At 33.7% G+C, this 72,089-nt stretch overlaps 4 protein-coding genes across 4 annotated transcripts; 3 read left to right on the top strand and 1 right to left on the bottom strand.

Annotated features, from left to right (window-relative positions):
• Nucleotides 1–1,612: 1,612 nt before the first annotated feature.
• On the top strand, nucleotides 1,613–2,227 carry LOC122604191 (putative F-box protein At1g47790). Its single transcript, XM_043777089.1, has one exon. The coding sequence runs from the start codon at nucleotides 1,613–1,615 to the stop codon at nucleotides 2,225–2,227; it is 615 nt and encodes a 204-aa protein (XP_043633024.1).
• A 3,580-nt stretch (nucleotides 2,228–5,807) lies between these two features.
• Nucleotides 5,808–8,647, bottom strand: LOC122603576 (ammonium transporter 1 member 2-like). Its single transcript, XM_043776314.1, has 2 exons — nucleotides 8,124–8,647; nucleotides 5,808–7,188 (listed from the first exon to the last, which is right to left on the bottom strand). The coding sequence occupies exons 1-2, from the start codon at nucleotides 8,629–8,631 to the stop codon at nucleotides 6,176–6,178; spliced, it is 1,521 nt and encodes a 506-aa protein (XP_043632249.1). The 5' UTR covers nucleotides 8,632–8,647; the 3' UTR covers nucleotides 5,808–6,175.
• A 16,413-nt stretch (nucleotides 8,648–25,060) lies between these two features.
• LOC122603716 (bifunctional TH2 protein, mitochondrial-like) lies at nucleotides 25,061–32,882 on the top strand. Its single transcript, XM_043776501.1, has 7 exons — nucleotides 25,061–25,590; nucleotides 25,708–25,816; nucleotides 28,865–29,155; nucleotides 29,959–30,379; nucleotides 31,324–31,590; nucleotides 31,981–32,575; nucleotides 32,660–32,882. The coding sequence occupies exons 1-6, from the start codon at nucleotides 25,262–25,264 to the stop codon at nucleotides 32,394–32,396; spliced, it is 1,833 nt and encodes a 610-aa protein (XP_043632436.1). The 5' UTR covers nucleotides 25,061–25,261; the 3' UTR covers nucleotides 32,397–32,575; nucleotides 32,660–32,882.
• Nucleotides 32,883–37,953: 5,071 nt separating this feature from the next.
• On the top strand, nucleotides 37,954–62,276 carry LOC122603300 (protein CHROMATIN REMODELING 20). Its single transcript, XM_043775969.1, has 26 exons — nucleotides 37,954–38,101; nucleotides 39,902–40,055; nucleotides 40,199–40,261; nucleotides 40,744–40,839; nucleotides 40,920–41,012; nucleotides 41,416–41,606; nucleotides 42,011–42,242; nucleotides 42,637–42,747; nucleotides 44,156–44,239; nucleotides 44,886–45,293; nucleotides 45,395–45,693; nucleotides 46,215–46,302; nucleotides 46,410–46,631; nucleotides 47,241–47,360; nucleotides 47,524–47,690; nucleotides 48,738–48,879; nucleotides 49,561–49,710; nucleotides 49,819–49,874; nucleotides 50,252–50,552; nucleotides 51,386–51,512; nucleotides 51,599–51,660; nucleotides 59,125–59,348; nucleotides 59,445–59,648; nucleotides 59,747–59,825; nucleotides 60,330–60,586; nucleotides 61,547–62,276. Exons 2-26 carry the CDS (start codon nucleotides 39,933–39,935, stop codon nucleotides 61,953–61,955), a joined length of 4,308 nt encoding a protein of 1,435 aa, XP_043631904.1. The 5' UTR covers nucleotides 37,954–38,101; nucleotides 39,902–39,932; the 3' UTR covers nucleotides 61,956–62,276.
• The last annotated feature ends 9,813 nt before the right edge of the window (nucleotides 62,277–72,089 follow it).

The following is a 72,089-nucleotide window of genomic DNA, read 5'->3' as shown; positions in this document are numbered from 1 at the left end:
TTATGGTATTACATTATATCATAGAAATATACATATCCCAAATTAAGTAGACTTACAAATTAACTAACTTGATTTATAATAGTACAGCAAACTATGGGTTTTTAGAAGCACATTGGTTTGATGATTGAAATGATCTTAAAGACTAATTAACTAAGATTTAGAAATGGTACTTTAAAATTTATAAGTGGCTAGTGTAGTGATTAAAACGATTTGAACTTGGATGACATATGAGTTACGAAGAACAAACTATTAAGCGCAAGTCAGGCAATTGATGGAAGTAACTACTAATCTATCTATCGGAAGCAGCTAGCTAACTAGTGCATAAACTGAAGTTATTAACCTATACTATATCACTAAGGTTCCTTAGTCCTTTCATGCTATGGTGAAGTTTGACTATCGAAATCCACTATGTCAGCAACTAGTTGCAACATGAATCTATAGTCGTGACTCGTGACAGGTTGGATATGTGGGAGTTGTAGAGAATCAGGTTTGTGCTCGGATAAAGTCTATGATTGGTTTGAAGAGCGTCTCGAGGATCAAAAAATCACATTTACCTATATCTTTATTACAAGTGGGCAAGTTGCCACATGATTTGCTATGACCTTTTACTATTGTTTGACCATTACTAGCTTCTGGTTACTACGATTTAAGAAACTTCTCGTTGGTTAACCCAATCCGGTCATCGATGTTCAGTAAGTATGATGGTCCTACATGTAATTAGTATAGTTGTGGATGTTATTAGTGTATATTTGTGGATGTCATTAGTGTTAGTATTTCAATGCTTGCCATTGTCCCTAAGCACATGTTAGGAAGAATTTTTTTTGGTTCAACAGGTATAACCATTGCGTATTTACTCCATAAAAACAATCAAAATGAAATTTTGTGTAACATATATCAAAACATTCAACAAAATAAAAAACTTATCTCTGATCTTTCTTACATTATATTCACAAATGATATGTGAAGTGTGAACTTTAAAACCAAACTAAAAAAAAACTTAACTCCAACATAGGCAAGATCTGAGAAGCTTGGTTGTATAAATTTATTAATCTATACTATCTAATTAAACAAACCACTTTATTTTTTCTTTAAATTTTCTGCCTTTAAAAACAGAAAATATCATTCTCCTTTATTTACTTATTTAAACCTCTTCATCTAATATGCTGATATTACCATTAATAAAATAATTTAAGATATATATCACTCAACACTTAAAATAACTACATTATCACCTTCAATATCAATTACTTTTACATTTATCACCATTGACGCCCCCATCACCGTCCCCACCACCGTCACCACCACCATCTTCGCTATCACTACCCCACCGCCGTCGCATTGCGCAAGCATAAGTCTAATTAATTAAATACTATCAAGTAATTAAGTAAATCATTTTTAAAAAAAAAACAAATCCTACTTGTATCAAGGACTAAATTTAAACCAATTAAAATTACACGGACTAAGACCCCAATAATGAAAAGTTGGAAACATATAAAAAGAAGTGATGAGATTCATCCTCTCCCTAAAAAGAATGACAAGAACAGAGACCACCAAAAAAAAAAAAGATTATTATTCAAAACCCTAGAGTGAGTGACAGTGTGACACAATCAAAATGTCGGACAATAACATCCCTCTTGAAATACAAATGGAAATCATTCAAAGAATCCCTGATATCAAATCAGTGATTCGGTGCCGATCGGTGTCAAAGGCATGGAAGTCTATGATCGATAGCAAAGAGTTTGTTACCGCTCATACCCTCCGCCATCCGGCGAAACCTCATCTTCTTATAAGGAAACGAGATTGCAATGACGGACAGGTAAAATATGTGTCCATTGTCGATGATGACACTTTCCCGAATCAAAAGGTTAGTGTGTTTGTTCCGGATTCGGTTAACAAATTTAGTCCTGATTCAAAAATAGTCGGTAGTTCTCATGGCCTGTTTTGCGTGTACGATGATAAAATGAGTAATGTTGTTATCTGGAACCCGTCGTTGAGAAAAACTGTTGACATTGCAGTACCAAATGTGTCACGCGAAAAGTCCTATAGGACTATTGTTGGTTTTGGTGTTTGTCCTGGCAATCTTGACCCGAAGCTTGTCAAGATTAGATATGTTTCTGATTGGAGTAAATTAAAAGATGTAAATACTAGCACCCAAGTTGAGGTATTTACGTTAAGTAGTTCGGGAGGGATTTGGAGAAGTCCGTTAAAGTTGCAATGTCCCTCATAAATCGATTGGATTTGGATCTTGTCAGACAGTTGTAGACGGGTTTATTTATTGGGTTGGCTTCGATAGGATTAATATGAATGATAGTTCAAGGAATCCCAATCTGATCATCTCATTTAATTTGGCAACTGAAGAATTCACCAAAGTAAACCTTCCTAAGCATTTAGCACACTACCCTTATGTCGAGATGTCGGTATTTAATTTAAGGGAGTATCTTGCTGTTGTCATGTTTGATATGTACAATCAGAGAGAAATTTGTCATTTATGGATGATGATTGGGCGTGATTGTACTAAATCCTTTAATAGGCTATACTCCGTTAATACGCCTGATTCATCAATAAGTACAACACTGGGATTCCGAAAGAATGGTGCACCCATAATCGAATTGGCGAATGGCCGTGACAATTTTTTTAAATATCAAAATAAACTTTTTATTTATGATCCAGTGTCAGGAAACATCACTCATATCGGAATTAAGGGATTACAAGGTAAATTTTTTGTGCATTTCTACAAGGAAACACTACTTTTGCTTGGCCAATAATAGAGGACAAAGATGATAACCACATTGCAAAGTCTGCATTTGAATAAAGCACTTCTGAAAGATAAAATCAAAGTTCTAGTGATTCCTGTTTTAGACATATTACATATGGATTCCTGTTTTTGTTAATTGTGCGTTCTATGTTTAACATTAGTTATGTTGGATCTTACTTCATTCTGAAAGTTTTGCACTATTACTTTCTGTTCGTCTGATCTGTGTGCTTAACTCTTTTCCAGTTTTCATCCACTACAGACATATATTATATATGTTTTGTTATTTTGGTTTTTTTTAGTAATGTAATACCTGATGATGTTATATCGCATTTTAATATTAGGAGTGTACCACCTGAGTAAGGCACTTTAGTTTTTCTTAGTTTTTCCAGTATTAGTATGAAATCAGGAACATCTATCAACCATCCTGTACGAACTTTCGTTCTTACAGATACATCTTTTAAACCAAGCTCCATATGCTATTATATACTCTGTACGGTATTTCAACTGCTAGTGTGATTCTCAGTCACTCATCCCGTTTAACTAGTATATTACAGTAGCTCCAGATTGTGTGTGTATGGTTTAGCCATCATCTTGTGGTTATCATTTAGTAAAGATTAGGTGCTGTTAGTGGCTACAAATCTGAGTCAATTGTGCAATCTGGCTGACAATTTAATTTCATTCTATAGTTGTTCTGTGATGGTTTGGGTAAAAACTGCTTCATAACTAATTGCTAAACTTTTTGTTAAACTAGAAATACTCTCCCATTCTTGATTTTTGTTTTTGGTCTCTAAAGTCCCATCTGTGATCATATAAATTGCCAACAGACATATTTAACGAAATTACGAGGGCACTTCTATCAAGAGGCAGCAACCAATCCAGGTGAATAATCCACAAGCTGATTGGTTGGCTCACAAAAACATGGGTGATGAGTTTTTCTCATATAATCTAGAGTTAATTACTGAAATGGTACCTCACGTTTGCGCCATATTACTGGTTTCATACCTTTCTTTTCGAAATTACGTTGATCATACCCAACGTATGCAAATCTCCACTCGGACCATACTTCACGTCAGCTGGCCGTTAAAACCTCCCCCACGTGACTTGCACGTGAGGGGTAAATATGTAATATCGCGTTTCCTAATTACTGAAATGGTACCTAACGTTTGCACGATATTGCTGGTTTCATACCTATATGTTTCTTAATTACTTAAATGATACCTAATGTTTAGTTATTAATTTATTTTTATTTTTTTTAATTTGTTTTATTTTTCTTTTATAAAAATTCTCCAAAACTTGTTACAATTTAATGAAAATAGTCAGAATACACTTATAATCCACTAAAAAATAATACCAAACAGCTATTTCATAACAAAATATAAGTTTTAAAGTTCACGAATAACCAAAAATAGCAATAAAGTATCATAAAACAGTTTTTAAAAAATTTGCGAGGAAATTTTTTTTTTTGAAAAAATTCCGGAAATACCGCAATGGTAATACCAGAAATACAAGTCGGTATTTACTGCGACACGAATCTTAAAGTGATGTTTTAAATACCCGTAAATGCCGACTGATATTTCTGGTATTCCTGGATATTTCTGGTATTACCGTTGCGGTATTTCCGAAATTTTTAAAAAAGAAAAAAAAAAAATTTTAATTATATTTATGATACTTTATTACTATTTTTGGTTATTCGTGAACTTTAAAACTTATATTTTATTATGAAATAACTATTTGGTATTATTTTTTAGTGGATTATAGGTGCATTTTGACTATTTTCATTAAATTATAACAAGTTTTGGAGAATTTTTATAAAAGAAAAATAAAAAAAATTTAAAAAAATATAAAAAAAATTAATAACTAAACATTATGTACCATTTAAGTAATTTAGAAACATATAGGTATGAAACCAGCAATATCATGCAAACGTTAAATACCATTTTAGTAATTAGGAAATGCGATATTACATATTTACCCCTCACGTGCAAGTCACGTGGGGGAGGTTTTAACGGCCAGCTGACGGCGTTAGCCTCCAGTATGGTCCGAGTGGAGATTTGCATACGTTGGGTATGATCAGCGTAATTTCGAAAGGAAAGGTATGAAACCAGTAATATGGCGCAAACGTGAGGTACCATTTCAATAATTAACTCTATAATCTATCTGTTACTACCTTTATAACTAATAACCTAATGGTATGTATGGACGATGTCATATTTGTGGCTAAAGTAGCATTTGTGTGATGACTAAACCCGAAATCCCCTTTCATTTCAGGTACAATCCAAAATCTCATTAGTTCCGCCTCCCGACTAATCCTGACTGCCCTCTTAGATGTTATAGAATTGCCCCTCTTAAACTTATTCTGAACACTTTGCGACTCGGCTCTATAGATTACCAACTCGATCAATCCTTACCGCCCATAGTATAGTTAACCATCTGATGTGTATAGACAAAAAAAGAAGCTTCACAGCAGCAGCTTTTCCATATGACCACTGAAATGAGAGATAAAAGATAGAGGGTTACATGTGTGATTCTGGATATATTGACTGCATCTTTTGGAAATACTAAGTAGGAATTGAGAAGACGACTTTTTGGTTAAATATCTTGTGCTCTCCCGTAGTCCATAATTATATCATAATTTTGAATTCTCATTGAATCAAAATGAGGGTGCTTCTAGGTCTAATGTGGCAGCATTTTCATCGTATCCATGGTTTTTCGTTCAAGGTTCTTGTATCCTACACAAACAATTTTTGTGCATTGTGACAGCTCCTAGCCATACTAGTTAAGAGCTTTTTCGTATGTTTTGAGTCGTCTTACAAAGTTCAGCTAGAATTGGTATCGCTTTTTTTTTGGTGGATGTCATTAGTATCAGTATTTCATTGCTTGCCCTTCACCCTAAGCACATGTTAGAAGACAAATTTTGGGTTCAACAGGTATAGCCATTGCATATTTGTTAGTTTCATTTTTTGTTTAAAGTTTTCCTTGTGAGGTGTTCCCTTTACTCCAAATTGATTATAAAAATGACATTTTGTATGATACCAGATTAAAACATGTAACATAAACAATTTATCTTTGATCTTTCTTACATTATATTCACAAATCATTTGTGAAGTATGAACTTTACAACCAAACTAAGACAAAAGAACATAACTCCAACATAAGGAACCTTATCTTGATACAATCATACGCAACATAATCGTTCGTATTTAAAAAGACATACATCACATTTGTCGCGGGCTCATCTCGGATCTCAGAAGCAACAGCGTTGTTGTTTCCATAACCAACTCACTTGACAACCCGTTTATGAAAACAACTAGTTAAGCTCCATAGCTGGAATTCCAATATTCTACTAAAATGCATAATAATTACCGACTGATTTTAAAGCCAACTATAACTTAAACCCAAAAAGAAGACTGTGTAACAAAGCTACACTGCGTTGTGATTTGGTGATGGACTTGCACTTGTTGGTTCGATCTTTCTCATCATAAACCCGGGTGGTGGGTGAGAGCTAGCATCTTCGTCATGATAGATATACGCAAATCCACCATGTCGGGTCAGATCCATTCCTTGCATTTCATCTTCTTTTGAAACCCTCAACAAGTTGAGTTTTTTCAAGGCATAGAAAAGTGGTGCCATGGTTACACTTACCCATCCAAAAATCACAAGTATTTGGATGATTTGGGCTGCTAATAGCTTTCCACCGCCGCCCATAAAGAGCCCGTAAGGCCTTCCAGTTGCATACACTTCATGGACATATTTTTTCTTAGCAAACAAACCTGTAAATAAAAGACCCCATGACCCACATCCACCATGTAATTGGGCGGCCTCTAATGGGTCGTCATACTTGAACTTTTCTGCCAACAAGTTACATCCCATAAGAACCCAAGCTGCAACAAACCCACAAACAATTGCAGCCCATGGCTCAACAACTGCACAACCAGAAGTAATGGCTGCAAAACCTCCTAACAAGCCATTACAAACATCTGTCACATTCCAATGACCAGCTAGTAGGCGCTTGCCAAACAAAGTGGTTAGCGCAGCGGTGCATCCTGCCAATGTCGTAGTGACAGCTGTCCTTCCAACAGCACTCCATTGACCATAAAAAGCATTTGAAGTACCATATGATTTCGAGATTGTCAAAAAGGAACCCGGGTTGAAACCATACCACCCAAACCATAAAAGAAATGTGCCCAAAACAACAAGCGACCCACTGTGGCCACGTAAGGCCACAGAACGACCAGAACGGTCAAATCTACCGATTCTTGGACCTTCAATTAAAGCACCCCATAGACCAGCAACCCCACCCACCATATGGACCACACCAGAGCCAGCAAAGTCAATGGCCCCTGACCCGAACAGAAGACTGCCACTTGTCCTTGTAGCACTAGCCCAACCATCACTAGACCACACCCAATGTGACACTATTGGATATACAAAACCTGTAACCATTTAAATAAACATGTTACTTGCTAGTCTAGTTTATACCAAATAACTTTTTACCTTTTGAAAATTTAATCTTAGTGACCGTTTGTCCGTTTCCAAATCTTTTCCAGGCTATCTATTAAAGTAACCACTAGGCCACCTCGGGGATGTTTAGTTAACGTGTCTGTGTATATGATTATTCAAGTCGTGTTTTGATTTTTAAAAATCGTGAAGTCAACCGAAATACATGTCCGGACTAATTTTTGTACGACTATTAGCCGAACTACAAAAAGGTATCGTACATAATAATTTATACAACTTGTACTTATTATTTTCAATTAAATATTTATTTTTGTAGTATATAAAATGTCGAACATAACTAATACGGAGTATTAAATTTCTACTTGTCCTTTGATAACCAATATAACCATTAACAAATATCAACTTGTCCTTTGATAACCTATAGAGGGATTAGTTATTTAGTGGGCCCACAACTATTTTCAAATCTGAACTTAATATTTTGCCAAAAAAAAAAAATTTCTTCAAAGATATGTTGTATAACTTATTATTTAAAGTTTTTTTTTTTAAGGCGACTATTATTTGAAGTGATGTAATTTCTTTTAGTCTGAGATTAAACTATACATTAAGTGATTAATTGCAATTATTAGAACTTTAGAAGATTCATTTGAACTTTTCCTTGATAACAAATTAGTATTTACGTAACTTAATCAAATTGACCCTTTTTAAGTGATCATGATATATACAGTCAGATGTTACAACTTATAGATGTTAGAAAAGGATATGTTCCTACATTAAAGTTGAAAACTAAGACATATTACCATTTGTGACCAAAACTGGTGTACAAAGTCATGATATATTAATTTGTAATATAAATTTGACAAATTCAAAGAAAAGGGGGGAAAAAATTAATTAAGTAGTAAAAAGGATCAACCTGTCAAGAAGGAAGAGTAAATGAGGTAAGCCACAAACTGAGTTCTTTCAGCAATGGAACCACTAGTAATACCAGCAGCAGCTATAGCAAAGGCCCATTGGTATAAAAAGAAACTATAGTCATATACCGCCGAAGGGATCGATTTCAGGGCAAAGTAATGTTTGCCAATGAAGGCGTTAGACGGTCCACCAAAGGCGAACGCAAACCCAAAAACGTAGTAAGAAATGCCTCCAGCTGCAGCATCCAAGACATTAGTGAGCATTATGTTCATAGTGTTTTTGGCCCGAACAGAGCCTGCACAGAGCATGGCAAACCCAAGTTGCATGGCAAATACTAAGTATGCTGAAAATAAAAGGTAAGTGTTGTCAATGGCATATGTCGTGGTTGTGAATTTATCGGACGTGGCTGTGAAGCGGTTGCATATGTAGTCGGCGGCTGCGGTGGCGTTAGCGGATAGGCCAAGGAGAGGGGTAAGCTCCGCGGAAGAGCAGGTTGGAAAGGATGCCATTTTTGTGAGGAGTTGTGAGATGGTGTTTTTGATGGAAAGAAAATGGGGAGTGAATTGGTGTTTTTATAGAGTAAAGGAAGTAAAGTCTTTGATCATTAGTCAACGGTTCCTTACCTGTTTGGGAAATAATTAAAATGTCTAATTTAATGAGTGATGGTGTTTGATTTTCTCCTAAACTTGAATTCAACTTTGCTAAAATGGTTCGTTCACGAAACGATTAGTTAACTGTTTGTGATGAACGCAATAGTGATGGGTTGTAAATGAATCAAACAAACATAAACGGCACCATGAACTTCATAATTATTTGTTACAAACATATAATTATGTTCATGTTCATTCTTTTGTTTTCATAAACGAACAAAAACAAAATGTAATCAACTTTATGTAGCTATTTTATGATTGTAAATTAATTAAATACTACAAATTATATATATCTATGTAGCATTAGCATGTGAAGTTAGGCCTATGCCAATATTCCAATAAGGAGTTTCGTCCCACTCTTTTTTTTTATAGGTGAATTTTGCTGAAAACTTCATGTCGTGATTCGACAACAAAAGGTCTAGCATACGTTATCTTAATCGGGTTCACGCTAGAGAGCTCACTCGAATTAGAAATGTCTATTTCTACCCGATGAGGGAAAACCCCCTACTAATCCGCCCCGAATGCACGACGATTAATAGGGGTAAATCCTGCCCCCTTAGAACTGAACTTGGGTATATCCAAGGCAGACCCTCATAAAAAGACTTCTTATGTCCTCCCAGGGTGTGACCACAAGACCTCCTATGTCATCCCTAACAATAATACCATTATTCTCACCAAATTCTTAACATCATCATACACACACATGTGTGTAGGTAAAATAAATCAAGTATTAAAGTAAAACAAATAAAAAAGAGGTTTCTCTTCACTGAAAATCACCGTGCATCATGAAAATCATCGTGCATCAATTGATTCGTGAATCTTCGTGCATCAATTTAACAATGATCTATGGGTAAAGATCTTCTCTTATTTATTTTACTTTAATATTTGTTTTAAAATAACTTTCCTCTGTGTCTATATATATATATATATATATGGGTTTTTTGTTAAAATTAAACAAGTATTAAAGTAAAACAAATAAAAACAATAGGTTTCTCTTCAGTGAAAATCATCATGCATCATGAAATTCATCCCGCATCAATTGTTTCGTGAATCTTTATGCATCATATAACCATCATTTAAGGGTCAAGATCTTGTCTAATTTGTTTTGCTTGGTACCTGTTTTACAATACCCAACCCCTATATATATATATATATGTATAAGGTGGCTTTCCACTGAGAACAAGTTTAAAATAAGAACAGTAAGAACAATTTTTAACCTTTGGTTGAAAATAATTAAAGGTTATGATGATCAATGGCATATTTGAAATTATTCATTTAGTTAGTGGCAAAGATGGGTTTTTACACGATTATACCCTCACTAACGGCTCAAATCTAACGGATGTTAATGTCAGTGACTCCTAGCAATGAAAATAAAAAAATTCAGGGACCATTTGCATCGAAAAAAAACACAAGGGGCAAAAGGCAGATATTGCAAATCACGAGGACCATTTGTGACAATTTCTTAATACTATAATTACCCTTTTATCCTTTAATATGCATATTAAATGACATATTTGTCATTAATTGATTTAATTATTACAAATACATCTTTAATCATCTTAGCCTTTAATTTATATCATCCAAAAAACAGAAACTGTCTTACTTTTATCATTTTAAATATGTTCTCACCTAAAAGCTATCATATATATATATATATATATATATATAATATATATATATATATATATATATATAACATACACAAACAAAACAAGTGACCTCAAAAAATCAATCATTCTCACATCTTCTAGAGATGTCATCCCATAATGTAGTCAGAACACGATGGTAACAGTATGGTTCTGAAAACGTGAGTTGAGAACGGGCAAGAACGTGTGCGAGAATTCCCGGATGGTGATGATAAGATAGGCGAGAACACAAGTATTTGAGTCAAGAACGGTTTTATTGACATCGGTCTTATTCGAGAGATTTTTTCTTACAATGTTCCTTGTAATTCTTTTTTACTAAATTACAACGTAATATGTATAATGTACTTATAATTTATACCTTTTAATAATTAATAACTAAAATAAAATATAAATTAGTTATAACTTAAGTTTGTTTGTAAAAGTATCATTTTAGTTCTAACATATACATATTAATATTATATTTTGGATTAGGATCCTCTTAAGTTATTTTTAATTTTATTAGTAAAGTGAGAGACATCTTGGCCTCGAATTAAATCCATAGTTAAAATTATTCTCTTTGAATCCTGACCAATAGGTTTAATCATAATGTTAAAATCTCTAACTACATGAAAGGGCTTACGTTACTGATAAGAGTAAGACAAAAACGACTTCTTTTTCGGTCACCGGTCAAGTTAATTTAATGTTAAAAGATCTTGATCCTTATATTTTATAATACCAAACCTTTATCATGAGACCAATCGGTTATTAGCCCATCTTCTTGTAAGTTTTGGATTTGGGAAAACGCATGTTCGAAAAGGCGAGATTTTTTTTTAATACGTTGGGATTTTAGGAGGTTTTTTTTCTACCAAGTATTAGGTGAGGGTGTTCTATAACATACACTCGATTAAAACATTATATCCATACTTGTTTATTTTTTGGGGGGATCATATCCCGGATAAAGAAAGAGCAAAAGTAACAAAAAATAATGATGATTCACATCAAGATTTCTTGGGTACCCTATCTCAAACTATAAAAAGAAAATAGATTAAAAAGAAACTAAAAAAAATGAAAATGTTGTATCACACTATTTGTATATATCTTTCGTTGTAATATTTGATATGTAATTGGTAAAGAAAAAGTCGTCATAAGATGCAACGATCCAAACAGTGTCTAAAAAAAGATAAATGAAAAAGAAGTTGCGGGTAATATATTAGTGCACATACATAATGTTTACACATAAAAAATTTCGGTTCCCTATGACAAAACAACAAATAAATAAAAAGAGGTTGCACAACTACAATAATATAAAAATGGATCATATGTCATGTTGATTCCACTTGGTAGATTAGACTTTATGTTTTAGAATATACTCATTGAAAATTCAAACACGACTAAGGAGATTCTAGACATCAAAGTTTATAATTTTAAGGATCCCTTTTTGCCAAAGTGGTTACAATATAACTTTATTTTATTTACTAGCGAGATATATCTCCAATTTATGTATATTAAATTAAACGAGGGAAAGTGTCTGCACCGGCGATGAGATGATGGGGTGATAGGTCATAAAAGTTGATAAGTCATAGAGTGTGATAGCTAAATGCTTTAGTCGTACGGGCTTCACCTCAGATTTAAAAATTAATCAAAAGTATATCAAATGACATCTCTAATAAAAGAGTATGAAATTTTAAGAATACTCATACAATTTTTATAATTTACGGTTTTTGAGATAAACGATTTTGTATAAATTAGAGGAATAAAATGATTTATGGATGAGAGAAAAAAAAATGAGTAGTTGAGATTTGAGAAGAAGGAAGAAAATGAGTGGTTGCGATTTAAAGGTATTATTTGTATATTAGGTAGAGATGTTTAAATTATTGGAAAAAAAAAGTGAGTAATTTAGGTAGTTCAAATCATCTTTTGAGATTTTTAAAAAGAGAAAATGTTTTATAAGATAGTATCGATATAGATATAGATAAATAAAATTTAAAGTACAGTAAGTATAAATTAAGCACATGTAGATTAACCAACCGACGTTACAAATAATCAAAGGTGAAAAAGTCGATGGTTGATTAATAAATCAATACGTCTTTTGTTAAAACGTAACCTGTATGTAAAAGTTATAAGTGTATAAACATTAAGCACTAGCAACTTTCATTTATTTATTTAATATTTTATAAAGTATTTTGACAAAAAATTTATAATTTTAAAGGTTTAAAATACTCATCTCTCTATTTCAATTTAGATTTTCAAATTTGACTTGTTTAGTTTTTTTTTTTAACTTTAATCGTAAATTTTTTTTTAATATTATAATACCTAATAAAGTTATATCAATAAAAAAAATACATCTAAAAATCAATCTATTCATATATTTTACATCAATGATTGTATAACACAAAAAAAAACAATTTATGGTCGAAGTTACAAAAAAAAAAGACTTCAAAAGTCAAAATAAGACATTTAAATAAGGACGGAGAGAGTATATCATACACCTTCACATTAGCTGCACTTTATTATTATTTTTTTTCCGGAACAAGAAACTCTATTTTTTCTATTTTCATTTAATTATTATTAATTTTGTAATCATAAACTAATTAAATGTAGTCTTTGCTTTACCATGTTTTTATATTCATTAATAATTTATAAATAAAATATATTTCGTAAAAATGAAATAAACTTTAATCTAATTAGAACTGTTTTATTTATGATGGTAAATAATAACTTAGATTTTCTTAGACAGCATAAGTATTTCTAGTTCTTATAAGGAATTTTAAACAAAAGAAACATTACTTATCAAATATTATTATTTGTTAAAAATATAGTTTGGTTGGGTTGTAAATGGGAATACAAAATTTGGGTTTATATAAGAGAGAGAAATTAGCTTTATAATGAATAGTATGGTTGGGTTGGGTTTTGAATGGAGATTATCTAATACACTATATTTATCCTACCTACCCTAGATCCCATAAAATACTTATAATACGTTTTCAATGACATTACCACCACCACTCCATTACCACTACCATGAGTTGCCACTCACATTCCTACATTACCACCAGTCGTTACTCAATTCCCATATCTCGCCACTACCATCGTGCCGCCACATTACATTGGTACTTGTTAGTATATATGTGTGATTTTAAATAGACGAGAGAAAGTATCCGTGCGTTGCGGCGGTGAGATGATGAAGGTGATAAGTCATATGAGGTGATATGTCATAAAGTGTGATAGTCAAATTCCTTAGCCGTACGGGCTCCGCCCTCAGATTTAAAAATTTGCCGAAAGTATATCGAATGACATCTCTAATGAAAAAGCATGAAATTTTAAGAGCACCCATATAATTTTTATAATTTATCGATCTACGGTTTTTGAGATAAAAGATTTTAAATGAATTAGAAGAATAAAATGATTTATGGAAATAATAAAAAATATGATTGGTTCAGATTTAAAGTGAGAAATTGTATGTATATTAACTTTGGGTTCAATACTAAATGGATGGAAAGTCAAAGGTTTGAAACTTATTAAAGGTGACTGGGAAATTTATATCTTATTATTTGCGATTACAATGATTCAGCAGACATGAGTTTTATGTAGCGTACATTATGTATTTCAAACCGGTACATTAAAGGTTCACCCAAATATTTTTTTTATTATGATGATTTGCTTGTATCTACTTACTACCACTAGTGTTTACTGAGAATCTTTTCTCCTGAAGATGTATATGTCATCTTTTTGTTTTGATTTGCAAGTATCTACTTACTACCACTAGTGACCTAAGCCTTTTTTGTGGATTCGAAATATTTGACAAATTTTTAACTTAATTTCATACAATTTTATTATTAGTTTTTTAACAAGTAACTTTTGAAAGAAACAAATTCTATCTCTATCAATCGGTGAAATATTTTCAATAACAGATTGTCGGTTGTCTAAATAGAAATCGAATTTTATACCATGAGACTCCCCCTAAAAATTGGAATTGACAAAATATAAATTTACATTTGACAATCCACTTTATAGGTAAAAGAGTGTCTCTCCATTTAAATAATAGATCATTGGCTCTAGATAATCAAGAGGGTTTTTCTCTTAGAGGGTATAGGAATAGAAGAATGAATTTTAACTCTAGACCACAAACTCAAAAACAAAAGTATATCAGCATATCATATTTGCTGTACAAGATGACTTTCATATAAAAAAAAAGTAAATTCTAACATCAGATGATCATATTTTCAAAGGACTCATTTAATTCTTGTTCGGAAAACATAAAAATATCAACAAGTTGACTTTGATAATTAACGGAAAAAAGTTGAGATATAACAATTAAGTCGTAGAATGGAAAAGTACTTGGTTCAACACATTCTAACAATAAAGACGACTAACTCAAACATCAATTGTAGGAGATTTAAAATTTTGGTTTTTGTTAACAAGGCCGGGTTTCTGAAGGCTTTTTTTTTCCTTTTTTTTATCTAAGGTTGTTTTGAATTTGAAGAATTATATATAATTAAATTTCTTTCTATATGTTTATTTTATAATTTTTGTAAACCGTAAGTTGAATCATTCACGGACCACTATTTATCCGATTATTTTCATTCCCCAATTGTAGGACCCGAAAACCATACCGTGAATGAAACAAGCACAATTTGTTTGTGAGATTTAAACTCGATATCTCCATTATATGAAATCATTGGGTGTATCATCTCACTGATTTAAAGGGTCATTGACATCCGTTTTATAATTGTATTTTTTTCAAGATTGATCGAGTTAGTAGTTAAGCATTTGCACCACAGTGACATTCACATGGACAGTATGCGGAATTAGAACCATGCATGCGTGGAATGAAACTCAAGACTGTCGAAAACCCTCTGAATAATCCACTCCTGCAAATGTAAGAAATGAGATTCAAAACTTCGTATTTTTCTCAAAAGTCTAAGACTTTACTAATGAGCCATCAACTCATTGACATTATAATTGTATTTTACAAAGTTATTTTTTATACCATTTCTCAATTTATTCATCTTATCCTTACGCGTGGATCATGTTAATTTTCTTTGTATTGTTCCAATTTAGAAAATCTGAAACATATACTTTATAAATTAGAAGTGAACTTTTTCATAATTTAATAAACGACATATATGACAACATTTCATTGGAAAAAAAAAATTCTTCCCAAAATAGAATAATGTAATAATAAATTACGTACGTTGTGTTCTTAACTATTAAATCACTTGAAAAAAAAAATCATCAAATATCACCCATATAATTTAGCTATATTTATTTTATTGCACAAATATTACAATAATCAGATATATATGTTTTTGCCATATATATTATCGAAAACAATTGATAAAAAGAACTCCGTGGAAATACGATGGTAGCATTATATTATTACGCATGACAGGTTATCATGATCAAACATTGATAATGAAAGGAACCAGAACCTCTGATTAATTAATTAATTATTGTTTGCCCTCTCAATTAGCAAGAAGCTGCTTATCAAAGATTAAAGCTCTTTATTAAATTTGGTTATTATTTAACAGAGATGGAATCTTTAAAATGGTTACATGGTGAATTGGTGATCACTAGTTTTCTTTGATATAAGTATATAGCACATAGTTTTAACAAGGGATAAAATATTCCATATCTAGTGACATCACATGCAGTGACTTTTAATGATAGTTCACCCAAATTTTTTAATAGTTAAAAGATAACTTAATTTGTTAATTAACTTAATTTGTTAATTTATTTGTTTAAAACATTTTTTTTAACATTAAGATAATTTTATTAAGAAGCTAGCGAGAAGTAAGAAAAATATACAAAAGGAACGGATGTAAGAGTTTGAGCTGGTAAGAAACATAACACAACACGAAGGGAAAGAAAAAGAAATTGTTAAGAAAGACTAAAACATGAAGCTATTCCACTCGGGCCAGCTAATGTTGTTGGAGATCAAATGATTAGAAAGCCACAGGAAGTTGGTTCTTTTAATTCTTTGACTACATAACAGAAAGATGGATTATTGTTTGAGAAAATACAGCCATTTCGGAGTTTTCACAAAATCCAGCAATAGGCAAGAATTATAAGTTGGAAGATCATTTGTTTCCTTTATGAGATGAAGCTAATCATATGACTCTCAATCTTTCAGGGAGTTCGGTTTCATGATGTTTATATGACACCACATACGAAAGAATAAAACTCCATAAAGCATCAGTAAGATATATTAGAAATTTTCATAATCAAAAAATAAAAATTATATTTAAAATGCACTGAAAGACTTAGCAGTAAAGTCGGGAGATGAATATAGAATGTGTATAACTTATATTTCTATTTTGGTTTGTAACTTCTTGCCTCCAGCGTCTTGTTAGCTGATATTCTATATTAATAATGCTTTTGTAGTTTAAAAAAAATAAAATAAGATATATAGCTATTGGGGTCATATTTACAATATCATTTTCCAGATTAAATTTCATTAAAGGTCAAATTAGGGGTGGGAAAACACTTGTAAAGCTGAAAAATCAATCTACATAGCTTGTTTTGAAATTGAAATAAAAAACAAAAAAACAAAAAAACAAAAAAAACCCAAAATATTTGGTGTAACATCATTGATTTTGGTACTAATGATTAACCGAATCGAACGTTATTTGATTGCATAAGTATAAACACATACATGTATTAGAGGAAGATCCCGCACATGGTGGATTCACAATCCACTGCCTTGATCCACATGGCTATGTAAGCCAGAGTTTGGTTTTTTTGGGGCAACCCGTTGTCATAGTTAATTAAATTCTATTGTCTCTCTCCATATATTAGCGCTCGATATATTCATTTGGCTAAATTTCCACATCTGAGGCCTAATAATTTTATTTAATTTCTTTCTAAATTAGTGACTAGTTTTAATCATTTTAAGTTATATTTTATCAAATATGCAAATTAGTGACTAGTTTCAAACGTCATACGACATCTGAGAAACCTTACCGTATAATGGTGAAGCCTTGCATGTACTCTAGACAACAAGATGTTGACTATGAGTCGAACTCAAGACTTACGTAATACCGGGAGTGCCTCTAACCAGTTAGGCTGACCATTATTGACATTAAGAAGACTTTTTAACTTTGGTTCAATTAACTTTCAAGTATACATGAACATGAGCATAATTAAGTAGTATATTACATTGATTAGTTTTAATCATTTTAAGCAAGGTTGCAGAAGTCGTTAATCGTTCCCAGGTCGGTCGACAAGCGAGTTGAGAGTACTCGGTTGTATGCGGTGAGTACTCGGGGGTCAAAGTGACCAAGTCGGAGAGTACTCGGAGTAATTGGTCGACTCAGCACCCTAGCTTGTAGCGAGAACTCGGAGATTACTCGGATCTACTCGGTGAGTTTTACAACAGTGATTTTAAGTTATATTTTCTCAAATATGCAATGTAGTTTAAAAAAAGACTTTTTAACTTTGATTCAATTAACTTTCAAATATACATGAACATGAGCATAAGTAATACGAGTATATTACAATGCTTTGCATTGTGTAAATATACGATCTCTAGAATTCAAATTCAGATGTATTATACGAGACATTCTCGTATAGTAAATCTGAATTTGACCATAGTAGCACAACCATAGTAGGTATACGATCCATTGCCACTTTCCATATGAACACATTACACTTCTTAGGGACCTAGTTAGCACAACCATAGTAGGTATACGATCCATTGCCACTTTCCACATGAACACATTACACTTCTTAGGGATCTAGTTAATCCAATCAAACACGTACTGTCACTGAAATCCTTATCGCAAGAATAAAGTCTTTTACATTCCGTACAGTTAAAATGTTATCAACTCCTCCAAGCCAAGTCCACCTGTCGGGTTTGTTGTCGATTATTATCCCACTAATTAAACTGGTAAGGCTATCCAGCTCGCAAACTTTAGCCGGGTCAGAAGGCGTTCTCACCCAATTCCAAGCCCCTTAAATCTATTTTTTGATTCTCTCCGCTACCCTTGCTTTTTTTTTTTATCTCTTTCCAATTTGAACAGAATGGGAAATTTGGATCGAAGTGACTCGCTACAGGCGAAGCCAAAAGCTGATGTCGGTACCGTTTCCCACCTCTCTCTTTAGAAGGTTATTAATACCCACGTTGTTGATTTTGACCATACTAAAATTTCCTACTAATATAACTTTAATATAAATGGTCAATCAACGAGTTTTGATCTCGGGTATTAAAACTAGACAACTGTACTATAGAAAATGTTTAAAAACTAGCCGAACCAAACCACGCAACCTGTTTATACCCATCTTTATCTTTTCTCCTTTATAAAACATTTTGAGTTTTTATTTATGATATGTCTTAAGAAATTAAGCATATTTTCTTTTTTCACAAAAAACCTCTTTCACACTATTTATGGTTCCAAAAATGTCTCTTCACATACTGCAACACCAAATTATCATATTATACTCTTATAACAAATTGTCACTCTTAAAACAAAATTATGTGACAACGCAAAAGTATTATGCTTGTATATCAAAAATATATGTGAGATATAAGTTCTTGACTCGGTTATATGTGAAAGGAAACGGATCAAAAATAATTAATGCCTAATGACCTTACAAATCTTTACATTCTTCCAGCTTTTATTTTTCATTACTAAATCATAGTATATAATTTTGACTCGCATCAAAACATTTACAGATTTTTTTTGAACGGCAGAAAAATATATATATACATATATATATATATATATATATATATATATATATATATGAGGACAACCTAACAAGGTACTAGTTGCCCGAAAATACAATTACACAAGCAATCCAGAGATGTCAACAATCAAAATAACAAAAACTCCAAACTCTTCCCGAGACATTAACCGCGAGGATGACAAAAGGAGTGGAAAAAAAAACTTGAGCCCAAGACACGAGAGAAACTCCCCGCCAACGAAGATCGAACCATCGATTTTTACTTCGTCGAGTTTTTGGTGCAATCTCAACCATGCCCCGAGGACACGACTCAAACATAAAGTACATACTGGAATGTCAGAGGAATCAAAATAACCATGCGACCTGACTCTTTTGACCAAGATCTCCAAGGGAATGAGAAGATCTGCGAGCAGGGAAAATGAAGTACAAGACACTGAGAATGCATTAGACCACCAATAATGGATTTTTAATCCACTCGTCTTAGGATAGGGTTTTCTTCTTCTGTCTATGTCTGTACCAATGATAAGATGTACTGATGATCAAATCCATTAGTGGGTTCTCCCTCTTTTTATAAGATTAAGATACGATCTCATGTCTAAACTTCCACAACTGCCACCAGGTAGCAAAAACAACAGTTTCAATGACAGTCCTTTTAGAAAAATTTATTTAGAAATGTTTAAAAACTAGCCGAACCAAACCACCCCAACCTGTTTATACCCGTATATCAAAAATATATGTGAGATGAAAGTTCTTGACTCAATTATATGTGAAATGAAACAAATCAAAAATAATTAATGCCTAATGATCTAACAAATCTTTACATTCTTCCGGTTTTTATTTTTCATTACTAAATCATAGTATATAATTTTGACTCGTATTTAAATATTTATAGTTTTTTTTTTTTTAACAACAGAAAAATTATACATAAATATATTTATGAGGACAACCTAGCAAGGTACCAGTTACCTGAAAGTACAATTACACAAGCAATCTAGAGATATGAACAATTGAAATAACAAAAAGTCTAGACTCTCCCCGAGACATTAACTGCGAGGATGAGAAAAAGAGTAAAAAAAACTCGTGCTCAAAAAACAAGAGAAACTCCCAGCCAACAAAAGCCGAGCCACCAGTTTTTCACTTCGTGGTGTTTTTGGTGTAATCCCAACCATGTCCCGAGGACACGACTTAAGCATAAAGTACATACTGGAATACAATATCAGAGGAATCAAAACAACCATGCGACCTACATTTACAGATTTAACTCCCGTTAAATCCCTCTTATTTCTCATAAAAATATGAGATGTTAAACTCGACTCTTGTAAATCTGGTAAGGTGAATTGGTGATTTAAAAAATGATGCCCACCAATATTTACTAATTAGTTATTAGTTGTTCATAATATATAATTTTAGTGGGGAAAAGTACCTACGCAAGAGTTCAATGAGTTCAATATTGTAAGAACAACATATATATTCTTCAAAAGGCAAATGTTGACCTTAATTGTATAATCTTAAAATAAATACAAGGAATATTAAAGTGAAAAATAGATGTGTATAAAATAGTAAAATGAAAGCCTGAAAATATGTTAGAGAGTAAAACAAGTGATACTAAACTCTAGATATAATAAGAAAAGAAAAAAACAAATGTATGAAATATATAGGGTATGTTTGGCAAAATTAGCTGGTAGCTGGTGACTGTTAGCTGTATCTGGTAGTTGATGGCTGGTAGCTGTAACTATAGCATTTTAGATATATTTAAATGTTTGGCAAAATAGCTAAAACTTTTGATAAAATGTATAAAATGACAAAAATGGACAAAGAAAAATAGTTAGTACTAACATATAAATATGTTAATATATTAATATATTAATACCTTAGTTTTTTTCTAAATTGGATACGTAATAAAAAAAAAAATTGTTATATAAATTATATATGTTAATAAATAAAAAAAGTTCCATACGCACATTTTGATTTCTCTGGGTATAACATGCAACCAATCCAAAGTTTTGTTTTCCAATGGTTAAAAATCACATTAGGTTGTCATGTTTTACCTTACATATACTCACGTAATGATGTAAGGTTATTTAAGGAATTTGGTACCCAAAAGCCCGTAGCTTTTTGCCAGCTAGATGTGGTAGCGTTTAGAAATAGAGCTTTTCACCAATTTTAAAAGCTTGTAGCTACTTTAGACAAACGAAACTAAAAATTAGATAGAAGCTTTTTTTTAAAAGCTAAAAGCTTGAAACTCCTAAAAGCTTGCTGTCAAACATTAAAATGGAGAAGCATGTTTAGTGCCAAGATTATGTTCTAGAAACCTAGTCATTATTTTGGGTGTGAAATATATAGTTGAAGCGTAAAGAGCTCGTTTGGGGGATTTGATTTGTATAATCAATAATACTATGCAGATTATGTGTCGAATGGAAGAAAATGAAAACAAAAATATGGCATAAGTCAATAGGAATGAAAGGTATAATTTTTTATAATTTTATGTTTATATGTGTATTTTTATTTTGTAAGATGTACATAATGGTCATGCATGTTAGATTTAACGAGCATAGTGCCCACGCGTTGCAGCGGCTAGAAGGCGAGGTTAATATAAAAAGAGGCGGTGATGGAGATCGAGGGCGGTGGTGGAGAAAAAGGGTGGCGTTGGAGGGTGATAGAAGGTTGAGGAGAGCGTGTAATGATTAGAAAGAATGGGGAAAAATGGTATATAAGGGTTTTATGTTTAAGTAGGGGTGTAAGGGGTATTATAGAAATACTGAAAAAAATGCTTAATTTCCAAAAATAAAAAAAGCAATATGCTTTATAGAGGAGTATAGATAATAACAACAAAATCATAATAAAATAAATAACAATCAGAAAACAAGGAAAAAAGACGACTTAGAGCTAAAAATTTTATTGAAGAATAAATTAAAATAGAGAAAATTACATTTTAGTCCCTCAACTTGACAAGATTCACAATTTTTGCCCTTAAGTGAATTAATTACAAAAAAAACCCTGAAGTTAGTTTATTTTTTCACTTTTCACTCCGGGACCAGATGACGTCTATTTGGTCCGTTAAATGAGGGGCAAAGTCGTCATTCCACCATGCTTTTTTTCTTCACCATTCATTCATCTCTAAAATCATTCTTCGTCTCCAGATTTCATCATCACCGATCAATACAAACACTATCCCAAAATAACTATTCAACTAGTTATATAAACATATAGATTATAAAAATCATATAAGCATCTTTGAACAATTCACAAAATTTATACTAATTAAGTATATAATCATCGACAAAGAAAATTACATCCATAAAGTTATGCGCTACTCTATATCATATATAAATCTTTATCTATATCATCATATTGTGTGTATATATATATGTAGAAATCAGATTACGTATATATGTGTAACAATAAAAAGGGTTGAGGAGAGGGCTACCATCACCACTGTCAGCATCACCGCCACAAGACCCCGACCACCCCTTTAGATCCGACAACCACCACTTTCGGCACCATCAAAACAGATTCAACCACCGTTGCTCTAGATCCAGCTACCCCTTTAAATCCGACAACCACCATTGTCGACACCATCACCACAGATTCAACCACCATCGCCAGATCCGTCAAACGCTTTGGATTTAGAAACCACTATCGCACCACCACCAAAGATTCAACCACCCACCACTAGATTAGTGCTATCACTACTAGCCACTACCCTTAACCCTCCCAGCCACCACATTTTCTATTTATTCTTTTTTGTGTTTTTATAAGTTATTACATGGGCTTTGTCAATATATGTATTTGGGATATGATTCACAATACATTACAAGCAAAATATGTGTGTGTTTTTTCGGTTATAATTTTTGTGATTAGGATATAGGGTTATAATTTTTGGTGTTTTGGTATACGGAGAAATATATATAGATAGGTATAGATATAGATAGACATATGCATTTTTGATTCCTTCTGGTTTTAATTTGGAGTAGCCATCATCACCCTTGCTTTATTTTATAGATTTAGGATATATGTATATGTATGTGTGTATAGATTGAATATAAAGATATAAATTGGGGGGTTTTTCCAATTTCTTTGTATTATGGAAAATCGGGCGATGAATGAATGGTGAAGAAGAAAAGCATGGTGGAATGACGACTTTGCCCCTCATTTAACGGACCAAATAGACGTCGTCTGGTACCGGAGTGAAAAGTGAAAAAATAAACTAACTTCAGGGTTTTTTTTGTAATTAATTCACTTAAGGGCAAACATGGTGAATCTTGTCAAGTTAAGGGACTAAAAATGTAATTTTCTCATTAAAATAAAAAACACCCTTAATGGCTTAATCCAGTATGTGGGTTATACTGTTATAGTGTTATGATACATCTTTTAGAGTTCTAGTTAGTGTGATTGGGCTAAAGCTTTTGGACCGAAAGCAAACTATCTACGGGACTATATTTATATATTTTTAAAAATAAATATAAAAATATATATTGATTATTTCGTAAGTCTAATACATACCTACAATTTTAATGTGTATACATGAATTTTACTTATTCTCATTTAAATTTAATGTTTTTGATGTCATGTATTAAAGAGGACACATCTAGTCTAGTAAAAGAGGACAAAAAGAGATTTTCGATTACGTAATTACTTACTCAAATTTCCATTCTGTCATAACATAGGGGTGTGAGTGGCCCATTTTCATAAATTTTGATGCAACAAATTGGACAACACCAGTCACCAGCAACGTCGGTTTCGAAAATATATCAAAGTTATCTAATCTAAAGGGATTTACTAGACCAACCATTCCATCCAAATTGGCTCGGTTTGTACTGGTTTTGATGTTTTTGATATCTACTTATAAATATTAGATGTTAACAAACATTTAACTGTATATCATTATTAATAATATATACATCTTATAACTTCAATTGAAGTTACTTTCAAGATGAATGGAACAAAGAAAAGGTATTTAGCCTAGATATATGAAATAGCTCTTGAAATTGAAGTATTATCGAGAAAAATTGGATACTTCAACTAAACAAAAAAAGTTAGAACACGAAATAATACTTTTAAGAAAGATAGAAAATATTTAAAAGTAAAAAGATATCATACTTTTTAGACTAATTAAACCAATATGTTTACATCAACATTGTCATATATTCTTTGGTTGTCAAAGCGTTTAAACTTATCGTGCCTACTTGAATTAACAGTGCAAATATCTTGTTGTAATCCTTTGGCTTCTTGTAGGAACTTTTTTTCATTTATATCTCAATAGAATATTGAATGTTTAAAGAGAAAAACAAACGATCCCATTTTATTCGGCGTGAGTGATTAAATTATTTTTGAAATCCCTTTTAATAACATATACTTTTTCACATTTAACATTTTATAAAAAAACTATTATACTAATATTTATTGTTAGATTCTAGATTTTTTCTTTTAGTGAATTTCGCTGGAAACTTGGTGTCGTGATTCGACAACGGGGGGTTAGCATACGTTATCTTAACCGAGTTCATTCTAGCGAACTCATTCGAAATAGAAATGTCTATTTCAAATACTTGATGAGGGGAAAACCCCTACTAATCCGCTTGAAGACACAACGATTAATACGGGTAAACCTTGCCCCCTCAGACTTAAATTTGAATAACCCTAAATCAAACCTTTATAAAAGGACTTAATTCCTATGTTTTTCTCAAGGTTTAAATACAAAACGTCAGGGATGGTTTTTCAAAGCTGAAGTAGATACATCATAAAGTATAAAATAAGTCATAAAAGCCTAATCTTTTTATTATAAACTAACAATAACATGAGCTAAACTAATAATGACATGAGCTAGGAAAAAAGATAATTAAAAAAGTTAAATAAAATCAAGATGAATGAAAAGCCTTCCTTGGTCAAAGCCCAAGTCCAAAAACAAATTGAACATTACCACCACTTTCCATTTTTTCCAATTTCTCCACCCAAAAACCCAACTCAAACTTTTCCTGCTACACAACTTTCTTCTTCTCCTATACATAGATAATTAGATACACACATCTATATCTATACCTATATGTCTTCATGTATTTGTACTCATTCACCCCAGATTTGATTCCCCCTTTATAATTCCCTTTTTTAACTCAACCCCCCAACTCTTGCTTTATAAATCCTTTCCAAAAATAATTCCCCCAAAATCTTTTCTTTATTTCTTGATGCTCCTTTTCTTCTTTAAAAAACCCAATTTTTTTTCAATAAAATTTATCAAAAACACAATTCGATCTACTTCAACTCTATATATTCAACATCAAAATCAAAAACCCATTTCAATTTTCTCAACATTTTCATCAATGTCTACAACTTCAAAAAGCCCAAATGAAGAAGAAAGCACTGCAAAGCGTTTTTGGGATAAATTTAGTAAAGAATCAATTTTGACACTTTATACTCCTTTTCTTGTTTCTTTGGCTTCTGGTAGTTTAAAGCTTGAAACTTTTTCACATTATATTTCTCAAGATGTTCACTTTTATAAATGTTTCGCTCAAGCGTAAGTTTTCGGTCACTTTTAAATGCTTTCTTGAACTTTTTTGGGGTTTTTATTAGTAAATTGCGAAAATATTGTGTTTTGTTTGATGGGTTTTTGTGTTTTGTTTTGTTTTTGTAGATATGAATTAGCTGAAGAGCGTGCAGATGACGATGATGTTAAGGTGTCGATTAACGAATTGAGAAAACGGGTTCTTAAAGAGCTAAAACATCATGGGTCTTTTGTTCAAGTAAGACTTACTACTTGTTTTTTTGTTGATTATATTTGTTCTATGTAGTTATTTTTAATGTAGTGAAGTTAATTTGCGTGTTTTACGGAAAATGTGATATCAAAGATACATTATATTTGCAATAAGGTGTAGGTGTCTTGATGTGATAGCATTATTTATTTCACTATCACAATTGTATCAAGTTGATAGATGTTGACCAATTGTTCGCCTTTAAGTCTTATCGAGAAGGAATCGTTTATGTTTTTTAGATTGATTAAAGTTGGACGATGGTTTGCTTGATATGATTGTGAGAGTGATGTTCTGATTGATATTTTTTTCAACAAACATAAAAGGATTAACTACTAAGTTAAGTGTGATAGCAACTCTCATAGACACCAGCAGATGACCACATGTACAATTCCTTTTCATAATTTGTATGAACTCTCAGTTGGGCACAATTATGTTAGAAACCACCCTTGATTTTGTATGAACTATAACCAACTATGACGTGTGCCAGCCAATTAGGTATTCATACGTGAATCTATAGTAACTAACTTTTTGCCTTACTGTCAAATGAGTTGATCGTAGTTGACTGGTCTAGTTGCCCTTCACAACTATCTTTCGATTTATCTCAGTCTTGTTGTCAAATTCGACAAAACATCAAAACCCGGACCCCTTGCTTGAGATTGGTTCCCCAGTGGTAATTAACAGGTAGCAATGGATGGTGATCTTGCATCATTTTTATGTAAACAAATTTCAGAAGCCTCTAGTTGCCGATCTGTATTTGGCCCTCAACATCAGAATTTTCTTTGCTCGGACAACTTTCCTTAGCCATCCAACACTGCAGCACCCAATTAAGTGTGTGGGTACATCACAGCAGTCCTTACGCATCCCGAAAGTTATATATTTAAGTTTCTTTGCATGTTTGGAAAATGTGAGACAAAAGAGACATTTTATTTGTACTAGGATATAGTAAGTTGACATGATAATGTTATCTTTAGACAATTATTATTATATCAATATAGTATGATTGACATGGTCTTAGCCGATTGTTATTCCCATTGCGGTCTTATCCAAAGTTTATCATTTGTGCTTTTTTGTTTGAGTAAAAGTTAACTAAGGTAGTGTTTTGATATGACTGTGAGAGTATTTCTATGTTTTTGTAACGAAGTGCAATGATGTTTCTATCTTCTTTTTTTGAGCATATGCCAATAAAGAACCAAGTTAAATTTGATATGAACATTGAACAAGCAACTTAATATCAGGAAATCTGTGTAACCTGTAAGTACCTATAGAAAGTATATAAACCACTAAATGAACTCATGTTGTAGTAGTTTATGAGAACCAGTGAACCATGTATTTTGTACTAGTTTTTTTTAAGTAAAAGAATATCATGTGCAATATTAATGTCTTGGACGGAGTTTTGAATATGCTCTACGATTAACTACAAGAGTAAGTTTATTGTTATGAAAAGCACATGTGGAACTCTAGTTTCTGTAAACCCCCATAATTGTTTTTAGGCATATGCATTAGGCATCAATATATCATATGATCGTCGCATGGTAAAAATTTGTGCTTTTGAAGTTTTGATTGTTTTTTATGTAGGATTGTTTTCAATTTCCATGGTACTTGTGAATTTGTTATAAAACAACCATTATTTATTCATTTTTTTTTCTATGTGATTATCATTTAAATTAGAAACGTTAATTGATTACAGCAAACAAAATATATAGTCATTATTGCAAGTATTGTTTATTAATGCACTGTGGACTTGTGGGATATAAGTATCTTGATGTGATGATAATATCTTACCACAAGGACAACCATAACAAGTTGATATGATTGACATGATTTTTTAACCTAGTGTTATCCCCCTTGTAGTCATACCTGAAGTTCATGTTTGTTTTTTAGTTTGGTTAAAATGGACTAAGGTGGTGTGCTTGATATTGTGAGAATATTTCTTTTCTTCAAGAGTATGTTTTAGAAAATTGTGAAAGTACAATTATGCTTCTATCTATTTTTCTGTGAGAAGACATATATACCGAAAAACAAGGAAGTTAAATCTAATATGGGCATTGATAAAACATTTTCAGTATCAGAAAACCCTTTTAAGTAATTATAAAAACCATAGTAAATGGTAGATGAACTTATGTTGTGGCGGTTTGATGAATCAGTGAACTACATATTTTGTACTATTGCTTGAGTCAAAGAGTAGCATGTGCAAAATTTATGCCGCGGGGATAGATTTTAATATGTTAAATGACTAACTAGTAACTATGATACTATTTTTAATGAAAAACACAATTGGAACTCTAGTTTCAGTTGATCCCATCATTATATATAGGCACATGCAATAGGCATCATATGATAGTAAAGTAACTATCAAAACTTGTACAAATTTTATGTTTGCTACATCTGTTTATAAAGGACTATGTTCAAGCATTGTGCTTGTTAATTGGCTGTAACACAGCCGTTCTGTTTATGAAAATGCTGAAACAACACCTAACTTTGGAATGTATTGTGTTTATAACCAATCAACTTTCAAAATTGTCATTTCCGTTCAAAACAATGTTGTACTTCAGCGTTTTGGCAAGTTGTAAAACTGTTATCATTTCAATAAAAGTGTCAAGCAAAAGGAATTTGCCAATATTGTATGCAGTACTTCGAAGATGCTTGATTTTTGAAATTTTGTATGATTAGAAGTTAAACCCGCTGTAGGATAATGGTGAGGCCTTAAGATAAATGTTATCCAGTTTTATTTAACAAAATTTAAATTTACTAAAAGGGGTTGCAAAAAAACTTTCTTGCAAAAATATTTGCTCAATAATACACTGTAACAAAATCACTGATTTTCCAAACTTTACTCAAGGATAGTTTAAGAACACCAGAAGGACTATTATTGGAATAATTTTTTTTCTTAATCTAGTCTTTTAGTGAAGAGAGCTTTGTTTCTTTAATTCTGCTTTTGGAATATGACATATATAACTCATTTTAAAGAAGTCAAACCATTGAAAAATTTGTTTTGTAGATCGTACAGAGATTTTATTTCTATCGTTTATGTATATACAGGAGTGGGGTCTTGACTTCTCAAAAGAAACAACTCCAAGTGCTGCAACCACAAAGTACATGAATTTCTTGTTGGCAACTGCATCCGGGAAAGTTGAAGGAGTTAAAGGTCCTGGAGAACTCGCCACCCCTTTTGAAAAAACAAAAGTTGCTGCATATACACTTGGTGCAATGGCACCCTCCATGAGGCTTTATGTATTTCTTGGCAAGGAGCTCAAGTCTCTTGTAGATGCTAATGGTGATGACCACCCATACAAGAAATGGATTGACAAGTATTCCTCTGAAGTATATCAGGTATGAAATTTTATTTTTTCATTTCGACTTCTATTAGATGTTTCCATATGGGTGCTTTGCTAACAAATCAGTTTAGGTTCGGGTTGAAACAGACAGGTCGCGCTGGATTCAGCAAATACTATTTGTCCATTTTTTGAAGCTATCTATAAATCATGTGTTTTAATTATATTAGATCAAAAATTTATTATAATTGGTGGAATTTATATTCGTGAGAATTTGTTTGTAAAATATATGTCAACCTAGAATTACTCTTTATTAAAATGATCTACGAGAGTTGAGATTTATTCGTTATATATAGACTTAGAATTAGACTTTTAATCAAGTCGTTTCTGTTTGATCCATTTGAGATAAGTATTGGGTCAAAATTGTCACCTCTTACTTTTTTGGTCAAATCTTAATTTCTCTAAGCCCCACTATCATTCCTCAATGTAAAAAACATGTAATGAAGTATGTATAATGCATTCTTGCTTCACATAGTGTCATCTCTGATAAGTTTGATAGTCACACTTGTGGTAGCCATAGATTTGCTTAAAATAAATACTGAATGGAATGTTTCCGTAGCGGGGAAAATTTGAAATATGAAAGCGTCTAAGAAACCTGAAGAATAAAAATGAAATAGGATATAAGCTTCGTATTGCATAACGAAGTGATACTACCTGCTTCATTACTATCCTATATAAGTGGAACATTTTTTATAAAATAGTTTCTTATAATAATATATCTATTATGTTTTGATTCGTCTGCTAATCTATACAAAGAACCCCTGCACATGACTCTTGACTTTTTCAAATTTTGAAACTTAGGCTGCAATGCTCCAGATTGAAGACTTGCTAGAAAAATTAAGTGTTTCTTTGACGGGTGAAGAGCTTGATACCATGGAAAAACTTTATCATCAAGCATTGAAATTAGAGAAGGAATTTTATTTAGCCCAGCCTGTTGATCAGCAGACTGTTCTTCCATTATCAAAGCAGCTTATTCCTTCTGAACACCGTCTTATGATTTTTTCTGATTTCGACTTGACATGCACAGTGGTGGATTCATCTGCCATATTGGCTGAGATCGCAATAGTTACTGCACCAAAAGCTGATCAAAGTCAACCTGAGAGTGAAGGTCAAATTGCTAGGATGTCCTCGGCTGACTTGAGAAACACATGGGAAGTACTCTCAAAACAGTACACAGAAGAGTACGAGCAGTGCACAGAAAGTATATTGGCTAATGAGAAAGGTACAATCATCTCTAGTAATCACTTTTGACATTCGGTTTTCTTTTTTTAAAGTTGATAAAGAAGAATCAGATAATCACTTTTCAGGCTGTTACAAAAATATAACAATTTTGCTTAGCTGAGGAAGTAATAGTAAAAGCAGGATATGAAAGTAATTTTGCTTAATGTTTTGGTAATATTATTTTTTGCAGTTAGTATAAGTTTGATTATTTAAATTTGATTTGGTGGATTTGGTGACAGATTAATCATCAGACAACCACAAGACTATTTGCTTATGAAAGAGTTGATTTGTGTTATGTTTATATCTAGAAGGTCAAGCAGGTGAAATAAACTAAAAACTTAGATACAAAGGAAACAGGTTACATGGGTCAAACAGATTGAAAGTTGCCCTGAGTATATGTTTTATGCATTAAAAACCTCTTAATTTACTTTAGTAGATTACTACTATAGGGTTGTTATCAGATAAAAACTATAAATCGGTTGGAAACCAAGGGACAAATCTCAGACACACATTTCCCCGTCTTCTTCTCCTTTTTTTATTTTACCTTCCTTTTCTTCATTTTGTAATTAAATTATTATTTTTTATTTAAATCCTATACCAAAAATTATATAAGAAAAAAAAAAAAACTGAAGAAAGGGAAGAAGAGGGGGACATGTGTGGCTGAGATATGTCCCTTGGTTTTCAACTTAATTAAGGTTGAGGAAGGGTAAATGCCCAGGAACCCGTTAAACCCGTAACCTATTACTACAATATATAGTTGAAATAGTTATTAACACTTTAATTATTGTAAATTTTAAATATGTTTGGACATAAAGAGTTTCGGGTGAACCCAACCTTTTTGACCTATATCAATAGGTTAGCTATTTAGAACAGTCTTCCTATCTGAGTGTTTCCTTTTGCCACCTCTAGCATATATCTAAACACCTTGTTTTGGTGGTCTTGCAGTTGAGGACTTCAATTATGAGAGGCTGAAGAATGCACTGGAACAGCTATTGGAGTTTGAGAGAAGGGCAAACATGAGAGTGATTGAATCGAATGTACTCAAGGGTTTGAATATTGAAGATATTAAACGTGCTGGTGAACGTCTTATTCTCCATGATGGTTGCATGGGTTTCTTTCAAAACATCACCAAGAACGAAAATCTAAATGTGAATGTCCATGTCTTGTCCTATTGCTGGTGTGCTGATCTTATTAGGTCCGCCTTCTCCTCAGGTATGATTGTTATGACTTCTATGCAATCTTGCTATGTGACATTTAATACGATTGATTGACTTTTTAAACCCTTGTACATGCCTTTCCTAGAACAAGTCATTGCTATTTTTAAATCTTGAGTAAAATAGAGATCACTACAGGTTGCAATAACTCGGCCAAGTAAAACAGTCTTAAAGTTGTTTAGTTGATTAAATTTCGATCATTATATACTAATACCGGTATGCTACTGTATGAAAACTGCCATTATCTATAATATGCTTATAGCTTTCTAAAATATTTTCACTTGATTTACCTAACATACCCCTATTAGTTTGTTAACTATGCTTTCCTTATTCGTGTAGTCAAACTTCTCTCCTTATTCAGTTACCTTGTTTTTTTAATCAATAACAGGGGGCATACAGAGTATGCACATACATGCGAATGAGTTTGAGTATGAAAACTCTCTATCCACCGGAGAAATCATCAAAAAGGTCGAGTCCCCCATTGACAAGCTTCAGGCTTTTACTGACATACTGAAAGACAGTGACCAAAGTGACAAAAAGAATCTAACAATTTACATTGGCGACTCGGTTGGTGACTTACTTTGCCTGCTTGAAGCTGACATAGGCATTGTTATTGGGTCAAGTTCAAGTCTCAGAAAAATTGGAAGCCATTTTGGTGTTTCATTTGTTCCATTGTTTCCTGCTTTAATCAAGAAACAGAAAGAGCATGTTGATGGAAGTGATTTTAGTTGGAAGGCGCTATCTGGCGTGTTATATACAGTTTCTAGCTGGGCTGAAGTACATTCTTTCATCATTGGTTCTTGAAAACCCTGTTTTATGTGTAGTTATAGCACAAAGAGGAGGCATCTTTACATATAATAGAACGAAGATGCAACTTCTCATGGCTGTTTATTTTTTAATTTTGGGCCATCTATATTCATAATCTTGCGTATTTTCATCTCACAACAGGATTTTTCTGTTTATATACGAATGTCGTCATATGGGTATGTATCTTTTCTTGATCTTGTTAACTTCTTGTTCTATTTATTGCTCTGTTGCTAACTTGATCCAAGGTTTGTTCTTTGCAGGCTAAGAGTTCTTGTTGCAGAGATGAATACTTTCAGAAGCTAGGAGGATCTATTGTCATAATTCAAAGTTTTGAGTTTTGTTTCTTCTCAATATACAAATTCCGATTAAAATTTTTGGTTGGTAAATATGTGAAAATCTAGTAGTGGACCTTTTGGGAAGCCTTCGGTTGCACCAGATTGTTATTTTTCTGATTATATGGTAATGCTGGAAAAGTTCTCGTTATGTACTTATGTTCGACGTTCATGTATATTGCATCTTGTTTTTTGATGCGCATTATGTGACAGGTCATTGATACTTGACTGTCATTGATACTTGACTAAGGTTTGTATTTTTAAAAAAATGAAAAAATGTAGGTAATATGTTGCAATAACAAATTGTGTGTGTGTTTGTGTGTACTTACTAGATTGGTGCTCGTGCAATGCAGCGGCAGTATTGGCGATGATAATGGTGTGGTTATTAACGTAAAAGTAATTTTATTATGGTTGGAGACGTGATGAATTGTTGCGTGGGATAGGAAAGGGGGGAGGAGGGGAACAAATTTTAAGTTAGGATTTTTACTATGTGTTTCTGCGGGAAGGTGAGATAAATGTTGATTTTTTTTAAGAGCATTTTAATCACAATCCAGAAGCATGGTACCCGCAAAATGTGGCGACAGTAGTGTGGAAGACGGTCTACTTTATTAGGGATTTTGGGTAGTTACGTAAAGAAAAAAAAGTCCAAGGGCAAATAAGGTATTTCAAATACAGAAATATTTAATTGGTGGTGAGATTTGTTTTATTAGGGAGTAGAGATTATAATTAGCCATGGAGTAGTGATAAACTTATTATAATAACTTAATTAGCCATCTATATGAAATCAATAATATTTGATATTTTACATAAATATTGTGTGGAATAATATATATGCGTTCATTTTAATTGGTTGAAAATTGTTATAAATTTATCACCACAAAAAATGGTATATTTGTAACTAGAAATCACAGCAACTTAGTTATCTTCCAAGCAAATGATAAAGTTGTGCTGGTGACGTGGTCAAGAGACATACCGTTGAGTCCAATCACCACTGCTGTTCAAAAAAAAAAAGTCATGCAGCTGTCAGAACTTTTGATAAGAATTAACTTGTTTTGAGTTAGAAGGATATCAGTATGCAATAAGATCTTTGTTGTATGCATTTCCCCTTAGTCCTTGACAGAAACATCGATAACAAAACAGAACCGGCTTTGGTACTGAGCTGGAAGGGCTGACAGACCAAGGCAACAAATAGACTTAGGGCAGGAAGTTAGTTGTCTACAACTCTACATATTAATATAATAGGCTTAGTTTTGTCAGCTTTTGGTCCATAGGCCGATAGCCATCATTAGCCATTGAAATAACATCAAGTCAGTAAGCAAATTAAACCAATACCAGATTATAAAAGAAAAATTACACCAAGTGTTTCAAGACACCCCTTTAAGTGGCTACTTAGCATCTTGCTAGGTAGGTCCCTTTGTTAGAATTAATGAAACCATTTCATTGGTTGTTCAAAAAAATAATAAAAAAAACTAATGAACTTTGTCATATTCTTCTTTTAATTCGTCTGAAAAAAACAAAAGGCAAACGTCAGGATGAAGATAATTCTTTTGTTATTCTACGACAATATAAGATAGTAATTTCAGTGATATTTTTCGATTATAATTTATATCTTTGTTTATATATAAAGTGTAAGTGTATTTGATCTTAGGAATTTGTTCTTAGAATATAATATAATAATAATATAAACACATTTTGTAGTATCTTATTATTTATAATCTAAATTATTTATTTGTTCATATAATTTTTTTAACAAAATTAACCAGTTATGTATTCTCGTGAACATCCATCCGGTACCAAAACCAACATGAACTTAATGTTTACAAGAAGCTTCAAATAGATATTTTATTTGGAAAAAGGTATAAAATTAAAATGTTAAATCAAAATCCTATTGAGTAAACTAATTATTGGTTTCAAACTATTAAGAATGCATCCAGTAATACATCATTTTTGGTGATTCGTATATTGTAATTTTAACTCCAAATTTATGTTACAAATTTTAAATTTATAACTTTATAATTTATTTAATAAATTCGGTGTTGAATAAGCCGTGTAGCTTTACTAGGTTCAAAACACTTTAGAATATTGTGTTGTATTGTTTAACAATTTTTTACATGGGCAAAATTTCAACCATTGTCCTGAACATTCGAATCTTCAAGACCGACTCTGCAACAAAAGTTATTTTTTTAAAGACTTTTCCGTATTTACGTTTGTTGTTATTATTACTTTTCTTTAATTTTCCAATGTAGAAAAATAAATAAATTAGTAAACACTCAATGCCGTCTTTGATAGTTTTGAGCATAATCACATAATTCGATGAACCCCCCACGATTTTCGAATTGGTCCGAGCGAACCAGAATCGGGTACGAAAGTGATCACATTCGCCTTTGGTTCGCAAATCCAAGACTGAAAATGGTGATCCAAGATAAGCGAATTATATTGGTTTGGTTCGAAAAATTAGAGGTGCCCATTCGTTTTTCTTAAAACTCCTTTAATCGCTCGTTTTATGGAATAGGCATTAAATACAATGCACGCACCTTGGTATTATAATATTTTTTAGTAATAATATACTTTTATTTCTTTTTACTTTCACTACATAAGTTTTAATTTTTACACTTTTAGCACTAAACTACAATGCATTTTAGTAAACTTTTTATTCTTTTTATTTTCAACACAAACCTTTCAATCTTTACACTTTAGCACTAAACTATAATATTTTTTAGTAAATTTTGTATTCTTTTTATTTTTACCAAAATATTTTAACTCTTTACACTTTTAGCACTAAACTTTCATAGTTTTTAATTTTCTTTTATTTTAATATACGGGAAAACGTGTATAAAATAGTATACTTTTTATTTTATTTTTTATTTTCACCATAATAGTTTCACTCTTTACATTTTTAGAACAAAACTTATATAATTCTTAGTAAACTTTTTAATGTTATTATTTTCACCACAATATCTTAACTCCTTACACTTTTAACACTAAATTTTTCTACTTTTTGATAATCTTTTATTTTAACTACAATATTTTAACCTTTTACACTTTAGCAACAAACTTTTTAACACATATTAAAAAGAAATGTATACGAAAACTTGTAAAAAATAATAAAGTTTCTATTCATTTTATTTTCACCACAACATTTTAACCTCTTATACTTTTAGTACTAAATTTTTAAAATTTTTGATTTTCTTTTATTTTCACCACAACATTTAAGTTTCTTACACTTTTAGCACTAAAAGTTTACGCGAACGACTTTCACTTTCACACAAAACTTTTACAATTCATTTTTTAACTGACAAATGTCAGTTTTTAATAATTTGAATAATACATGTTTTCTTCAAAAAGTTTATGGCACATTATCTCTTGAATAATATTGTATTTTTTATTAAATCCATAACAAATGTAATGTCTCCCGGGGAAACGCCCGGGTGACATATCTCGTATATATATTAAAAACAAAGGTACGGAAATACGTGCAAAGAATAGTAATGGGTCATTTTATTTTTTTGGGCCCGTTTTCATTTTTTTAATGGGCCACTTGATTTTCTTATGTTTTGAGCTTGACAAATTATGTTTTGATATTTTAAATTACTTTGAATTTGTTTACAAAAGATCACTTATTTTAATTGCATATTATTATTTTTTTAAGTTTGTAACATTTTTAAGATTATCTCATCTTATTACAAGTGAACTATTACATAGTATATATACGCATAACAGTAGAGTGTATGTTTTGAATATATACACCTAACCATTTCCGAAAAATTTGTTTGCAAACAATACTTATTAGTTTCAATGTTATTTCGGTTGATATTTTATTATTATGGATTATTTTTGTTTCACTTTCTATTTTCAATTATTTGGGAAGTTAGCTTTAATTATGTTTGTATTATTAATTTGTTTTTTTATTTTAAATATTCTACGGTCATACTTATTATCTTTTAGAATTTATATAATATATTAATCTGTTATAAAACTATACTGTCGATTTTTTTTAATTTATAATTGCTTATTAATTAAAAAATCAATATCAACTCAAGTTTTGAGCTTTATAATGTTTCTAAAAACATGTAATAATTTTTATATAGTACGGAACACAATAAATATAATGTCTCCTGGGGCAACGCCCGGATAACGTATTTTGTTTAAATAAAGAAGTAATTATCTTAAAAGTAGAAATAATATTTTTAAGCCATAATATATAGTATTTTTTTTAATATAAGTATCAACTTCCAAGATCCAAAAATATATTCTTTCAACATAAAAGAAAACATTGTATTCTATAATGCTGAAAAACCATTTCTTTAAAGATTATTCATACAAACATGGTGTTTGGGATACCATTGTATGATGAAGTCACATTATTAAGTGTTGCTGGTAATGAAAATCTGTGTGGTAGTAAATAGTGGGTTTGTAAACATTGTAAGGGAAACTTTACAAGTTCATACACTAGAATGCATCATCACTTTTTCGGCCTCCATTGGGTAAGAAAGCAGATATTAAAAGGTGTCCTGCTTTGTTAAAAGATCGAGCCACTTATGACTTATTGTAAAGGAGGGTTAACTCAGCTGAAATGGTGGGACTTCAAGAGCTTTAAAAAGTTCCATGGTTACAAACTTTGGCTGAGAACTTTGTTTTATTTTTAGTATTTTTATTTTAAGTAATCGGTTTGAACTTGTTTTATTTTATGTATTTGGATTTGAACATGTTTTATTTTATGTATTTGGTTATTATGACCTTGTTTGTAGTACTAAATATACTTCGAAATTGGACTATGTAATACGAATTTATTAATGTTCAAAAAATAAAATACGAATCTATTATTGTATTTTAACATCACCGGTTCGTACCGAAGTGAACCGAAATGAGTCTACCCCATTTCGAACCGAATTTCGGGGACCTAGCGAATTGCGAATTCAAACCGCGTATTCGTACAGGAACAAACCACAACTCATGTGACTATGGTTTTGAGTCTCAATATTTCGATGGTGTATTAGGTTGAGATATTTAAGACCTTACCCCTACTACGATAGTATAGAGATAATGTTTTCAAATTCCATTTAAGATAGAAAAGAATTTATATTCTTGCAAGACATGACAAATGTATTAATCACTTCTCAAATGTTCACCAACTTTATAAACTAAAAAGAAAATTAAAAATTTTCTAATCTTAAAAAGCTAAAATAGAATCCCTCACTCTGAGATATCTTTCTAAATTAACCCTTCCTCGATTCTAGTTATTCAAATTTCCATTTTCAAAATCAAAACACAAAAAATACAACACAACTCCAGTGGGTAAACGTAAATAAGAAAAGATCGTCACTCAACGGATTCTTAATTCATAAAATTCGAATTCTTGCTTCTTATTAGGTATTTTCTTCCCCTTTTAATACAAAAAAAAAAAAACTTTTATTAAATTTTAGTTTTCGACACTTCTCTGTGTGTGTGTTTGATTATAATTTTGCAATTGATTTTGTTTAGGGTAAATTATGCTCCAAGTTTTCAACTTTTGATTATATATTTGTGTTATTAATGTTTTGATTATATTAATCTTGTGATGAGTTTTTTAACTTTTTATGTTTGATTTACTGTACTACATTTTTTTAGGGTTAGCGTGTAATGTGACCGAGGGCATTTTTTTTTTTTTCTAAATTTTTTATATACTAAATTTTTATCTAGTGTTGGATTTTTTTTAACAAAATAACAATAATTTGACCTGAAATCTGCTTCGGTTACAATAATCTTGTTGAACGATAACTTTCCGTAAAGATTTTAATGCGTGACTTACTCGGTTTCTAGATTGCCACAAACTCCCGCTATATTTCGCTCCTCGTGACTTGTTTTCCGGCTCGACTTTAATCCATTAGTTATACTAGGATTACTAACAATACGTAGGGCTCACACAACTTTGCTGGCTTACTTTTGCCAAGCTTCGACCTTTTTTTTATTATTATTTTTTTTTACGAGGAATGTGACTTTCTCTTTTGAAGTGTATCAAGGGTGTGGGGTTCATTCAAAGGAGGCCGAAGTCAAGTTTCCGGTTACTCCAATGAATCGTTGATTATTTTTTCTTAGACCCTTTTGAAGTGTTAAGTGGAATGAGATCCATGCCCAATCTTGAAAGGATTTATATTACGTATTAGTATCAGATGTTTGATGTTATATAGATGAGGTTTAGTGTTTTTCAGAAGCCTCCGGCTTTCTGTATAATAGGATTCCGTTATCTAGGTTAAGTCCTTGAAGGCTAACAGTTATAGTATTTACGTGCCTTGATTTCGGATGGGGGCGACATGATTTTGGATGTTAAACTGTCGACTATGGTGAATGGAGGATATATCTAGTGAAGAGGGAGGATAGCAATGGGGAAGGGGTGGGTAGCCAAGATTTTTGCAGACCTATAAGCGTGTATTTCAAAAGGGCTACGTGTCATATCTATGGGCTTACCAGATATGGGTCAATTCTAATGGACTAAAGGACAAAAAGTCTGCAGAATATTAAAATAATTAAGTGTTTATGCAACGCCGAAACATCAAGGACAGTATTCATAGTATTCATAAATGATACAACCTTATGGACTGAAAAAGTAATCTAAATCTACCATTATTATGGAAATTAGTAGTATAATTATTACATAGATCTTATAGTTACTTTATTTTGCATACGGGATAGGGTTTACTTTAGATAAAAGTTAGGAGTCATGGTTATATTAGGAGTCAGGGTTTACTATAAGTAGGGCTTTAGGTTGTAATTAGTTAAGTTTAGTTTGAATAATTAGTTAGTTTCATTGGCAGAGTTGGTTTTTCTCTTCAAAGTAATTTGTTGTTGGAGAGTGCGTTGTGCTTTTGAATAAAAGCTTTGTTTTGTTTGTTTTATCCATTTATTCAGATTATCTACAAACCAGGTTTTTTTAGCGTTTTCTATCAATATAGTATTAGTTGATTAGATTGTATTGTATTCTGCCAAATTTCATCAAACATGCAACCCAGTTTGATATTATCTGTGCATGTGATTGCAAATTGTTCTTCTTGGTTTTCATCTGTCATCACACTGGATTTGCTGTCAATTATGCAAAATATCTCAGTACGACTGTTTTCTATTTGCCATTGTTTTGAATGTTATGAGGTTATGCTGCTTGTCAATAGCTTCATTTAAGCTCTCTGATTTCTGCAGAAACGACAATAAGTTAATATACAATCTAGCGATGACGGCGGATAAAGTCGAAGAAGAAGAAGATATTGGCAGTACATCAAGTGACTCTTTTATAAATGATAGTGACGATGACGAACCCTCAATATCTGGTCCGGATGATGAGATGCATCATGAGGCAAGACATTGGTACTTTTGAATTGACTGACAAAGAAATTAACCTCTCTAGTCAGCAAAGAAACACACTCTGTGATACATTAAGTTATAAAAAGTGTGTGTAGTGATTTTCTCAAATACGAGTTACCTTGTTTTTTATTGCAGCCAGTTCTCACCGATGAAGACATTGAACGTCTAATTGCTGAGCTTTTGGCAGTTGAAAGCAAGGTACTGAGTTTTCTTTGCATGTTTTTAGAATTGGCAGTTTTGACTCTTATACCTATGAATGGGTCAAATTGGGTGATTACGTATTTCAGTCGAGACGTAGGAAAGTAGCTTAGTTAAGTGGAAAGGGTGAAATGGACAGAAAGGACCTAAAAAGCTGGAAATTGTCTTTGGCATATTAATGCATACAGCCAAGTACCAACTAAAGTTCTTTAATCAGGTTTATATTTTTATTATAACAATTTGTTTCTTCGTGTTCTAGACAATAAGTATGACACTATGACAAGAAGCGTGCCCGGATCAGCTCAACCCAATACATAGTCACATAGTAGTATGGTACATGACCTGGTCTGGTAGAAACCCTTTTTTGCCCTGTTAACTCACACATCTTGCTGTCCCACCTTTTTTTTTTGAAATAGCCTTTAACCCCTTTCAATTCACTCTCCGTTTTCAGTTTTGCATTACATCTTGATGTTTTGTTCTAGGCTGCAGAAGCCCAAGAAGCACTTGAAGACGAGTCGCTAGCAAAAGTGGAAGTTGAAGTGCGGGAAGAGTTGGCACAGTCTCTTGAGGGGGAAGCTGTTAGTGTTATGCCCTTGATTTTGCGTAGTTTTAAATTGTGATAATTCAGGTGTGACTAACCTTTTTTTTTCTTGGATAGCTGGAGAGTGCTGTTGGTGATGAAATGTTAGCTCTTAGGGAAAAATGGGAAGATGAGCTTGATGAACTTGAAACAGAGAGTGCTCACTTGTTGGTCCGCTCCTTTACCCTTGTTTCATCTCTTTATTTTTGCTGTTTGCTTAAGTTTTGGAAATAGGAGGCATAATATGGTTGAATTTACGGTTACATTACATTTATTTTGTTTTTATTGTATGTTAAGGCTTCTACCCTAGTAATTATAGGCAAAACAGATACATAATCACTGAAATTCGTTTAGTGGAGTGTGATTTTACATGTAAACACATACATTCACACACAAAAATTAAAATCCCACTCCTGCTACAACAGCTAATATGGTCAGTCATAAGATTTGTACTAGAATTGTCTGGAACTCTTCTGATCCTGATGATCTTTTTTATTAATGTTGCTGGCTAATGGTATTGCCCAAAATAGATAAAATGTTGGTGTTGATTCACATTGATCTCCTTGCTGTGCAGGAGCAACTTGATGGTGCTGGAATTGAACTCCCTAGTCTCTACAAGTGGATAGAAACTCAGGCCCCTAATGGATGCTGTACAGAAGCATGGAAAAATAGGACTCACTGGGTTGGATCGCAGGTTACCGGGGATGCTACTGAATCAATTGCAGATGCTGAGAAGTATCTGCAAACTCACAGGCCTGTCAGAAGGTAGTCCGTGTTACCAAATAGAGAGATGTTGGTGGGTTAGGTGGGGTTCGGTTCAGCTCAAAATCGGTTTGGTTCAAACCGGCAGTTTTTAGTTCTAAGGGTCCCCCCAAAACTTTTTGGCCAAAGTTGCTAACTTTCATCAAGTAACTTGTGTGTCAATTCTGATTAGCAAATATATTATTTTATAATAATCCATTTAATTTATTCAAATGATTTTGGAGGTTGTATGCATTAAAAAATATACACTTTACTTTCGGCTGGTTTGACCTGTGCTTTTTTATTACAAATCTGTTATGATGTTATTTGTTTGCCATGTTAGGCATAAAATATAGCTCTGTATTGACCCATTCATAAGTGCATGGATGGAAATAAGGCATTAAGATATGGCTTACTTTTCTTAACAGAAATCATGGTAAACTTCTGGAGGAAGGTGCAAGTGGGTTTCTTGCGAAACGTCTTGCTCCTGATGATGACAACAAAACCAGTTGTGAAGTAGATTGGTCCTCTTTCAACAAATTGTGCTCTTCATCAACAAATGATAATTCATTTGGAAGCAAAAATTGGGCGTCTGTATACATGGCCAGTACACCTCAACAGGCTGCAGAATTGGGGCTCAAGTTTCCTGGTGTAGATGAGGTACTATACTGTTATTATAAACTCAATATACTTGTTCAATAATATAGGTGGCAATATGGGCGAGTTGGATAGCTTGTTTGTGTTAAACAAGTGATTTTGGTGCGAGTCACCTTAACCTTGAACAATCTTTACCCTAAAATATATTTATATTGATTTGAGTTATATCTCATTTTCTAAATAAGATAATTTAGGAAGTCTTGGGCATTACGAGTACACTTTAGGCTACTTCCAACCTGTCTGACCTCTTTTCTCCAGCTGTCGTTAGTCGTTACGATAGTATAGTAGGCATCATCATGCATTGTATTTGATCATTCATATTCTGTTATTTCTTCACCCACCCTACTGCTGCGCATGTTTGTGTTCAGTCTTTATTTCTCCTTTATATTGTTTTTAGGTTGAGGAGATAGATGATATCGACGGGAGTTCGAATGACCCGTTTGTTGCTGACGCTATAGTGACGGAGAGAGAACTATATACGTCTGAAGATCATAAGAACTTCAGAAAGGTACATGAGAATTTTTAGATTTTTTTTTGCCTCTAATTATATCCATTATATAGGGTGACCCAACGACCAAGAGGTTGTGTACTTGTGTGTTCGAAGAGACAAATCGACAATTGGTGTGAAATAATTAATCTATTTGTTTATTTCTGCTGACCATCTAGATATTTTGAACAATAGGGGGTACACTCAACTTTTTGTTGTTTACCGACAATAATCTAAGCTGCCGAGTCATTAATACTTCCTGTTTCTCAATATATGTATCACATCCAATCAGTGCCATATTTAAGTGATACAAAATTTGACATTGCATTTGTATATTTTGTTTTGCAGCCAGAAACACCTTTCTTATTTCTGACAAAGTTGAACCTTTAATGGCGATACCTCTGTATAAGTGCTTCAAGGTGTTCTATTAGCAAGGCACTTTAACACTATAAAGTATAAACACATTTCATTCTCTTATTGTGGTCCCTTATACTAATAATTGGTGTGGTGAAGGAGATCCTAGAAGTCTAGAATGAGTTTCGTTGATAGTTACCCTCGTTTCATTTGCTTTTTATAATCATTTATCTGTTCAAGTATAATAAGGTTATCATTAGTTATATATTCTTTGTATTGGCGATGGATTATCTAATTTCATGTCCAATAAAAGATAATTGGCCTTTGCTTCTTATTTTCATACTCTTTAATTTTTAACATAAAGGATGCTGGTTTTTTTCTGACACATATCAAAGACATAAAGCATGCTACTACCTAGTTTCTTCTGAAAATCAGTGACTGTAAATTTTCCTATGTTTTGATTTTTTATTAGTTATCATAGAAACTGATACTTCTTTCAAAATGGAAATACAACCAAATTTAGTTGCTTATCTAATTTGACTAATATAGGCCAAAGGTGATCGTTTATCTGAAGAGACTACTAGCCTTATGAGATTTAATCTAATTACATTTTATCTAAACTTATATAAAACCAAAACCCGCCTTCCATAGTTCCATTTTAAGATTAACTAGCACCAATAGGAAATTGCGGTACCATGTCCTTTACCAACCAATGTAACAGTGTTATTTGGGTGTTACCCATTATTCCAAACTAAAACCATCCGTTGCTGTTGCATCCCGCAGGCACTACCTTGTGTATATACATCTATTCCAAATTAAAACTATTCGTTGCCGCTACTATCCTTGTGCATATACATTTAGCGTACTCTTAACTGAGTTTTCATACTTATCCAACCTATGGGCCATGTGAAATTCCTTGTGTGTATACATGTAGCCTACTCTTATCTGTTTCAGTGAGTGTGGAGTTTCAAGAGGTGACAAAAAGCTGTGCATACGATTGTCAGTTTTGAAGTGGCTGATAAAAGCTTTTATTAGTCTTTTTACATGGCTAGGCTAAAATATCGTCTCATTGCAGGTTAAAGAAGAAGATGATGTAAATCTTGACCGTAGACTTCTTTTCCGTTTGAGCCAAAAGCGACAGAGAAGGAAATTAAAGCAGGTATGTATCCTTCACACATTTTATGTACTTATTTTTCCTTGTAGACATGGATAAGAAACTTGATGCTGCTAGGTACATCACGACTTTCTGTAGGGTTCTTCTTTTGCTCTCTTAATATATATACAAGTGTAGTAATATTATTGCATCTGAATGGAGGAACCACTCTATGGTGCTTTAAGTATTGGGTTTGGGTATATGACATGTTAGGTTGTCACTTTTGAGTTTTGACCCTTTTGTTTATGAATGGTACTTCGGGTAAATTAATTTAATTGTTTTGAAGGTTTACCCAAACCACCAATTTTGCCACCTCTAATGCCATGTATTCATGTTACTTCATTTATTTCTAATTGTAGATAAAAAACTCTTATCATGCATGTTATCTCAATGCAAATGAATGCAAATGAATGCAAATAATTTTGTTTTCTGGAGGCTCTATGCAAATATTCCAACATAGATTTTACACTTCAGTTGCCTAGGATTTATTTATCTCGTAAAGTTTGTTTATCAAATCGGAATCTGGGTACTCATTCCAACATAGATTTTACACTTCACCTGCCTAGGATTTGTTTCTCTTGAAAAGTTTGTCTATCAAATGGAATCTGGGTTTTCACTATCATCTTCTTTTCTTTCCCTGAAATATGGTCAGGAGGGTATCAGGGAAGCCGAGCGAACTAACAACAGCAATGGTAACACATATGAAAATGCGGACCACAGGATATCGAGTGATGTTGACATGCCAGATCAAAAGAGTAATCGTCTTTGTGGGACCAAACGGCTATCTGACAGTTGTGAAAATTCTGATAGTAAGAAGTGCAGGACTGCAAATACTGACATATCTGATGCCGAACTTGTTGCAGTGGACGGATCTGCTTCTCCATGCAGTGTGAGCGAAAATGATCAACCTGATAAAGTAGAAAATGGAGATGGCACATCTGATGAATTTCATTGCACTGCTTGTGATAAAGTTGCTGATGAAGTGCATACACATCCACTCTTCAAAGTAATTATTTGCAGAAATTGCAAATATTTATTAGACGAGAAAATGAAAGAAACGGTCTGCTTTTATTGTTGTGATCTTCATATGAATACATGTATAGTAACATACTTTTTATGCAGATATGAACATATCATTCACTATTTTTTCTATTATGTCAGGATCCGGATTGCGCTGAATGTTTCTGTGGATGGTGTGGGAAAAGAGGGGATTTATTAAAATGTAAGTCATGCAAAAATCTGTTCTGTAGTTCCTGTATAAAGAAGAATCTTGGAGAAGAATGTTTTTTAAAAGCACGAGATTTTGGATGGGAATGCTGTTGCTGCTCTCCAAGTATCTTGAAGCCATTAACTTTGCAGCTGGAAAAAGCTTTTATTTCTAGAAGCGAATCATCTTCAAGTTCAGAAAGTGATTCAGATGACTCTGAGGATTCAGAGGATGGTTTCAAGGTTCCGGTTAGGTAGTTCAACTTTCTGATCACGTTTTTGATTCTTCTATAAATGTAGAGGTGGCTAAATGGTGGATCAGGTTACAGGTCGAAACAGGTTCCTGTCAAAACATGTAATTTCTTTGTACATATCAGATTGTCAGAATGGGTTGGGCTGACCCACACACATTTCTTTGTCGAGTTTTATAAACTTTTTAAAATGTTAAATATGATAACAAAATTAATATCACGGTAATAACTTAAATGTTCCTTAGTAAAGCGATTTTGAAACTTTTAAGCATTAATTTCCAGATGACTTATAAGCCGTTCGACTTATTATTTTATTTGCTAAGCTATGTAGCTTAACATATCTGACCTGTGTGAGATAAAGCATAACCCCAATTTTTATAACTGGGTTAAAAAATGCTACCTCTAAAATTACTACTGATATCTTTTTATTGTATTACAATTATCAAATATTATGTATTAAGTTTGTAGTATAGTTTCTTTACTGGATTGGACTTTTAATCTCCATTTTTTTTCAATATAATCAGCAAAAAGAGACGAAAGAAGAAAATTCGCAGAATCCTTGATGATGCTGAATTAGGAGAAGACACTAAAAAGAAAATTGCGATTGAAAAGGTATCCTGTACTTTTTGTTTCCCACATGATATTAAGTTATTTCATTGTATATAGAGGTCATTTGGTTAATTGAAAGTTTTTATTAATTCTAGTTTACTTAATTTCAGGAACGTCAAGAACGTCTTAAGTCACTGGAAGCTGAGCGTCTGAAGTCACTAAAATCACTAGAAACAAGTTATGCAAATTCTAGGGCAACCACATCTGAGGGTGTTACTGTTAACATGCTGGGTGATGCACAAACAGGTTATATTGTAAATGTTGTGAGGGAGGAAAAAGAGGAGGCTGTTAGGCTTCCTCAGAGCATCTCAAGCAAATTGAAATCTCATCAGGTTTACATTTTATATTTGACCAACTATATCTAACGGGTGTTTAAATCTGCATTTTTATTGTTTTGGTCAACAGTTTGCTACTGGAAGCAACAAACCTGATTTTAAATCGCCAAAACTATAGCTATCTTTTTTATTTATTTATATAACGGTACTTTTTCCACAGAATGTCTCTTTGGACTTTTTTTCCTAACAGAAACACCTAGTTATTATAGTTATTACAACTTAATATAAAAATTACATACTTACACCAACTTCATGACCTGGTTTTGCACAGCTCATTATTCAATATGACACAATCACTTTCAAAATGCACCATGAGACATCCCCAATGATGTTTTTTCGTAAAGTTTAACTCTGTTGCAATGATCCCATTTAATGTTGACCTATTGCATAAATGTATTTTAGTTCATAAACTACTGAATAATAAGATACCTTTTTTAAAGTTTCTGTTTGGCGATTGCTTACTAACCTTCTTATTTCCACAAGAAGTATTTCATATTTTAAGAGCTGGTGGGTTTTATATAATTATCTTGTAGGGTAGATACTGCTCGTATTGTCCATTCTTAATAATTTTGTATTGACGACAACCTTCTGTTACTTTATTGACAGGTTGCAGGTATAAGGTTCATGTGGGAAAATATCATACAATCAATTAGGAAAGTCAGGTCAGGGGACAAGGGACTTGGTTGCATTCTTGCGCATACCATGGGGCTAGGTAAAACCTTGCAGGTACTATGATAGGATCCATTTGAAACCATTAAATGTTTATCATTAGTCTTTGAATGCTTTAATTTTGATTCTTCTCTCACACGTGAGTTTCAATGATAAACGTGGATGCAACATGTGGCTTTCAGTGAGTAAACATTGGAATAATTAATTCGTGATTTGCCAGGTTATAGCTTTTCTGTATGCTGCAATGAGAAGTGTTGACATAGGATTAAGAGCCGCAATGATCGTGACACCCGTGAATGTTTTGCACAATTGGAGGCATGAGTTCACAAAATGGAGACCCACCGAATTTAAGCCTCTTCGTGTCTACATGCTTGAAGACGTCCCAAGGTTTTACATCTATGCCGTTTTTCATATCCTTACATCCTTGATTTTTTGAATATGTATTTTTGTACCCCTAATACTTTTTTTAATGAATTTCTCATGTTAGTCATATATCGAGATGGTGTACTACCCTTTAAAAAATTACTGTTTTGTCATAACATACTAGGAAGTATTGGTTGAAGAGTTATATTCTATAAAACAATTGTAAAATAATGGCTTAACCTCACTGTGTCGAAACACGAGTTTGACGATATTAATTGATAAAGACCTAATAGTAATACCCAATAAAAACATTTTAATAATTCGAAGCCAATGAATAGATTTCACCACAATCTGATGGTGCACAATATTATATGTTGATCCATGTGGCATCAAATTTATGGACCGAAGACTTGATGATATTATTGTATGTGTGAGTTTCTTTCTGATATAGTGATGGGTGTAGAACTTTGAGTTTTTATACTTGAGTGGTTATATATTTCTGCTAACCACAAAAAAAGTTTTAGGGAGGGCAACCACACGCATTACTACCCCACCCCTGTCCCCCAATCACACCTACCCTATGCATCCCTCATTCCGCATCACTAAGGAAACTTATTGTTTTGAACCTGTTATAGTATTTACCGGGAGAAACTTTTCTTTAGTGTTCGAAAACCGGTGTAACCGGTTCCCGGTCGGTTCGCTGGTTTACCTAAGGCTGTTTATTAGTTAAATCGGCTAAATGTTGAACCGGCCGGTTGTTCGGTTTAACCAATCTGCTTCAAACGGTTTAACAGGTTGAACTGTTTTTTGTGACCTGACCATTTTAATCAAAAAACCGGTTTTTAAAACATTGCTTCTCTTAATAATAGCAAATGCTCTATTATAAGATGCTAAACGATGCTTAATGAGTGGGTTTGAGATATATACAAGACAAAATACATCATGAAAGGCTGGTTCATTTTTTACTGTATGGGTTTGATCAGATATGAATTTTGTGAACCTATACACATTGAAGTTTTTGACCATGTCAGTTGTTTCTTTTTATGACTTGTTTTGAACTAATATATGTAGAGATAGGAGACTTGAGTTGTTAATGAAGTGGAGAGCTAAAGGTGGTGTTTTCTTGATTGGCTATACTAATTTCCGTAATTTATCGCTTGGAAAGCATGTCAAGGATCGTAACATGGCTAAGGAATTTTGCAGGACTCTTCAGGTAACGCTTACGACTTTCAGAGACATAGCTTGTCATTACATCTATTTAGTTTATTGTATATTTGTATTAAAAATTAAGTGAGAAGTTACATTACATCTGAGTATTACTCTTGTTAATTCAAGCCTCTGACAGGTTGAAGATCTGATTGTTGATAATAGCTGTTAAACTTTACACTAGTGTAGTCATTTGCTTTCCTTGGAGGGACATAAAGATAGAGTGCATCAGATTTTCTGCTATTATAATTACATTCCCTTGCAAACTAACTGTTGCACTTGAAAAAAAGCTAAAAGAAACCAAAGTAGCGTTTTATGTGTTGACCAAGGTTATATATGTTTTTAACTCTAGCTTTTTAACGAATATAGTTTACTTTTTATCTGAAAAAAAATTGTACTATCAAAATGCAATTGAAATTATATATTAGTCGACTAGGATGTCCATAAATATTCAAAAACAAATGGTTAATGCTATCTACTCGGTGATAATAACAAGTGATACTGTAGACTGTAGCACTCTAATATTATTATTAGAGTTCATTTCATTAGGTACCCCTGTGGTTCGTTATTATTATGAAAGTGATAGTTTTTAAAAGCTATAACAGAATTGTAAATATTGAAATGGTAACTTAACTAGTTCTAAAGTAGTTAGCTACATATTGGTAACATATTATGAATACTACTGCAGGATGGACCTGATATACTTGTCTGTGATGAGGCTCACATGATTAAAAACACTAGGGCTGATACAACCCAGGCCTTGAAGTTAGTCAAATGCCAGCGACGGATAGCATTAACAGGCTCGCCTCTTCAAAATAACCTCATGGAGTATTTCTGTGTAAGTTCTGACCACCATGTTCCTTGCCTTTTTTCAAGACATCACAGAATAATGTTCCAAGTGCAAAATTTGAAGGTTGTTGTCTTACGGATATTTTTTTCGTTACAGATGGTTGATTTTGTGAGGGAAGGATTTCTTGGAAGCAGTCAAGAGTTTCGAAACCGGCAAGGCTTTTCTTGCTTTCATAACTGTTATATTAAGGTGGCAATGTCAGCCCATTTACTTGTAAATGGGTTGATTCGGCTTATGCTTTGTCTAATGGGTCAAGTGGGTAATATAACGGAATTTAGCTTTAGAAACTGGGTGGTCTAAAGTCACTCAAAGTCTATATTAAGTGCATGCTATTTCCTAAATCATTTCACTCAGGCTATTATAATATTATTGAACTGACGTGTTCACTTCAGCCCCAGCCAATTTCTTGCAACCCGTATACACAAAATACTAGTTTGACCGGTTATTTGGAATACCCTTTTTGCCACCTATAGTGTCATAGCAAATCTGTTGCATATGTATGACTAGTTGTGCACTGTGTATCTTGCAGTTTCCAAAACCCTATTGAGAATGGTCAACACACAAATTCTACGTCAGATGATGTGAAAATTATGAACCAGAGATCTCATATCCTCTATGAACAATTGAAGGGATTTGTTCAACGAATGGACATGAACGTTGTGAAGAAGGATTTACCCCCCAAAACTGTTTTTGTTATTGCTGTGAAACTTTCTCCTGTGCAAAGGGCGCTATACAAAAGATTTCTGGATGTACATGGGCTCACACAAGAGAAGGCTTCTAATGAGAAGACCAGGAAGAGTTTTTTTGCCAGTTACCAAGCATTGGCTCAGGTACTCTTGCATTATGAATTAATGACTCAAATTTGATACGTTCACAAATGAACGAGTCGATATGCCCTATGTTTACGGGTCAAATTTGTGCAGAGCAATTGCTTAGTAGGAAATGGGTCACAAATTTGCCACGGCATTTTTAATGCAATAAACCCCTTAATCATTTAATACCAAACATTAGATTTTTAAATGTAATAGTACAATCTTTTGTAATTATATTGGACACACAAGTTAACAAAAAAAAATCTTTTCAACAAAAAACATTTTGGGCCAACCTGACATGTACTAAATGTTACTTTTTTTTTATACCGGAACTCATTTTAATCTGTTACCCAACCTACCCATTTTGCTACCTCTAACCAGAAAGTGATACTTGATGTAATTCTAGGCATCAAGTTATGAAATGATCTTAAAAATTGCATATTATTTTCGTAACGTTATGTTAATGGTGGTTTGTTTAAGGCATCGCTTGTGCAGTTTTTTATTGATGATTTAGATGGTTAAAGAACCCTTCCTTGCTTCTTTTTTCTACTTGGTTGCCTCATCTTACAAGCTGTATTTTTCACTTGAATCTAGTCTAGTTTCCACTTGGTGCGGTTTGTCTTAAAATGAACATAAGTAGAAGTAGTTTGTTATTAGTATCAGCAGTTGGTTTTACCCTCAATGAAGTGTGGACTAGATTATGTTACAATTCTATGCAATTTCCCATTTCCTTTATTCTCTAAAGTCTAAGCTATAAATGCTATCAAGCTCTGTGGTCTTTATAGCTCTCTTTTTGTTGGTGGAACTAACTATGTTATTGGTTAACTATGTTATTGGTTAACACTTGCTAGATATGGAATCATCCTGGAATATTGCAACTAATGAAAGACAAAGACTTCAGCAAACGTGAAAATGTTGAGAATTTTTTTGAGGAAAGCTCCAGTGATGATAACCTAGACTATACAATGGGCAACGGAGGTAAAGCTTTCTTTTTTTGCATGTTGACTTTATTTTTGGAAGATAAAGGCCGTATTTGAACTATGTATTCATGATTTTACTTTCAGGTAAATTGAGGAACAGGAATGACCATTCATCTAGAAAAAATGTTAGTGGCTTTTTCAAGGAGGTATGCAGGCTATCAAATTTAGTAATTTACCCATCTAGAGTTATATAATTAAAATCTGATAGTTTTTGTGAATGCCGAAATATGGGCGACCGAGTGGGTTGACTTACGTGTCTAATAGGTATTTTATACATGTAGATACAGGCGGTTAGGAACAACCCTTAGCCTTAGCACTTACGCACATCGGAAGCAATTAAACAAGAAGATAAAACAAGAAAATAGTAAAACGACACACGAGATTTAACGTGGTTCGGCCCCAGTGGAGGGCCGATGGACAGGGGCCTAATCCATCGGCTGCAACTAGGTTATTTTATTATGCTCTTGAACCATAAGATTACAATTACAATAAGGAGGTATATATATGAGAACAACTAGGGTTAGAAACTTGGTCCCCAAGGAAACCTAAACTGGCCTCCTTAATAGATCGGGCCTTGTTGACCAACAAGCCTTCAAACCCAACAATCTCCCACTTGAAGGCTTTGCGAAAAAACTTCAGCCCGCCATTCAAACAAACAACATTCCCGTCATCCAGTAACTCCAGTAATCTTCGGATAAGCGAAATCCTCCAAGCCTTCGGTTCCAAGAACAAACTTAAACTTCAAAACAGAAGTTTCCCAAGTCTTTAATTCTCCATGAACAAGCTAAGATTTCAATTAAAACAGATAGGAACAGAGGTCTTCATAGGTCCAGCTCCCAAGAACAAACCAAACTTCAATCCATGCATCCCAAGTGTACTTAGTTGCAACGACCCTTTTCATCGGTTACCTGAAAGGCCCATTGAAGCTGTAAACCGCTCCAATATAGTCAGACACAGCTTGCTCAGTCATGGCAAAGATCACCAATGACTCATCCTCAATCTCAACCGGCCCCTATTGATTTGAAATACCGGATCCAGAGACTCCAGAGCAACAACACTCTCCACTAGCGGTAACATCACAGGAGAGATTTCATCTCTCCTTCGGAACCCTGGTCTTCAGAACTCAACGTCGATTTCAACATATGTCAACACACTCCTTGTGCTCCTACTGTTACAAAATCCCGTTCAAGTTCAAACCTCCGAATACGCTCGAACAGATTACCTGAAAGTCCCAGAGTCCTCTACCGCGCACCAGACTCGTATAACTCTCGAATCCGCGAGCCAAGACTTTTCTCCGAAAGTTGGTTCAATTCTTCCGGTAGTGCAGTAATCTGCACACTCCAAAAGTCTAAACAACAGACCAGTGCTTCACTACAGTAGGTAACATAAAATGAAGCAAACCAAAATCTGTAACAAGAGTCTTCACTGCCTTCCAATGACCCCCAATGCATCAACCCAGACACATTCTCATAAGCAGAATTTTATCAACCTCGGGCGACTCTAAAACCCTGAGCACCTCATGCAACCTCACAAGTCAACTACGCACGGCTCCCACTCTCTTTGTTATTCCAACCATGCTAAACCAGACTTCATGTGACGAACCTCCACTCATATTCAACCAGCGAAAACCTTCACCCAATACCAGTACAAAGATCCATTCAAAAGTCAAACCACTGGTATCCAGACCAGTTAAAAGCAACAATCAATAACAGTAGAGAAAACAAGCGTTAGTTCCATGACCTAACTAACTTTTTTTTCACTCGTGTCGACACTAGCAACCCGGAACAAGAATACTTATAACTCAAAGCACTCCAAATGAGCTAGTTCTATTTTCTTCATAAACAGTACCACATCCAACAGAAATCCAATCCAAAACACATGTATATACCGGTTGAACAAAGGCTTAACCCTATCAACCTAATACCTTGTTTCAATGGACTAACTTCAAACAATGGTACTTATCTTCTTTTCTTGTCTAATCGATCAAGGTAATATCACAGCAACAAACTTAGTAACAACCACCCGCAAAAAACCATACCCTAATCGTGAATCAGAATAAACCGAGATCCAACTCAGAATAAACTGAACAGAATAAACTGAACAGAATAAACTGAACAGAATAAACTGAACAGAATAAACTGAACAGAGACAGTACTGATCAATGATGAACAAGAATGTCACGATGGTAACCAAGAACCGTAGCCAAATACCTCCTCGAACAAGAAAACAGTGCTTTCATCATCTTCCAATCGATCAATAACACCAAATAACCCCAAAAAACAGGAACCCTAATAGAGTTCCAAGTGGTGGCGGCTGCAGCAGCAGAGACGGCTGCAACAGTGGCGGCGGACAGGCGGCTGTTTGGTAAAACAATGGCGGAACAGCAGTTAAACAGCTGCAAACCAAAACCAGAACCAGAACACATCTGACCGAACAAGAAAATAGCCAACAGCAGTTCCAGCAGCTAAATTAAAAGATTCAGCAGCAACGGCAGCTGAACAGCCAAATAACGGCAGCAAACAGCAGCAGAAAAACTGCAAACAGCGGCTGAACAGCAGCAGACAGCTGCAAATCAGCAGCAAACAGCTGTGGACAAGGGTAGAAAAAACTTTAATCGTAGTGGCTGTGGCAGGTGGTACAACAGCTCTGCACGGTTGCGAAAGAAAACGGCGAACAAGAGAGAAAGAAAACGGCGAACAAGAGAGACTACTGAAACCCTAATCGGCAAAGATAGCAGTCCCTTAATCGAACCTTGAGAGTTCTGATACCACTTGTTAGGAACAACCCTTAGCCTTAGCACTTAAGCACAACGGAAGCAATTAAACAAGAAGATAAAACAAGAAAATAGTAAAACGACACACAAGATTTAACGTGGTTCGGCCCAGTTGGGGGCCTATTCCACCGGCTGCAACTAGGTTATTAAATTATGCTCTTGAACCATAAGATTACAATTACAATAAGGAGATATATATAGGAGAACAACCAGGTTTAGAAACTTGGTCCCCAAGGAAACCTAAACAGGCCTCCTTAATAGATCGGGCCTTATTGACCAACAAGCCTTCAAACCCAACACAGGCCCGTTTAGGCTGTTTAGGCTGACCTGAAACACATGTTGCTAAAAGTGGTTCACTACAAGTATAAAGTATAAAGGTTAGATCTTTTGAAAACTAATATAGCGTTTTGGTTATAAGGATGTGAAGATCTTAAGCATTAAGGCCACACTTTGGGTGACTTTTGACTATGTATAATTTGATTATATACGTGATTGATAAACCATTAGCCCGCAATAATAAAGAAACAGGGGAATTGTACGTATTTTATTGTATGTTAATTATTAAGATACATCATCTATATATATATCTACTAATTACACTTTGTATCCTTGTATCTCTAAACATTTATAATATCAGTCTAATATTCTCCCGCAAGCTAAGGCCGGGTAACGACTCTTAGCTTGGACCGTAAATCAGCAAATCGTTGTGACGACAATAGCTTGGTGAAAATATCCGCAATCTGATTATGTGTAGAATTGAATTGCACAATGAGTTTTCCATCCACCACTTTCTCTCCAACAAAGTGAAAATCAATCTCAACCGAAGGATTTGCATCAGTAGTAGTGATGGGTGATATGACTGGTGATGTGACTGGTTTAGCCTGAGATAAACGAGCCCGATGAAGTAACTCCAAAATGTATTTCCGCTGAGAAAGAACCATATTAGACCCCCTTTTAACAACTTCAACACCCAAAAAATAGGATAGAGAGCCCAAATCTTGAATAGCAAAAGTGTGACCCATGTGACCCAAGCACCTGATCAATGACATGTGGATTGTTTCCTTCTTCTAACACCCAAAACATAGGATAGAGAGCCCAAATCTTGAATAGCAAAAGTGTAACCCATGTGACCCAAGCTGTGAATTACCTGATCAATGACATGTGGATTGTTTCCTGTAAGAAGGATGCCATTGACATAGACTATACATGAGTGTCCCCAGAACAATAAACAAAAAGTGAAGGATCCGTTTTAGATCCTATAAACCCAAGAGAGTGTAACACCCGAGTAAGCCGAGTGTACCATGCACGAGGAGCTTGCTTTATTCCATATTAGGACTTATGAAGTAAACAAACATGATCCAGTCTCTGAGGATTAACAAAGCCCTGTGGTTGGCGCAAATAAACTGTCTCGGTTTGGTCCCCATGTAAAAACGCATTTTGAACATCTAATTGTCTAAGTGTCAAGCGTTGTGTCAGAGCAATAGACAAAACTGTACGGGTAGTAGTTGATTTCACTACTGGACTAAAAGTCTTATGATAATTTACCACTAGATGTGCTTTGTGACGTGTAATAGCACCCGTTTGATCCCTTTTAAGTTTGTATACCCATTTACAATCAACCACATTTGCATTAGGCACGGGAGGAACAAGAGTCCATGTACCATTACGTATCACGGCTGCATATTCTTCTGCCATAGCACTACGCCACTGAGGAGATTTGTTAGCAATATCAAAGGTAACAGATTCAATACCAGTGGAAGTGTGAGAGAGATGAGCGGTAGGATCCTATGGAACCCGTTGTTTCGGGTTTTGGCGAAGATTAGCAGGTTAGGTACGGTATGCGGTGATGGCGTGGTGACACTGCGTTCGGGATGTGGGCTCGATTTGTGTTTGAGTATGTGAAGGGATAACCTGAATAGGTGCAGTTTGTGTTTCAGCACTTGAAGGGACAGGTTGAGTAGGTGCGGGGTTTGTGTTTGGATACGGCTAGGTATATCAGTTTGAGTGGATAGATGGAGTGGATAGATTCGGACGAGTAGAAATAGGTGTAGGTGTAATGGGTGAAGTAAGTATAGATGCAGTAGGTGTAGTGGTAATAGGTGCAAGGTAGCCGGTGACGTATGGATAAGGCGCAGAAGGGGAGGGATGGGAAGCATGAACTAGTAAGAAAGGAAAAGATCGTTGGTTGAAACGAACATGACGTGCAATATAAAGGCAATCGGTAGTCCTGTCAAGACACCGATAACCATGACGAATGGGACTATACCCAAGAAAGATACAAGGGAGAAAACGAAACTCCATCTTATGATGCTTATACGGACGAATATGAGGATAACATCGACATCCAAAAACCTTTAAAAAGGTAAAATTAGGTGGACGATGAAATATATACTCAAAAGGGGATTTTCCAGACACATTAGGAGATGGCATTCGGTTTATAAGATAAACTGCCGTTTCAAAGGCAAAGTGCCAGAAACGATTGGGCACACCAGGTTGAGCAAGTAAAGTTAGACCTGTTTCAACGATATGCCTATGACGACGCTCAACGATGTCATTCTGCTCACTAGTATGGGGACTTGAACGACGGTGAATAATGCCGAGGGGAGAGAAAAAACTAGGGAGATTCCTGAACTCACCTCCCCAATCCGTTTGAACGGATTTAAGTTTAGTATTAAACTGTCGTTTAACCATGGCCAACAAATTGTTTAAAAATGGGAAACACATCCGATTTTTGTGTCAATGGAAAAAACCACATATAGCGAGTAAAAAGATCAACACAAAGTAAAAAATACTTATGACCATCACTAGACAAAATAGGAGCCGGTCCCCAAACATCACAAAATATTAAATCCAAAATTGCATAACTTTGAAAGTTAGAAGATGACAATGAAAGTTTCGATGATTTCCATATATGACAAGCATTACAAGAGTCATTCGAACTGTTTTTAGAAACAGGAAGACAATATTTAGAAAGCATAGAATGTAAAAGTTGTGGATGAGGATGCCCAAGTCGTTGATGCCATGTTGTAACAGGAGCACGAACAACAGTAAAAGCAACTCTGGAGACCAATTGAAATGAAGGAAGACGGATGGTGTAGAGAACATGTTCACTTGGACCCGTGAGGAGGGCAGTGCGTGTAAACTTGTCCTTCACAACAAAAAAGGAATCGTGAAATTCAAAGAAGACATGATTATCACGACAAAATTTTTGAACAGAGAGTTAGTTTCGCTTGATTTGAGGAACATGAAAGATGTCATTTAATGAAAAAGTTTTGTTAGGCGAATTAAAACGTGTTGAACAAATATGTAAAATGGGTAAACCCTCACCGTTGCCAACATGAAGAGACTCCTCACCATAGTACGGCTCAGCAGTGCCAACAGCAGATAGATCTATCTTGTGCTACATGACTGTTAGATCCAGTGTCGGGAAGCCAGAAGAAGCCTGAGAACGATAATCAACATGGTTGACAGAAAGTTGTGAACGATAATCAGCATAGTATGGCTGTGAACGATAATCAGCATAGTTGGCAGAAGGTTGTGAGCGAGACCTGACACGGTTCGGGCAATCAGGAGGAGTGTGACCAATACCACACCTATTACAAGTTCCATAAACCATATTCTGAGTAGTTGCCCAGCTAAATTGATTTTTGTTACCCCTATAAGCCGGATTATTATAATTGGGTTTTCCACGACCACGATTGTTTTGATTATAGGAGGTAAAAAAGGCCTCTGATTGTGGGGTGGAGGGTTGTAATCGAAACCCTAATTTGGAAGCAAGTTGAGTCAATGCCTCCAATGTATGAGGTTGTATAGGGGTAGTAACTGGCTGAGTTCCCGTAGCCGAAGTTGCAAAGGCCTTGGGTGAAGCAATAACAGGTGCAACAGACTGTTTCATCATGTAATCATAATCCGAAAGCTGCCTTTTGAGTTCTGAAAGTGCTGTTGGATTTTGTCTCCCAAGAATATTGGATTTAAATCCATTATACTCTTCACGAAGACCAGAAATAACTAGCATGACGAGGTCTTTTTCTTTGAATGCTTCCCCAATATTAGCCAGGGCATCAGAATATTCCTGTGCCCGATCAAGATAAGGAGAAGGGGTTTCATCAAGCTTTAACAATTGGGCCTTTAGAGTGTATTCCCTAGATGAAGTATGTGGTGCATAAGCACGTCCTAGAGACAACCATAATTCTCGAGAAGTAGTACCTTGAACATGGATGAACGAAGCTTCTGAGATAGTAGAGATAATCAACATACGAACATGAGCATCATTGGATATCCAAATTGCATAATTCGGGTTTGGCTGAGATGTTTTTGGTGCATCTTTGTCTTGTGAAGTGGACTGTTCTATCACAGCCAACGGACAAGGTATCGTGCCATCAACGTAGCCTATCATGTTTTTTGTGACAAGGAAGGGATGAATCATATTTTTCCAGAACCCATAGTTGTTAGGGTTTAGGGTGAAAGCAAATTTATGGGAGTTGTGAGAGGTCTTCTCAACCGTAGAGAAAGCAGCTATCATGGCCATGATAACTAACTAATTTGGGGTCGGCACTTGTATGTCAGATGGAGGGAAAAAAAGGCGGTGATGTGTGGCTGCTTTGTGGCAGCCGAATTAGGGTTAGATAGTGTGGCTCTCATACCACAATAATAAAGAAACAGGGGAATTGTACGCATCTTATTGTATGTTAATTATTAAGATACATCATCTATATATATATATATATATTACAATATGTATCCTTGTATCTCTAAACATTTATAATATCAGTCTAATAGCCCGAAATGGCCTATTCTTTGTCAACTCTAGTTGATACAATCAGCTTTATTTGTGCAGAATTGGTGGGATGATCTTGTTATGGAGAACAGTTATGAGGCTGAAAATAGTGGTAAAATGGTTCTGCTGCTAGATATTTTAACTATGAGCTCTGATGTTGGTGATAAGGTACTTGTTTTCAGCCAAAGTATACCGACACTTGATCTGATCGAACGCCATATATCCAAATTGAATCGGAATGGGAAAAGTCGGAAATGTTGGAAAAGGGGAAAGGACTGGTACAGGTGTGTATTATTAGATGTAAAGGGCGTAATGGTCATTATATATCTATGTTTAGAATCATAGTTTGTTTCCTTTTTAACTTCTTGCTTGTACAACAGACTAGATGGACGAACCGAGGGGTCAGAGAGACAAAAACTCGTTGAGAAGTTCAACGATCCCTCAAATAAGAGGGTTAAATGCACTTTAATATCAACCAGGGCTGGATCTCTTGGTATCAACCTTTATGCTGCTAACCGTGTTGTTATTGTTGATGGCTCTTGGAACCCAACATACGATCTTCAGGCTATTTATCGGGCTTGGAGGTAAGGCCAATTGATTTTTTTTAATCAACTAAAAAAGCATGTATATATTATATATATATATATATATATAAATTTTAATTACCTTTTTTAAATTTCAGATATGGACAGACAAAACCGGTGTTTGCATACCGCCTAATGGCACATGGCACCATGGAAGAAAAGATTTATAAACGTCAGGTAATCACATCTGGGTAGAGGTGGCATGCTCAGCCCATATACTTATGATAGGGTGTATCCAGGTTATGTTTATCTTTAACGGTTAATAATGATATAAGTGTTATATGGTAGCCTGATAAACATCTATGTATGCATCCAGGTTATGTTTATCTTTAACGGTTAATAATGATATAAATGTTATATGGTAGCCTGATAAACATCTATGTATGATGGTTTTAAAGGTAAAAAAAAGTCTGGATTTATAAAAAAACTAATGATTTAGGTGACATGTTTTATTAAATTGGAAGGGGCATTCCCCCCACAATGCATTTATAACTCATGAAACTTCTCAGTCATTAATAACATATTAATAAAATTATAGAAAATTTTTGGAGAACCTGCCTTCGGTCAATCCAACACATTATTATTAAGCCCAACTTGCTTACCCTCTCATTTCACCACCTCTACATCTTTGCATGTTTAACCCTTGAATCACCTTTATTATGAATACGGTGATTTTTACAGGTAACGAAGGAGAGTCTTTCAGCAAGAGTGGTTGATAGGCAGCAAGTACATAGGACAATATCTAAAGAAGAGATGTTGCATCTGTTTGCCTTCGGGGATGATGAAAACCTAAATGCTTCAGCTAAGGCTGACCTGGTGAATAGCAAGATAGCAGCTGCGCATAGTGCCAGTGAAGTCGCAAGTTGTTCGAAACAGAAAAGTCCTCTTGTTTCTTCCGACAAATTTATGGAAGTATTACTTGGTAAACATCATCCAAGGTAAATAAGTGAAAATTCATATGATATTTTGGTTGACAGTTATCGTTTTTTTGCTCTGGTATATCTTATTATTGGTTTTTCGTGTGTTATAAGTCGCATAATGGACGGGCATAATGTATGAATATTAGATTAAGTAAAATCTGGTCAGGTCTGGACTGTGTTGGGTTTTCATGACTTGATAAAACGGGTTTGCAGAAAATGCCGCAGGTTAAAATATATAAATACACACAAAACATACTTTGACCAGAACTCACCTCAGATCCAGTTGTACAAGACCAACAAATCATAGGGTATTAGGCGTAAGACCTTAATCAATGAAGCAGTGGGTTGCATGGATTAGCCACCAAAGACCTGCTTTCGACCAATATCCACACATAGTTGGGTCCTAGCCTCTTAGCTTAAACACCGAGAAAACTTGTGTACTATACCGTTTATATATTGATTGGTGATATGCATTGCAAACATTTTAAAACACATCAATTCTTTAAGCATATTATCTGCAAAAGCTTCGATTCCACATGACTTGCTCTCTTTAGCTCATATACTACCATCCAAATGGACCCATATTTACATGGATGGGTTAAGATTGATCCCCTTTATTAAGTTTCTATGCTAACAGAATGTTTGACATTCACATTGCATATTATTTAATTTGTCTCACAAAAGTAACCAAAGTTCTTATTTTATTTATTTTTATATTTGAGTAGATTTACTTTTATTTATTTACTTTTTGTGATTTCTTGTCTTGAGTTTCTTTGAATGCCAGAACACTTCTAAGGTTGTATCTGTCTAGAAATTTGGATATACAGTATTTGTCTCGTTTAAGGGTACTTAGGACATTTGGTTAATAGTTGAACACGTCTATAAATCTTATATGCTATTTTCAGAACAGTCGCCCTGTCCTTCATCTCTTGGAAGGAAAAAAACTTAATATGTAGAGTCTCATTTTTGGATTCACAGATGGATTGCAAATTATCATGAACATGAGAGTCTTTTACAAGAGAACGAAGATGAGAAACTGTCGAAGGAAGAACAAGACATGGCCTGGGAAGTCTACCGTAGAACCTTAGAATGGGAAGAAGTCCAGAGGAATCCAGTTGACGGACCCATACCCCCACCCCCACCCCCACCTATTGTAAAAGCCACCGTGAATGATGTCTCAGAAGCCAAACCAACTGTTCAACCTGAACCCAGAATCAAGAAGCCAACTACGATTACCCGAGTGTGTTCCAGGAACCGTGTAGTGCTTCGAAAATGCACAAATCTAGCCCATATGCTAACCCTAAGGAGTCAAGGTGTGAAACCAGGTTGCACCACCATATGTGGTGAATGTGGTCAGGAAATTAGCTGGAGTGGTCTCACTAAGTGAACATTGGTAACACAACAAAAGCCCTAATTTTTGGTCATACATCGGACATGGAAGTTAACAGATGCTTTTGATGGAGATGACATAGTGTAAAGCTTTTATATTATATGGTGAATGTGGGATTAGCCCCCTTTTCCGGTGTCCCAATAGCCTTTAGTGACCAACCTAGTTAGAATTTGGTACTTGAAGGGTTGGTCTCATACATTTTAGAGTTTCTGGTGAATGGCCTTTTTAAGCAAAGAACATATGCTATTTTGGCACTTGCGCTAGCGCTATTGATATTGGAAGTCATTGATATCGGAATGCATGAATGTTTTACCTTAACTTTCGTCCAATTGTTGAGTTCCTCATGAGTTGTCGGTGACTTAGACCATATATATATTTTGCATGATCTTATACATGTGGTATCTAAGTGAAAGGTCAACAAAACTCAGAAACACAATTTAGTTGAACTTTATTTTTGCTTTCCTTATTGCGATTATAACACGTTAACACTTGTATACCCGCATCCAATTTGAGCCTTAATATCATAAACTGTTCCAGAAAATGAAAATCCTATGTTAAAGTCTGATTGCTACGTTCATAACAGTTTTTCAACCACTATTTATGTGTGCAGTACTAAAAAAAGAGCACTATTTTGTCAAAATTCATTGACTAAGCTTGTGAAAGCATGAGTTTATTAAGATCTCATGATTCTTTTGGTTTAATAAAGTTTAATGATTTTATTAGGTTAACATATTTTGGCTATGTATATAATGTAAGAGAAATGATATATCTTCTTAACAAATCCTCCTAATGTCTTCATTTTGTGTGTCAAATGTAATTCATTAGTTTTTTCTCCAACTCTTATCCTTTGATCTTTACCATGTGTCACAATCATATTGTTTGGAGAATTTTTAAGAGATGTATTAGGTTAATCAATCATTTTTCATAATTTAATTATTTATTACGATCTTCTCATTTAATGGTTGTCATAACTCATAACCTCATTATTAGAATAACATTTTAGAAGCATTTGCTAACTGCGAATTTTTAGTTGAAAAACATATGTGGGGAAAGGTTAGGTAAAGCATGCAGTATCTATTTTAGGTAAAGCAGGGAGGGATTATGTAAAATTCAGAGAGAGTTTATGTAAAATTCAGGAGGACTATGTATGTTCATCAAATTGAAAGGTTTAATTTGTAACTCTTTTTAAAGTAGAACTTAGGTAAAGTCTGCGGTACAAATTATTTTCCCAAAATGGATATTACAGCTATTTTCGTCCAAAACATGATTCTTTTATTGTGTCTATAGTCTAAACCATGACAAAGATTGAGCTTTATAATTTGGTTAAAACTAAATTCAATTTATATTTGCTTGAATCATAAAGTTTATCGTGCTATCGATTTCATCTTAGGCTTGTGCAAAATCCGTAAGTCTCATTCAATAAAACCCACTTTTCTGAAAATTATAACTGTGGTCAAATATGGTATTATATGAGTAGGTATATATTTTTGACATAAATTTCTTTCATCTGTTAAATATTTTCATTCTAGGTAAATAATTTTGTTTGTTAATCATAAAATTTATTAAAAGAATCCAAATCAAAAAGGTTATTTAAGAGGCGTTTGAGATTGAGTTTGTAAGATATATTTTGTGTTTAAAAACTATCTTGAAAATGTAGATAACAATTATTTTGCAAAACACGAACGCCTTCTTAAAGTTGTCGAGTTGAGCCGAACTTGACTTTGCATCCATGACCATCAAACACTTGATGTTTCCAGTCTTTTTATTCTTGAAAAATAACACAATAATTAAGAAAATAACTTGTAGATACGGGTTTCTTCAGACAATATTTATTATGTTAATCGGGGAAAGTCAGACACACTTTGTTGCGTTTTACATGGATATGGACAAAGGCAAAATATGTATGAAAAAGGAGGAGGTACGTCTACGACGAGTTTGCAATAACCATCTTCGTAGCCCGCTGCTATGCAGTCACTATGACATTTGTCGTCTTTACAACCCCCATCAGCATATAAAATATACTCGCACACTTTATTCGGATTCATCTTATTTTCCGCTCCTCATTTATAATAAAATACTTAGTAGTTATAACATAATATTAAATTATTATTAACCAAACTATTTGTTAATTAAACTTAGGCATGTGTATCTATCATGCACTTACCGATACATATGATCAAGAACAGCAATGGGAGAAATGTTTTAAGCAAAACTTGATTCATTTTGTTAAATGAAAACTTGACTTGTTCACAAACTATATATAAAAAGAGGAGTATTAATACTTCCCAAACATGACCCTTCGCAATTTGAACACATTCTAAATGTTTTAAATACCGGTATATATCGGGCGATATTGAAGATGATACTGGTATTGGAGGGTACTTCTGGTATTGTAATACCAGTTTTTTCATTTTTTATTTTTTTGAATTTTTTTTTTAAATAATAATTTAATGTTACTTTTTGTTATGTAAACATTGAAACTAATATTTTGTTATTTTATGAGATTAGTATTTTAAAATGTAAACAACTTTACACGAATTGTCATAGTGTGTATCAAACTTTAATCATGTGCATTGTATGTATCCGATCAATCAAAAACTTACAAGTCACCGCTTATGTGGTTGCCACATATACACATACAATGCACATAATTTGAAAGTTAATGTACATGAATGAAGTTTCAAACACACTATGACAATTTATATAAAGTTGTTTACATTCTAAAATACTAATCACTTATCTTATTTAATACCTGTTTGGTATTATTTTGGAGTGAACTGTAATTGTGTTTTGACTATTTTTGTTAAGTATAACCAGTATTGTAGCATGATTATAAAATAAGATATAAAATTAATCATACGAGTAATAACTATCGGTAATACTGGTACACATATTATAACGATATGATTATAATATTGATATAAAAATATTGTTATTAATGCTTCAATTACAAAATTATAGTCGAACCTTATCATTTTAAGTTGTGTCAAATTAATAGAATGATATTTCTCCATTACATTTGATATTTATCTATAATCAGTGGCGTATTCAGGATTCCAAGGACTCGTAGCACAATTTATCTAATACCAGAACGATACCTGCGTGTTGTGGCGGCGACAGTAGTAATGTAATGGCGGCGGGTGGGGGGGGGGGGGAGCGAAGGTGGCAGCGATGGAGCTTGAGTTAGCTTAAGCGACTCGTAAGACCAAAGAGTTATCCGGTGGTAGCAAACATGCGACCTAACAATATCTTAGCACATGTTCAACAATACATATACAATAGCAACCATATTGGGCATATTAAACAACATAAAAATGTAAAAACATAATAAACAAAGTCTACTACTCAAACGTGATAAGAAAACAACCAAGACAAACATACATATAAATAGGGATTGACTAAGAATATATGGGCCCGATGGGCCCAAGGAAGTTAACGAGTTCTAATCAACCTACGAAACAAAGTAACTTAGGCCGCCTAGCTAAACTAATCATAGTCCTTTCAGATAACTCTCAAAATCAAACAAAGTAATTGCGTAAACATACAGTATTTTAAAAAAATTATAAAATATGTTTATGCAATTACATAACATACAATATTTTAAAAAAATTTACACTTTACGGACGAAAAAGACCCGTAGCCCTGGCTACCCCTCTGTTGTATGTAGGCCCGCCCCTGTCTATAATACTAATTATGTATTTTTTTTTGTTTCAACAATAAGAACTTGAAATACATTTAGTACTTATCAAGATTTAAAATAACTCTAATAGCCTCATCAATTTACTTTCATATCTCATTTTATATATTACTAGCTTATAAACCTGGGTGATATCCTGACATATAATTAATAATATTCCATATCTTTTTAAAATCATACTTAAATTGTAAAAGATTGTAATAAGTAAGTTAAAAAGAAAATGATAATAAACCCCCTACTAATCCGATGGGGGTAGAATAAACCTGATGGGGGGAAATGATAATAAACCCCCTACTAATCCGATTGAAGTAGAAATGTTTATTTTAAATACCCGATGGGGGGAAAACCACCTACTAATCCGCTCGAAGTCACGACGATCGATAGGGGTAAACCTTGTCCTCTCAGACTTGAACTTGAGTATACCCAAGCCAAGTTTTCATAGAAAGACTTCCTATGTACTTCCCAAGTCTTGAACCCAAAACCTTTTACTTGTAAGACAAGTGCTCCACCACTTGAGCTAACTAGAAAGTACATCAAATTTTTGACTTAAAGCTCACTCACAACGCCCGGCCTCTAGCACTAACCTAACCTCTTTTATCACTTTACCCCTTAGACTTTTAACTTTTTGTTAAAGTGGGTTAAAGTGTTTTTTTTATACATTATTATATTTTATTCGTTTTTGAACATACTTTGATACACTTTTAACTTTGTAGTGTTCAAAAATTTTGTATTTTCTTAAATTTTTTATAAAGTCTTTAATTTTATAGTGTTTATTTTTTTAATTGCATTTTTAATTTATTAAATAAAAGTTTTAATAATTTAGTGATTAAAAAAAATATATAGAAAATAAATTAAATATAAAAGGGTGGGGAAGGGCAGGGAGCGGCGGGGAAGTACTCCGTGCATTTACGAAGTGGGCGGGGAGGAAGAGAAAAAGCGAAGAGGAGGGGGGGGGGGGTGGGGAGAAGCACTCCCCCCACCATAAGGGTTAGGGGATTGGGCATTGAAAAATAAACTTCCTGAACAAAAGTTTTAGACTAACTAGCAAACTTAAACAATTTTACAATGGAAATAAGTGACACACACTTTATGGTGAGTGTTTGTGTTGAGGTTGTGTTGCTTTATATAAGGGAGGAATTATGGCAACACAGTCTTGTCTTGATAGTTATATTGGATAACGAAGAAGACATAATTTAGTTTAGGGTTCATTCCAACTGGGGGGGGGGATGAACATTTGATTCTTATATACAGCGTTAGTGATTTGGAATCCATATCTTCTTAATATTAGTCAACGTCATTATCAACTAAGTTTTAGATCACCTAAAAAGAGGGTAATCGATAAACATGCAGGTCATGAGTTTGTGAACCATGTACAAATATTACAAGTTTGTTGGACAACTATGTACAAACTGAAAAGTTCGTTGGTAATCTGGTGATTAAACTCTGTAATTTTTTCCACGTAATATCCATGTCGCAATTTTGTTTAAGAGAAAAATACATTTAACCAGCTATTAAGGGTAACAGGTAAAAAATTGGTGAACCATGTACAAATTTTACTAGTTCGTGAGGAATATATGTCAATAAAAATGTCTACTGGGCAACTATGTACAAAAGAAAAAGTTCATTGGTAAACCAATGATTAAAAAAAAAAAAAAAAACACACCTGATTTGGATGTGAAGGGCTTTAGTTCTTTATTTTAGAAAACAACCCCAAAGAGCTGAAAAAAAAAACCTTATGAAGGAAGCGTTTAGAAAAAGGAGTTGAGTTGCTAAAGGAATTTTATTTATAAAGAAAATTTTATCCTTGTATTCAAATATATGTTTTATGTTGGATTAAACTCATTCCATAGATACCAAACCATTGCCGCATGGAATTTAATTCAAATATTAGGTTGCCTTATGTTGGGAATAATTCATCGATTAACCCTTTATGTTTTCGGCTAAATGATTTATGTCTAACACTCTAATTTCCAACATCCCGTCTCACTTCCGTGTTGAAGTGTTGTAGTGAAACATCAGTTTTTGACAAATTTAAAGTGAGAAAATAAAGGACGTGTAATTACTTCTCGAGTTTGACGGGTTGTAGTATGTTTGCAAAGACACAACTATAAATTGGCGTCATCAAACCACCTGAAAGCCTTGAATCTTTCGAGTTAATAAAATGTTCCAGATTTTTTGATTATACACACAGATATATACATACTACGTATATTAAGATATGTGTACATCTATGAGTTATGGCTTAGGACAAGAAGAAAAGAAATTTTCTCGTGATGTGAGGCGACGGTGGAGTGAATATCCAATTCAAATTGGAAGGAAAAAAAAGTATTCCTATAAAGATGTTTTTTTTTTTTTTTGGAATGGGTAATGTTTTCATGGAATGGGTGTGTTCAACATAAAATATATAGTTTGAAAACTAAAGGGTATTATTGTCATTATAAATAAATTTCTTTTTACGAATAGATATTTCTTTTGAGTAAATCAGCTCTCTAAAAGTAAATTCTTGTATCCTAATTATTGAAATTATCCAAATAACCTCAACAACTATGCCATGTTTGTTTTGATTCTCCTCGTTTCTATGCATGATTAGTAACAAACTTTACATACGTATTTCTTTTTAAAATTTTTCTCTCTTTGAAGTCATTTAGTTGCTAGTTAATTGCTATACCTGTAAGTAAATACTATTTTCCTATATTTGTTGTTTTATTTAATTGCTAGCTAATTGCTATACTTGTTTGAACCTTACTTTTCATTATTATTTCATATATATTGATTTAAAGCTAGGGGAGTGAGATTTAAACTAAAGGATCTCAATCCTCTATAGTTCAAAGTAACTTCATAGGTGAAGTTAAAAGAGATGGAGCAGAGGTGGGCCAGACTTCACTTTTATATTGTTCTATTTTTTGGTTTATATATATGTATGTATATGTGTGTGTGTATGTGTGGTGTGTATATGTGTGTGTGCGCATGTATAGAACAAAAAAGAAGTAATGCTTTTAGAACTAACTACCTTCTAATCCCATATATTTAAAGAAGTTTCACTCAAGTCTCAGAAGTATTCATTTATTTATAATTTAGTTTTAAAGTTTTCAGAAGTTTTAAATATAGTTATACTATGTTAAGTTAATATAATATTTTTACTTTTAACTAATAGGAAATTAAAAATTTATTTAACTTTGGTTAATGTAGAATAGAAATAAAAAGTTGAGAAAGAGGTGAAGAAGAGTTGATAAAGAGGTGTTATTAGTGAATAAAAAAGTGGATGAAGTGTTTTAGGAGAGATTAAAGTTGATGTCAGTGAAAAAAAGATGAAGAAAAAATGATATGAGTTCCTATTCGGAGAGGCCTAAAAATGTTGATTAAACTCTTATTATCAGCTAATCACCCCACTTTTTTTTTCCAATAATCGAACTGGAAATGCTTGTATCCGTGTGAATAGCTCGACCTCCAAGTGATAATAATTTGAATTTTTTTTGAAACGGTCCTTTTTCAAGGGTGTTTTGTCAATCAAGTTTTCGAAAAAAATGTTGTACAAGTGGGTAACCCGGTTTTGAAATATCGGTTTCAAATTTTTGGCTCGAAAGTGGTATTCGAATTACCGGTTTCAGAAAAAGGTGATTGAACCCGGTATTTCAAATACCGTTTCAGACATTGGTACATATGAACAGTAGCAGAATAGTGGCTATGCAAGAGGACGAGATATTGATGTGACAACACACTCGAACCTGGTATTTGAAAAACCGGGTTCATAGTCACGACAAAAAAACTGCAACGTAGCAGTCTACACTTTATATATACATGCATATTTCCTGATAGATGTTCACGCAAACATAAGCAAAACATATAAGCAAACATATATTTCTCATTTTTCAATCACTAACAAAAGCAGTATTTTCAAAATAAAAAATGGCATCCATTAATGTTAGCTGTGTTCCTAGAGACCCAGAGTTATTGTGGTTATAAGCTTCAGATGATCATCGGTCATACAACATCTTCCATGACCGTGATGTGACAGTGCCACGTTGTATAAAAGGTGATGGAGGGCTGGCTAAAATAATGGCGGATGGTGTGCCGGCCAAAGTTGTTGACCATATCAAGAATGCTAGGTTTTTCCAACTTTTCATGGCGTGTATTTGCCAACGTGATCATTCTTTGTTCAACGCGTTGGTGGAGAGATGGCATCCGGAAACCAACACGTTTCACCTTCCTATTGGTGAAGCGACTGTCACCTTGCAAGATGTGCAGGTGATATGGGGTTTACTCATACAGGGACCAGTGGTGACTGGTGAATGGGTTACAGAAACCCGAAATGTTGATAATTGGAACAATATGTGTCAGGAATATCTGAGATTTTCCCTACAGATGAAGTGGGTCGTGATAACTTGAGCAACGGTCGGATCAAATTTCACGCCTTGGCTGGGCGCATTGATTTTATCAATTTCGACGAGGAAGATGAGCAGGAGTGCCTATTCATGGCTAGAAGGATTATTCTAGCTATTATTGGTTCAGAACTTTTTCTTGATGCTAACACCTATGATGTTAGTTTGAACCTGTTGAGTAACCTGGGAGACCTGAGCAAAGAAGGTCGAAGGAGCTGGGGTTCAACAACTCTTTGTTGTTTGTATAGAAACTTGTCTAAGGGGACTTTGCCTAATCGAAAGGGCATGGATTGCCCTTTGTTGTTGTTGCAGTATTGGGTGTGGGAAAGATTCCCATGCATTGCTCCACGCATCACGCCACACAAGGAGGAAAGAGACAGACCGTATGCTTACAAAACTTGTTTAGCTAACAAGTGGTTTGGAGAACACTCAAATCTTCATACATCGGCACAATGTCTATGTTTGTACCGGTCTTTTTTCAATACGCTCACGCATGACTAGGTAATAATTAATACGTTTTATTATTTAATGCGTTTAATATTTTATATACTTTGTAAGTTATAGAAATTAATACGTTATAAAAATTAATACATTTTATTATTTGATGCGTTTCACAATTAATACGTTTTATATTTAATGCAGTTCGAATGGACTCCATATAGCCAGTTCATCAACCTACTCCCCGTGAGTTGTAGGACTGGTCGAAGCATATGGAGATATATGGGTCCCTTGGTCTTTTGGAATGAGGTGGAGGTTCATCTAGCACATAGAGTTGCTAGACAGTTTGGCTTGATACAAACCATTCCATCTAATTTTGGTTTGTTGGAACCAAATGAGTTTAAGAGGCTTTCCAAAATCCGAAAGGGGAGACCTAATGTGGTCGATTGGGCTGTAAAACACGCCGACTATATCGACCAATGGGAGAACCGACAGCAGCGGATCCACCAAGGAGACCGAGGGACCACCACTGCAGATGGCTATATGCAGTGGTATCAAGAGCGTACCGTCTTAATAGTCGGTAAACCCGGTCAGGCCAATATCCTCTATGGGGGGCTACTTAACAATTTTATGTAAGTATACTTTTTGTTAAATAAAACTTGCTACTAATAAATATTAAATTGTTACTAATATTTAAATGTGCGCAGCAAGAGGGTTTGATACATGTAGACTAGCGAGCTCGTCTAAATCAAGAATCACATCCGCAAATAAGTCATTTGTTTGGGGATTTTAGAACAATACCGAGGGAGGTATATTCTTTCACACAACCAGAAGAACGTATGAATTATACGTCTCAAAATTTTCAATTTCCTGAGTCATTGCCATTTCAAATGCCTCCCTCCCAAAATTATCAAGATGGGACTTCATGGGGTGGTGGTCCTTCCATTTCGGGTGCTGGTCCTTCCTAAACTGTGTTTAGGCCATCACCAAATTCGGGGTTTCAAAGTTACCAACCGGGTTACTTACAAGCTGGACCCTCAAGTTCAGCAACCCAACACATGTTTCCGGGTAACTTTTTCACGGGTACCTCCCAAATGTCGGGTTATTATACCCCGAATGCAACATCATTTAATCTGTTCGATATCCCTTCAAATTATTTTGCACCTGATTTTTACAAAAGTGGTCAACCGGCATGAAACATCTCTCCTGTTCCGATGCAAGACTTATCTACTTTCCCAAGTTCTTCTCAACCGTTAGTTACAAATCTGGGAAATGAGAAGAAGAAAAAGAAGAACAACAAGAGGAAGCACCACAACGACAACAAAATGTGGAGCCGCGAAGAAGTCGCGAGTTCGTACCGATCGACCTGGATGTGGAACAAGGGGTTAAAGATAGACTCTATTATGTATTTTTTATGTTTTTGTTAAATAAATATCTGTAATTTTTATATGTTTTTATTCATAAATATCTGTCTTTTTAATGGTTTTTAATTGATATCTATAAAAAAGAACAAAGTCGATATAAAACTTACATCAAAATAATACATACTCAAAATAACGATATAAAACTTACATAACAATAATACATAAACTTAGATAAGAATAACACATATTCAAA

The sequence above is a fragment of the Erigeron canadensis genome, chromosome 6 (genome assembly GCF_010389155.1).
Source record: "Erigeron canadensis isolate Cc75 chromosome 6, C_canadensis_v1, whole genome shotgun sequence".
NCBI lineage: Eukaryota > Viridiplantae > Streptophyta > Magnoliopsida > Asterales > Asteraceae > Erigeron > Erigeron canadensis.
Note: the sequence above shows the minus strand (reverse complement) of the source record. Positions and strands in the feature narration are given on the sequence as shown.

Bases quoted from the DNA above. Each gene is read 5' to 3' on its own strand.
- LOC122604191 (XM_043777089.1), top strand. From the start codon at position 1,613: ATGTCGGACAATAACATCCCTCTTGAAATACAAATGGAAATCATTCAA.
- LOC122603576 (XM_043776314.1), bottom strand. From the start codon at position 8,631: ATGGCATCCTTTCCAACCTGCTCTTCCGCGGAGCTTACCCCTCTCCTT. The intron at 7,189-8,123 runs GTTGATCCTTTT...AAATGGTTACAG, and splicing joins TTACTCTTCCTTCTTGACAG to GTTTTGTATATCCAATAGTG.
- LOC122603716 (XM_043776501.1), top strand. From the start codon at position 25,262: ATGCTCCTTTTCTTCTTTAAAAAACCCAATTTTTTTTCAATAAAATTT. The intron at 25,591-25,707 runs GTAAGTTTTCGG...TTGTTTTTGTAG, and splicing joins TATAAATGTTTCGCTCAAGC to ATATGAATTAGCTGAAGAGC. The intron at 30,380-31,323 runs GTACAATCATCT...GTGGTCTTGCAG, and splicing joins TATATTGGCTAATGAGAAAG to TTGAGGACTTCAATTATGAG.
- LOC122603300 (XM_043775969.1), top strand. From the start codon at position 39,933: ATGACGGCGGATAAAGTCGAAGAAGAAGAAGATATTGGCAGTACATCA. The intron at 47,361-47,523 runs GTACTATGATAG...GTGATTTGCCAG, and splicing joins GGCTAGGTAAAACCTTGCAG to GTTATAGCTTTTCTGTATGC. The intron at 59,649-59,746 runs GTAAGGCCAATT...TTTAAATTTCAG, and splicing joins GCTATTTATCGGGCTTGGAG to ATATGGACAGACAAAACCGG.